Below are 72089 nucleotides of genomic sequence, written 5' to 3'. Positions count from 1 at the left end.
CTGTTTTTTAATTGCATTAAATATTCCAAATGTTTATTCACAGCTAATGAATGATTTGTTCTGATGGCACCAATCTAAACAAGCTCTTAAAGAAAGGGAAACCATATATTTTAATTCTGTTGTAAAAATTCAGAAAAAAATTATTCTTTTCAACTTTCTGTTTTTAAACTGTACCTATCCTGAGGTACCTACTTCCTTCTAGACAAAATCTCCATTGCAGTTTAATACTGCTTAGAATAATACAGACCTCAGCATTTACCAAATGAAAAAAAAAATAACTAAAAAGTAGACACATTCATGGGGGAGTTCAAATGCAAAATTAGAGGGCCACGCTACTCTATCTTCCACCTTGACTTTGACCACTTATGATAGCAGAAATGTGTATTTGCATATATGCTTGGGCCATAATTACCCATTCAGGGTTTTTCTTCTTGCTCTTTTCATTGAAACTGGTATGGATTTGGCAATAGAGGAGATGGTTGATGTTTCCAGCTGGCATTTTATTCACAGAACCACAGAATGCTTAGGGTTGTTAGTGTTCCATCATCCTCAGAGTACAGAAGTGCTTCCTGAAGTTCAGAGGGAACCTCTTGTGCTCCAGTTTATCCCAGGTGCCTCTTGTCCTGGCACTGGGTACCAGTGAAAAAGCATGGCTCTGTCTCCTCCTTCAGGAAGAAACAGAACGCCCCAATTCACTTCTCACACCTTTATCAGTGACTGTCACTGTGGCAGTTTTCCACAGCTACTTCCTGATGGCAAATGCACATCTATTTAACATTTTGTTTTGAAAAAGACGATTTCCAATAATCAATCTTTATTTACCAGCAATCTGAACTTCTTTATCAAATTCACTACAGCTTAAGTTCAACGGTTTGGATAGAAATATGGTTAAGATTTTGTTCCAAACAAAAATAGATTCCTCACATTCTAGTTTAGCACTGGTCTGACTCACTGAATGCAACTGCTTATTATTTACAGCTGGCTGACAGTTGTAATACATCTGAAGCCTTCACTATTGTACTCTACCACTGGCAGGAGGCTTTTAGCAAATATTCTGGTTGGAGCCATAGCAAATTAGTTTAGCAATTCTCAGTCAGAGTAATACTCAGAGCATTCTATCTCACATTATGGGTCTCTTAGGTCCTGTGCTGCTGGGAATTCCTTCATGTTGCTGAGGGAGAATTTTTCCTGTAGGCTACTGAATCTCCCTTTTTTCTCACTATTAAATATATGAAGGGCTTTTTCCTAGTTAAATGGCTCTTTTCCAAAAGGCCTTTTCTTTAAACTCAATAAAAATGGCTAAAGATGGAGAAAGTATATGATCAGAAATGTTTCCTAAAGACTGTTCCTGTATTAGTTTCACACCATTAGAAAAATTTGATAACTGCCATTTCATGGCTGGCTCTTCTCTTTTGACATGCTCTTTTCTGCTCTTAACAGAGGCATGTACTGTAATCTTTATATACAAATTTCAGTCACAGTTTCTCCCAAAATAAGAAAAAAAATTGGAAGTTTTGGAAAGTTTTAGCTTGTGTGCTTTTTGTTGTTGGGTTTTGTGGTGTTTTTTGTTTGTTTGTTTTTTGGGGGAAGGGGTAGTTAATTTAACTTGAAGTATAATAACTGCTCCTTAGTTTTAAGTATAAAAAATTTTTGCTGACATTTCAATTACATATTCTGCTTTGTGTCACATTTTAACACCATGAGCTTAGAGAATAGGATAATTTTATTAGATATCTGAACACAAAATGCTGTTACTAAGATATTATTTAATATTATATTATTTAATGCTTATATATATTCCTTCAAAGAAGTAACATGATAGGTATTAATCTCATGACTGCTCACAGCAATTAACTCAGCAATGAGTATAATAATTCTTACTGTATAGAAGGCAGTCTGAGGAAGAATTGTTAATGCTTTCTCAAAATTAATATGCTAAGATGTATGTAGAACTAATTGCTAAATATACCCTCTTGTCTACAGGTGCCAGGCTCATTACCCATGTGTTTCTACAAGGGCTGCTCCAAATGTAATGCCTCCTGTTTTATTATGTTGGCCCACAACATCAGAAGTGGATGTTGGTGGTCTGGCAGTAGAGGCTGAACCTTCCTGCCAAAGTCCTGTTGCATTTTTTTGCTGTACAGTAGATGGCAGCAGAGGGGAAGTCTGAAAATATGAAGTAAAGGTGTGGATATGAATTCCTCCATGTTTTTAAAAATGACACCAATTGTCACACACTGATGGTTGCTGAACATTTATGGAGACTAAACAGTGGATGTCAGTGCAGTGAGGTGGTGGGTGGTGCATTTCAGCAGTGGTGACAGTGAGAAGAGCATGGCATGCAAGCTCTTACTCACTGCTGGTAAAAAAAAAGTTAACTGTGGTGACTGTTAAAAGAGAATGTTTTGTAGCTAAGAATTTGCACTATTGGAACAAATTTCCTGTAAAAAGTCCATTTCTTGAAGTCCTTCTTGCTCCTCTCTAACTGACTTGGAGACTGCTCTGGCACTCCTCCTCCCCTAAATTAAGGACTCTATCATCCCTTTCATCAACAGAGGTAATTTTGTCAGATATCACGTCTCATACTTGACTGACCTATGATGTTCGTTCTTAATAAAGAAGTAAATATTGCCCACGTTGGGCGAATTATTTTCTTAAGAACATAATGCTGGGTGCTGCAGAGGAAGGTATGCAGGAAATTGCTAAGAGTTTAGAATCTAAAGCTATTAAAGAGATTCATGATTCAAGGAAGTGGATGAATATATTTGCTCTAATGCCATAATAGTTATACAGGAAGAAATGATAATCACTTTATTTTATCTAACTTTTGTATAATATATATGAAGACTTCTATGCAGACTCCAGAACCTACATTTCGGTATGCTATCTATGGCATATTTCATGTGTAAAGTATTGCAATGTTGATTTCAAAGCACAGCACAGTAATACACTGGTGAATATTATTCATTAAATTGATATAATCTAGTTGTATTCTATAGATTTTTTTTTTTTTGGTCCAAGTGTGAATTTTTTAAGCACTACTGAAAAATCTAGTGAGATTAAATCATTTGTTCATCATTGTCTCTCTCCTCTAACAGGTATTTGCACTGTCTATTTTGCCATCTAATCATTTTTAACTTCACTTTCTGGTGAAGTGCTTTGTTCATGTTGTGTTTCTTTGGAGCTGTTAAAAATTTCTGATGCATGTCCACTATTCTGTCTGTTGCACTCTAGTTTACACTGGTTTGATGCTGCAATAATAAATCACACTGTATTGTGGGAAAGCTGGAACAGAATACACCATCTGCTCTTCAAAATTCTTATTAATCTACAGAAAATATTTTCATGTAAATGCTGAGTCACAGTAGCAAAATGTGAGGGATGGCAAATCAGAAATCGCTCCTTCTTTGCTAACAGTGTGGGAGGGAAAAGCTGTGGCTAAGTAGTGATGTGGCTCAGACACAACCTCTGCAAGAGAGGAGGCTGGAAAAAATCCCTTATTTCCGTCCTTCTTCTGTTTCCCCGGAGGGACTAGGATTATTATTTGCACTTTCTTATTATCTTCTTCGTGTTTTCACTGTGTAACGATGTTTCATGTATATTAGATACAACTCTCTCTTTGCTTTGCGATTTCCTAAAATCAGATCAACCTGGCTCCAAGGTTACACTTTCAAACTGATGAGTCGCTGACCTTCCTTGATTTATGTTCATGCCCCTGGGGCCTGAGCTATTCTTAAATCCTCAGTCGTTATCTTGTGCTTGTGGTCTTTGCTTTGGTTCTGTGAAATCCAATAAGCTTGTGGCACAGAGTTCCAGATCTTCAAACAGGGATAGCATCTCAAAACCCAATATTAACATAACAAGCAAACCTGATCACCCACGCTCCTTCCACAATCATTGTAGAGATAAACTAATTGTTGAGAAATTCCAAGTGGGAAAATTGGAATTTCATTTTCTTCTTAACCTCTCTGAAGGACTCCTCCAACCGCGGATGCTAGAAGTAGCCCAACAAATTCAGCCTCACTCAGTTACATCAGCCCTTGAATATACTGCCCACCATCAATCATCCCCACCTATTGCCACACAGCCTTATTGAGGAAGCACAATTGTCTTGAGTGTGGGAATGTGCAGCAGAGACAGGAGACACTAAAAATAAATCCTCCCATAAATTCATTCAACAAAAGAACTGAAATAAGTTATTGAAAATAAGTAGAGGAGCAACAACATCTGCATAATACAAATGAATACCAATGAAATCAAAGGAATGGGTTTTTTTTCTTAATTTAGAAATGTTGTAGTAGCATGGTAATCTTTGTAAGTCTTCATCAAGAACTGCTAAAGGAAAGAGGATTGTCTTAACTGTTCTCACCAGTCATTTTACTCCTGCATCTGAAAAGACTTTTTGGACAGACATTCTCTTTGAGCTCTTCTTACTCTACCACTCTACCCATAGCTTACTTTCTTAAAGAGCATTTAAAGCACTGCCGTTTATTGCTATGTTTAATTAATGAGCTTGTTTCTGACTCTAGGCTTCCCTTAAAAAAATTTTTTTTAATTAACATTTTAAATCAATCTTTGGATCAGTTATTGTAGAATATGATTTGACATAATTATTTTTAATGGAGTAATTCTGTAAAAAAATATGTCAGTATTCAGATTATATAAAATGTACTAAATGGTATTTCAGCTATTTGCTGAGAATATGAACCAAATATCTGCAAGTAACTTTAATTCCTGTGTGGTGGTGTATGGGAACTGGTGAATCACAGTGTGAACCACTAATTGGTCACCTGAGGTGAGCACCAAGTCAGCCATGGGGCCACAGGTGGAGGTGATATACCTGTGTGATTGGAAGGGGTGGAGCCTGGCTCCACCTCTCCCAAACCCCATTTAAGGGTTGACCACTGCCACCAGATCTCTCACACATAGAATCCCCTGCAAGCCTTGTCATCCTGAAGGTGAGTCATTCTCTCTTTTGTATTATTTGTATACTGTCTATATAGAACTACTCAAAATATACCATCATCTATACTATTTCTTTGTGAAGTACCATCCTTGGGAGTTATTTACTCCACGGGTGGACAGCCCCAAATACATTTGGGTTTTTAACTTACAATCTTGTTACACCTATTTTTAACTTATTAGTTCTGCCTGTGTCATAACAAACCTGCTCCTCTGTAACAAATGCCTATTGCTGTCTTTGATGGTAAAGTCACCATCAATATCTTATCACCTAGTTTCATTTTACTAATTCTGATCATCAGCTCTCCACTGCTGCCATTGTTTCTTTCTGACAGAAGATTACTTGTATTATGAATCAACCTGATGTACTTAAGATGTAAGCATATCCCTGCAGCTTCTGGAGAATGAACAAATATTCTTCTAACGAAAGATTCTTCTAACAGGTGATGGGCAGTTACCAACAGCAGATGCTTAGTGAAGAGTACAAACCTATCAACCATGCAGTGACATTCTCTGAGTGATGTCCCCCAGCTTCAATGTGAATCCATGTGCACTTGTGTAAGAGACTAATATTTTATACCATTGCCTCAAAGTTTGCTGATGAACGTGTCTGAACATGTTTAAGCTAGTCCTGGGCAAGGGTTGCAAAATCCTTTGTCTAAGGGACAAGTAGATGGGCATGTGCTGGGGCAATGAAAGAGAGATAAGCTGCAGCTCAGTGGCTGCTGAACACTCTTTTGTGTGGTACTCATCTCCGTGGGGAGATAGCCATCTCAGGAGATGCTTGCCTGGCACTCTAGCATGGGATTTGCCACATAGGCAAGAGAAATGGAGGATAAAAGAGGGATTGACCACCATGAGGTTGTTGTTGTTGTTGGGTTGGTGTTCTTCCATCGGAAACCTCATGAGCTGATCCCTGCTGATGAATTCCCTTCTGGGCCTGCTGCCTGAGACATGCTGCTTTCTCCTGGACCTCGCTGCTCCTTTGAGGTGATCTACCATCTGAACCCTCACGAACTGATCACTGCTCGCTGCTTCTCTTGTGCTGACCTGGTACCTCTTCTCCAGGACAGCTGCTTGCTGCTCAGGGCTGCCCATCGCTGCTGCTGTTCTCCCCGCTTCTGCTGCCCCTGCTCTTCTGCCTCGGACCGTCGGAGCTGCTTGCAACCGGACCGCCCCAAGGATCCTGGCTGGTGACTTTCCCTGCGTTGTACAAACCCTTGCTTCTTTCCTATCTTTCCTATTGCTTGCCTTCCCTTCCCCATCACCCTTAACAGTGTCTGCCTTATCCCATCTCCCTGGTTTATAGTGGTAATAAACTGGTCAGACCAACATTTGAACCGTTGTTTCTTAATCTCACGCTGGGTATACACATAATCTAAGAACCTCGTCTCCCTCCTTTATATTGGAGCATGACAACTTGTGCTATGAACTACACTGTCATTGCGCTTGTTACAGTTTACATTCTCGTGTTACCTCCTTTTCTTTGTTCTGCATCTGCTACCTGCTTCTTTTATTTGAGAATAATATATTTGTCTCTTGGATTGTTAAAAACAATTGCTCTCTATTCTCTGTGTTGCCAATGGTTGCGGAGGTTGCTATTGTACTCCCTCCTCAGCGTTTTTTTTCTCATGCGAGCATGTTTCCCACAGAACTGGTCCAGCTTCTGATAATCCCCACTGCTCTTCTCTGAGTCTATTCTAGTGTGGCAGAAATCATAAAAGCATATATACCCAAGGTGTGGGCATGCTCCTTCTATACAGAGAAAAAATAACATTCCCTACTCTTTTGTGTTCCTTTCCTTGTCATTTCTAGCATTAAATTTTTTTTCTGACCTGACCACTTGGACCATTTCATCAAAATTTTCCTAAAATTCTCATTTGTAACATAAGTATATTTCCCTAAAAGTTAGCAGCAGTCAGACCATTATTTTATATGCAGTTGACCAGTGTGAATAATCTGATCTTTAATACTTTCCTCACACTTGCTTTTGTTCCCAATACTCCTGGCCTTTGTTACCAATAAATCAGGGATGACTTTGAAAGTCTTGTTTTGCTTCAGATAATTTTCTACTGCTGCCTGCTTTGCATGTTGGAGTTTCATATCCAATTATTTGATGTAAATCAAAGCTTCCAGGCTACTACTCAATTTCAATTCTGCTTCAAAGCCATGACTAATTTGAAGAGAGAAGGTTAATATCCCCTTTTTGTATTCAGAGATATATTTTAATTCAACATGGTTCTTATCACGCAAAACAGTAGTATGTTTTCTACCATAGATGATATGCATATATTTAAAACAAAATACTCTTGTACTTTTTCTCAAAGAAATGTACATTGGTGTTTTTTCCCTTTTAAGTTAGTCTTGATCAGATCTATGATAATTTAATTTGATGCCACATTGTGTTTTTTTCATTTCTGGGAAGTATTTCTTAATTACCGACTTTGCTTTCTGGGACATGTATTCTATGTGGAATGCACAACATATGCATTCATAGCTTTGGAAAGTCCTGAATTTCTCGATTCCTATTTTTTTACATAACTTACGTTGCCATCTGACAAATGACACTTGGTCTTGCTGCATTGTTTTTTGAGATTCAGATGTCTTACTATGAAGATGTTCTGAGTTCACTGACCTATACAACACTTCATGCTGTCATTAACTCTACTGCCATCGCCTATTTTTGGAGACCTTATTAGGAAAAAATAGTAATAACTTAATCAATGGTTGCTGAATATTGCACTATGGCTTTTGTTTCCTTTTTTTTTTTTTTGAGCAGAACTCCCAAAAACTCTCAGTAACAAGTCAAAACTACACTAGTGCCTTGATTCTAGTGGAAAACTGCTTTTTAATGTTCTATGCCTAAACTCAAGATCTTATGCAGAACTGTTCTCCTTAAGGACTTAGTGAAATACACTGATTTTAACTCACGGCCACATTATGGCAATACCAGTGCAGAATAAAAGGGAGTACAATAAAGTAACAGCATAAAAAGTGTCTCTATTCAAATGTGATTGTTGTTGGTTAACTTTATATGGAAAGTTTTCCTGGAGTGGCAGTAGAAGTCTATGTCTTTCTTAAAAACAACAACAATTTGCAGCTGCTAGGAAATGCATTCTAACTTTGGAACTCTAATTTAACTAAAGATTTCCCTGTTGCAAACCTCATTATTTTACAAATTGTTTACTGCAACTAAAAATATCACTAAGGATGCCTGTTGAGACATCAAATTGACTTCAAAAGCCATATAAGCTCATTAGGTGTATTCAAAAGACTAGCTGCATACATTATCTGTTCAAAGTCTACTAAGTGACTTTTATTAAAAAAAAATCCTTTCCACAACAGTACAAATTTTTTTTCAGTGATGATTGCAAGACTAAACATACGTAAAATGTAATCATAGTTTAGAATACCTTTATATCTAGGTCTCTTCCCATCAAAAGCTGCTCAGATTTATTTTCTTTTGGTACAACTGTTAAGGGATGGAAAAAAAAAAAGTATACTGGTCATCAAACCACAGAGGTCTCTGAGTAATATGCTGCAAGTACCATCTTCCACCCAATGTGAGCTGCTCTCTGAACTGCCCAGACTGATAGCATCAAACCAGACTTAGACAGGTGGTTTTAGAACCCAAGAGATTCCCCAGTTATTCACCTCAGCTCTCACACAGGACCTATTATGCATGACCTTTTGAGTCTGTCTATGTAATGTAGTGGGTTTAAATCTCCAAAGATTCAGGGAAAGAGTAAATGTATATGTGATGCTGAAAAGTGGTTATTCTAAAAAAACTTATTTCTTAGCCTTGTATAATGTAATTTGCTGCTCCCTACCTTTCTCTTCAAGTTGCAATTAAAATAAAATGGTCTATAATTACAGTGTGTTGGGAACAAGTGTGACAGAATTTATCAGATCTAATTTCTGATAAACACTAGAGAAGATAACCCAAATGTGTAGCATTTAGTGAGCTGCTCTTAGTGCTTAACAAATTGTTTTTCATACACGTGATTATCAACAAGTTCTTAAGGCTCTATTATGGAGTCGTTTTGGCAATGTGAAGCAATGTTTCCTCCCATTATATTTGGGACTATGTCTGAAGATCCAGGAATATGGTAATGTTTATTTTTTGACTGCATAAATCTGAAATATTATTCTTCTTCTCCTTTAATATTAGGTTGTAGAGAGTGAATGATTTCTATAAAAAGATCAGTGAAATTCTTTGCAGAAATGGTAGCTCACTACAAAGACAGTTTAATAGATACATGTGACTAATCAAAGTGGTATTTGATATACATTTACTGCTAAAGTAGCAGAAACGTTAAAAACCTCATGGGTCTTGAGTATGGAAAACTGTGATTCTGCAGCATTTTTTAAGTTTTAAGATCCTTTGCATCAAAGAACATATGTGGAATAAACTCCACAATAGTAGACTTGTTGGAAAACTGTTCTAAAAATTACACTCTCTTTCTGACTTGCATCACAGGCGTGCATCTCAGCTGTCAGATGTCTGAGAGATTTTCTAGCAATCTATAGGTTTGGGAAAATGTTAAGCCAGATGCCATATAAAATTTTAATCTTCTCAGACTGAGACAGGAAATGAAGAGATGCCTCTCAAATGTTATTTTTCGGAAGATATCCAAGACAAGGCAGTTTTGAGATTACATCTCAGGGCTGTACTGAAAGGCTTGTGTGAGATGAAGCACACTCCATACTCAGAGCTCTGACAAAGCAGCTCCAGGGGTTTAGGGTGTTGAACAAGAGGAGGAGTAGCTTGACTGAAATAAGAGCTCATTACAGAGCCCGGAAAACACCTAATAATATTTCCTTCTATTAATTCATCACCTTCAACAATTTTGGAATTAAAAGCAATAAAAACAAAAGTAAAATGGAAGTGGTATGAATGATCAATTATTCACATATGCATAAAATGACAAAAAATGACATGAATAAGGTGTGATTGTGAAGTGAGGGTATTTTTCTATGGTAAGACAGGGCTAATAAAAAACTGCTAAGGAGATGTAGTCAAATTTTTGAGTTGAATATCTGGTTGAAAATCTACGTTTGTATGGGAACTGTTGAATCTCAGCCTGAACTACTGATTGGTCACCTGAGGCAAGCACCAAGTCAGCCATGGGGGCACAGGTGAAGGTAATGTACCTGTGTGATTGGAAGGGGTGGAGCCTGGCTCCACCTCTCCCAAACCCCATTTAAGGGCTGACCACCACCAGGGAAGGATTTCTTCTCAGAGATGCCTTCTGTGTGGAGTTAACAGCAAGCTTCTATCATCATAAAGGTGAGCCACTCTCTTTTGCTAGTTACCTGTGTACCATCTATATAGTCCTACTAAAATATACCATCTTCCATACTATTTTCATTGAGTACCATTCTTGGGGGTTATTTACCCTACAACACTGTATTCAGAAATAGGTGTGCCGTATCACTTGGCAGGAAAGTGCCACCATGATGGTGCAGGGCAGGGGGTGGGCTGCAGGTTGGATGTGCCCACTCTAGGGCTTTTCTCAGCTCCGGAACAGGGAGCACAGTGCTAGATGGGGCTCTGGTTCTGCTCCAGTCTCTCTGCAGACGATAGCCACATGTTGCCCTTCGCAAAAATGCCAATGTCAACTTCAAATTAATGACTGAATGACTGCATACAACCTATTTGTTGTAAAGTTGTTGCAGAAGCTACCTCCTCCATCAGGTCAGTCCCAGGTTCTGCCCTGACTACACTTGCAGCTGACTTCTCACTTCCTTGGGTCAACTGTGGTTTGAGTTTAGTTGTTAACCTGATTTTCCAAGGGAAAAATTTTTATGTGACTTGATGGTCAGTCCTCAACCTTCAACCTTATGTTTACTGCTATAAATTTTTAATTTGATTCCCAAATTAAGCAAATTGACAAATAAGTGCAGACTAAGATAATTGTAAGATTGTAAAAACTGGTAATTTGCTGGAGGAAGGAGAACTAAATTATCCCAATTAATTAGTATCTGTTCTTGATGGGGTCGTCAAAGTGTGTTTTGCTTGGCAAGAACCAGAATGATGTGCTGTGATGTAGCTCAGCAATAAAGAGGAATTAGGCTTTGTGCAAAGTTTTGGTGTGATGAAAGAAAATGCTCTCTCAGTTTGAGATACTAGAAATGTAAAGCAAGAGAACACAAAAAAACAAGAAACTTGTATTTTTATTTTCCTAAGGATCAAAGTGTAAATTACCTTATCTGAAGGTAAATGTTCACAGAAGGGTTTATAATGCAGTTCAGTAACAAAATAAGAAGGTAATATTAATAGCATATAGGAGCAGGGTTACACGTTGACCACTAGAGTGCAACAGATAACCAGTAGTTGCACACTTAGTACAGCAAAATCCAAGCACTCTTCAGTGATGAAACAGAAATACAGATGAAGATATTAACATCATAATATAATATTACCCTCTTGCTACTTCTTAATAGTCTTAATGCCCTCCAATTGAACAAAATAGCAGGAGTGAGTACTCTGATCATCATCAGCAACCTGCACCTGAACAAATGTCTGAAAAGGTATCCTATAAAACTTACACTTTGCTTACTTACTTGAATCAGGTATCATAAATCATTGAGAACAGCTTAAGCTGGTTTCTTCTGTTTCTGAATCTATGTCTGCATAATGAGGGAGTGGGAAGCTTTCAGAACTGAAACATTTTGTTTCTATATTAAATTCTCAATTTATGATGGCACATTTCAGAAATCAAAGATCGGGTTTTTCTTTTCTAAGTGCTCTGAACTCTAGTCTATACATACTATATTATATTCTACAGTATTACTACAGAAAACATACTACAGTGTTGTATATGTTTACCCTAGAAGCCAAAATGTTCCACCATTGCAAGTGTATGAGTTCATTCTCTGTGTAAATCACATGTACAAAATATGTTCACAGAACACATACCCAAAAGAAGCATTTTCCCCTCCACTCCCAGATTCAAATAGAGTGCATCATTGCATTATCATAGCATATAGTGAAAACTTACCCTCTGACTATAGTCTTGAAGAGAGAACTGGTTATGTGAGCGTGTTGACATAGCTCAAGGAGAAATTCTGCAGGTTTCAAAAAAAAAAAGTTGTTTTCCCATCAGCTTTTGTTATCATCACTGGTTTTCTCAGGTTTTCCAGTACATTTCTTTTCTGCTTTTTGGGACTTGTGAATTCAGTAATATGCAGAGCAAAACTGTTCTAAGAAAAGCTCTTAGAGAACAAAGAGGATAAATGCCCTTTCCTCCTGGGCCTTCTTCAAGCACAGATGTTTCATAGTTTTGCAGCTGAATTGCAAAACTGTAGCTCTACAGCAGCAAACCTGTGGCACTCTGAGGCCCTCCTCAATCTACAAGTCATGATCAGCATTTTGTATTAGATAATCTTATTACTTAGTGGGAAGAAATGCAGGCTGACAGTGGGACAATCAGCAGCAGCAGAGTTATGGTGAATTCCTGGTAAGTGGGTATTGCACAGTGAATGGTATTGCAGAGGACAGAGGAGGTATGAAGAAATAATAGGTTTTGTTGTAAATGCTGGAAAGGCATCATCTCTTTGCTGCAGGAACTAAGACTCACTGAAATAAGGCACACTATTTGCTTGCCATTACTAAGAAATGCCCCTCACTTTAGAGCCCTCTGTGGTTGTCCGCCTGCTAGTGCCTGACTAACACTGATGCTACCTGAAGAGTCAGGGAATCAAAGGAGAGAAGGAATTACTGACTTCACAGGAGCAGGAATTCAGACATCTCTAAAGAAGACTGCTCAGTGGCAAAGGAAAGGGGAGAGAGAAGGTCATAAGGCAATAATTATCCTCTCTCTATTAGCCTAACTAGGTTGAGAGTTAGGGACTAAACAAGAAAGGGGAGAAAGGATTTCACATGAATCACTTCTTGAAAGACAATTTATACCTGACAGTGGAAGGAAATGAAGTAGCTGTGAATAAAAGGTTATAAAATGTAGGGAAGGGCCTGAATTTAGTGTAGCTTGGAGTCACTCAGGAAAATGAAATTTGATTCAACTTTTCTGTAACAAAGGCTTTTCTGGGTGACATTGTTTAGTCTGGCCTTGTCTAAATACTGAATGTTCTATTTGCTTTTACTACATGCAATTGCCTTTCTAACCTCCGAGAAGACTAACTACAAATATCTAAGAAAGGTGAAAGTTAATCAGTGCTGTGAATCAGACAACTGGTTCCATTTCACAGATAAGTATCACACTCAGGACTGTTAAAGATACAGCTAACTGAACTAAAAAAAACCCCACCATCTGACTAGCAACTCTTTATTTCTTATTACTTTGTGTTATACGATATCCCCTGTACTTTAGGAATGTTTCTGTTGATTCTGGTTTTAAAGAAAACTCTCTAGAAAGTGTAGCTCACGTATTTATCTTTGCTGAGCAGCTGACACAAGTTGTTAAGGGCAAATTGCCCCTCATGTCTTTCATGGCATCCAGGCAGACAATTCACAACGGTAGCTGCTTAGATCACAGTGTTAACTACTTCAATGAACAAACTTGGCCAAGTAAAGGTCAGTTCACTCTCAAAACCTATCTACAGCACAGAACATAGTGAATGTCTATGATGCAGTAAGAACATGAAATACCACTGCAGTTAGTCAGGTGCACCTAGACAATAGCAAGTCTGGGTCGAGCCCAGAAGGCACATCTTACTACACAGTAGCCATGCTAAAAGAACCAATAATAAAACAAAAACAAAAAAGAGTGCAACTGTGAAGTCATGCAGTGAAAAGCTCCGTTTTAAAGACATTGTCTGCTAAGACTCTGGATCCCTTGTTAAATATGGTTTCCTCTTTGAGTAGAGTAGTTAGATACTGTTGTGGCTTTAAAAGGACATTTAAGAGGTAACGTTCTAAAATGTTAAAGTCCTTTTTTTTTTTCCTTCCCTCCGTTCAGATAAATAGTGTTTAGTCTAATTTGATGCTTCCTGTGAAATTCAGACAACTGAAAACAGGCAATCATCACATCACGTGAAATCCCTGTGAAGCTGAAGACCATGTCCTGTATTAACAGTACACAGTGGGATCAGTGGGAACGCAGAGAAGGTGTAACCAACAGATCTTCCTTCGGTCTTCTGCGCCGTCAGAATTCTTTGCTACAAAGGAAAACGAGAGGCAGCACACTAAGGGCCATGACAGTGTGCAGGATACTTTCGCCACCCTACCGAGCCCAACACCGCACTTCCCACTCCTTTCCATACCCGCCGCGATCTCAGTCACGAGTCGCATCGTTTGGTCAATCGAGAGACACTCCTAACGTGAATCTTTTTATATCAACTTTCAGCTTAAACCCCTGAACACCTTTCAACTGCTCTCACGGCAGGAGGGGCTGCAACGACTTTAAAGCCTCCTACAACCCTCGATCTGCCCTCCCCGGAGCAGCCCGAGACCGCCCCGCAGTGCCGCGCTCTCCCCCCTGGGGTCCCCACCACGCCGGAGCGGAGCGCGCAACGCGCCTGCGCCACCGAGCGTAGAACGCCGCAGTAGAGCTCTACACGGCGCCGCCGGCGGGAACGGCAGCGCGGCGCTGACCAATGGGCGCTCGGCCGCCGCTGAGGTCAGTTCCGCCGCCTGGCGCTGTGCTCCGCCGAGGTTGCGGCAGCGGCGGGGGGCGCGGGCGCGCCCTCGCTAGGGTAAGCAGCGCGCGGCCGCCGAGCTGGGGAAGCGGGAGGAAAGCGTGCGGCTAGCAGGCAGCCAGGCCTGCGGGGTCTTCCCTGCGCCGCCGCGCAGGACGGCGCTCGTCTCGTCCTCCGAGCCAGGTAAGGCTCTCCCAGCGCTCCGCCGAACGCCGATCCGCCCGCTGCGGGAGGACCGGGGGTCCGGGCGGCGAGCGTGGGCCGCGGCGTTGCTCGGTGGCGCCCCCTGTCGGCCGGCAGCGCTCCGTAACGCGGGCGGTGGCGCCTCCCCGCCGGCGGCGGCGGCAGAGGGCGATCGTCTGCGCGGAGAGCGGAGCGTCCTCCGCCGGGCAGCGGCTCGGCGCTGCGGTTCGGAGATCCGCCCTGCGCGGAGGAGGCGGAAAATGGATTTATTCTTTTGGCGTTCGGTGGCTGCTGGTCCTGAAGAGGAGGAAGCTTTCGGGTTAGTAGACGTGTTGTCGAGCAAATAGAGCGCTCCGCGCTGCGGATGCGTCTGTTGGGAGCTTTGCAGCACGCGGGCGTGAAGGTGCTCGGAGTTACATCCCGCGTTTGGTTCCATTGCTGGAGAAGCTGCCATAAAAACGCACGGCGTTGATCTCTTAGGGCGATTTTCACGTCTAAAAATGCTAAGAATTCTTCTAAAAAATAGGTCCGTGCTATCACGGAGGTCGCCTGAGTGCCTCGATGCACGCTTTTAATGAAAAGAAGTCTTTTTCTTTTACTGAAATTGGGAAGGCTGGTGGTGCTCCAGAGAGCTTTTGCTGGCGGTCCATTCTGCATTGTTACTGCAGTGCAAAGGCTGTGGTCATGGCCCTTTTCCTTTGCAGATCCCCATGTAGGCAGACAGTTTGGTCAGGAATAAAATAAATACCCAGAGATTAATTTTGCTTTATCTTCACGAGTGCTGGGTAGGCTGGGCATAGGGGAATAATGAGCTTTCGTGGGGGCTCTCATGCCCTTCCTGTGCTGTTATCTGTGGTGCCATGTTTCCTTGCTTTGTTGCTTGCAGGCCTTAGAGCTGGGAGCGAGGCGGTGCTGAACGCTGCTCAGTCCTTGGGGTATACACAGAGGTGCTTTTAGAAAAAAAGGTGGTGAATTCTGTGAAATGGAGGAATGGGCAGTGTAAATTTATGGGTGGATGGCATATTGTGCAAGAAATTGTACAAGCATTTTCTTGGGCAGTGTCAAAAATACTACTTTTGGTACAGTGATTATACATCAGGGTGCCTTGCTTTGTTACAATAAGACCATCGAGCAATTGAATTATATGCCGGAGTCCTTTATGTGTCAGATGAAGCTAGGCCTCTGGCCCAGAGCCTCAGAAAAGCAGACCTCGGTTTCAGTAGAGTACTGCATAATGCCTTTAATATGCGCTTGCCTTCTTATGGTGCCTGCAATGTTAATTAGACAATTTTTTTGCCTGTGCATTAGGAAAAATAGTTGCTTTTAATCAACATTTTGCATGACTTTATATTGTAACTGCTAAAAATTCTGTATGTATTTTTTTTTAATGAAGAGTAAAATAACTGTATATTCTGTAATAAACATGAGCTCTGAAAACCTGGTATGTGGTCTTTGCTCTTCTCCATTCACTACACTGATGCTCCTCATTCACTTTCAAAAACTCCATGTGAATTTCAGATACAAAAAGCATTGTGTCTGTGTGTTTAGCTGTCATTTTGAAACAAAATGTATTTTTAAGAAGATTACAGATAAATATTCTTGGGTTTTCACTGTTTTTTAATACAAAATCAGTTATCTTGATTAGTGCAATATCTAATAAATGAATGAAGCGCTTTGGAGTTTTCCCAGTCATTAGGCCTAAGGCTGTGACTGATTGTGGTTCTGTGATTGGGTCAGCAGGAAAGTTAACTGCTTAACAGAGACAGCCAACCGATGTTTAATTGGCAGTATATGGCATAGTATACAGTTGTGAAATGCAGATGAGATAGGTTTACATGGAGATTTAAGATCTTCCATAGAGATTCACATTTTGCACACTGTCTAACTGATACAGTGATGCACAATGTCTTCCAGTTCCTTGTAAATATATATTTTTTAATTTTTATTATTTTTTTAATTAAAAAATACAGAAAAGACTTGCATGGGTTTTTCAGTAACCAGTCAACCTCGATTGTTGGGTGCAGGCTATGAGTTTAGTATGTGAGAAGTGTACGCTTTGCTGAAGAAAGGTCTTATTTACTTGATCACATATGGTAAAGGTATATTGCTTGTTGCATCCATTTTGTTGATAGCCTGTACTTTGAGCAATGCTTGAGTAAATAAGAAAGTTTGGTTTTTCTTTTCTGTTGTCTTTTTTTTTTTTTTAATTCCCAAAATTAGGGTCTCTGGTATTCCAAGGTATTTTCATAAACTCATTTTACAACAATGGATTCAGAGAAGACAGTGATTAGAATTGATTTTTGATGCTCCTAGCATCTTTTATTCTGTTCTTGATCTGTCTCATTCCTGCATTAGCAATTCAGAACCTTTGTGGACTTTCAAATCTTATTTCAGTGTTATCCTTGGTTTGGTCTTTTGCTCTGGATTTGACTATTAACTTGAAGAATACTGTATGTATAATTTCATTAAATCTTCTGGAGCACGTTTGTACTAATACTTCCAATTACCTCAAAAATTCTTCAGGGGTAATCCTTTACCTCTCCCCTTCAACTAATTTTGCTGATATGGAGTGAATGGATGTTGGATTGCTACACCACCTTTCTGTATGTATGTTGCTTGCCTTTTGTGCTTAATTTAGAAAAATGAAACAAATTTATTTCAGTCTAGTAAAACTGGGAAATTAATTTCAGTTAGATAAAAGACATTTTATTATGGTTTAGCCAAAACAGCAATTAAATAGAATGTTTTGCATCAAAACTTTCTTGAATACTGAATAGTTGATAAGAGAAGATAGGTGGACAAAAGCTGGGAAGACAGCAGGGGTGTCATTTCAGCAGCAGGTGGTTATTCAGTTCTTTTTCACCTTGTACTGGGTCTGATTGGGATGAAGTTAAAGTTTTTCAGAGCAGTGTATCAGATGCAGTGTTATGAAGTTGTGGCTAAAACAACGCTGATAATATGCCAGTATTTTGGCTGTTGCTGATCAGTGCTTGCATAACGTTAAGGCTTGCCCTTTTTCTCCTTGCAGCCCTCCCCCACCTCACAGTGAGTAAGTTAGAAGTGAGCGAGAGAAGGCACACTGCTGAGAAAGCTGGCTAGGATCGGTCTGAGGGGCGGTACCTACGGTACAACGTCATGCTCTGCAGTAACTACGTGAAGTAAAGGTCGGAGAAGGGGAGAGGGGGCTTGGCTTCCAAGGTGGTTGATGCTTGTAGACTGGCTGGGCATTGATCCACTACTTGTGGGAGACTGTGAGTGATTTTCTTTACATCACTGCTTTCCCTGCCCCTGGCCTCTTTCTTTTATTGAATGTCTTTGTCTTGACGGATGAGTTTTCTTTATCATCCTCCTTCCAACACAGGGAGGGGTGGGAAGTGAGCAAGCAGCTATTTGGATGCTTGGATGCTAGTTGGCTTTAACCCATCATATGTCTGAAGTAAATTTGGTGTTACACCCATTTGCTTTTGCCCCCAATTTAAAGGTATATGAGTAGGGAAGGATTAGAAAGATTACTAGCCTGTTCTTTGAATTACTTTCGTTAAATTCTTTTAGTCTCCTCTTGGGTGAAATCTGCCTGAGGTCTGCTAGATCTGACAGGTAAATGGGTGCCTTTGTCAAGTGCTTGATAGCTTCTGTTACTTTCTTGTTCTTTAAATGTAATGGATCCTTTTTTTCATGTTGTCATGTAAAGTGAAGTTTACAATGTTAAGAAAAAAACAACAAAAAAACATTTTTTTGTGATGTCTGTAGCATAAAGTGCTCAATGCTTATCTATTGGTCAGTTGATGTAGAGTGTAGTTTCAGTATGAGTAAAGAGTTGCAATACAAAAAAGCAAAGACTAATTTCATCCATCCATCCCAAATGCAATTTTAGTTACTTTTTAAAGCTAAAGAAATCATAGAAGCTTCTATGGTCTGGACACAAAACTAGAGCTTATCAAGGGCTCATATCACCTCCCTCCTGAAATAAAGCAATAGATCCTGTGAGCATAGACCTGCCATCAGTCTCTTGTGTCAGCCAGGTTCATCTCAAAACTGAGAAGTAGTATTTGCATGGAAAGAGATTAGTCCTTCCAAGATGATCAGAATTACTTGTTTTATTCTTTGTACCCTGTGTTATCCAAATTAGATTTGAAAACACAACAACAACAACAAAAAACAATGCAAAAAACCCCAAAAATGCTAAAAACAAAACCACATGCAAAAAAAGTTCAGATAGTGATCCAGTAATGTATCCTTTTCTTATTCCTGGGAAGCTGCCCTATGTACACCATGATGTTAGCTATAGGTGACTGCATTACTAGAGTACGAGGAACTTCCTGCTGATGAGTTTTACAGCTTTGCAGCCATTCATTTGCTAAAGACTGAGAAGATGATTATCTTGTCTCTAACCAGTTTTCTAACTTCGGATTGTTGTTTGAGTTCAGTATACTTGCAAAAAGCAGAGTCCCACTTCTAGGACAGTGTTTTCACAGGAGGAATTTAGGAATATTAGCAGATAGAGCACAGAGAGATGCAAGAACTTCCTCTGCCTTATCCTTATTCATTTTCAAGCACTTTTAAGATGTTCTGTAGTATAAAGTTCTTGTTCTGTTAGTATTACAGTAATAGGGTGCTACTCTGTGATCTCAGCCAAATCAAGTCTATCTGTAGATAGATGTGGAGAGGAACTAGGTTCCAGGAGCAGAAATATCCATTTTCTGTAAGATGTACTAAAATGCAGCAGATCTCTGTAGCAATATGTCTGTAGGTAAGAATGTTTAAATAAGAAAGGAACTGAGTTATTGCTGTTTGCTTTGAATTTTATCTTATGTATGTCTCAGAAATTGTACTTATTTTTATGTTTTCCAAATACCAGTGGACTTACAGTTCTGGCAAAAGCTTCTGAAGCAGAAATCTTGTTCATGTTAAATATGGAAAAAAGACAGTAAGAGTTCTCGAAGCTTTGGGGCCAAACGTGCAGCACAAGTTAATATGGTGGTTTTACACTGGTGATATTGTTCTCCCTTTGCCTTCTGTTACATTGCTTATTTTATTTGATTGACACATTTTGTAGGTTGGAGTGAATTAGTATGATTGTTGACGTATGCAGAAGTGACTGTACTGTGTTATTAACAGAAATGAAAGTAATTACTTTTTGCTGCAGCTGATTGTTCTAACTTAATTATGTTGTTGATACTTAATATTTTGAGAATATGTTAAGTAGAAATTGAATGCAATTATGTGTTAGCAAGACTGGACCTGTAACATTGCTACTGTTTTTCTTCTAAAGAATTTCTATTTGTAATTAAAGAATTTTTATGTTAACTTAAAAATACTTAATTTTAAAAACAATCTCATAGGTGTGTATTTCTGATATCCCTGTGGTCACTTTAGTCTTACCTCCTGGGATTCAGAAATAAGTAGTATATGTAAAGTTTTATAGTATCTTTTCTAAACTGGCAGTATATTTTTGGATCAGATGCTTACTCATTTTCAGGCATTGTAAAGATGTTCCGTAGTATAAAGTTCTCATTCTGGTAGTATTATAGTAACTAGATGCTTCTCTGTGATCTCAGATCTATGAGAGCTGTCTTTAAAACTGTCCTTGACTGTATATAGAACTGAAAGCAAATTCTATTACTGAGTTCTGTTATGAAGTGTACTTCTTTTAGGCTTAAATACATCTTCTTAAATGTAAAGTTCTCATGACATGGAAGAAATAGCATATGCACTGTACGTTTTGATAAACATCAGGTCATCTTGTGAATTTATAAACATTGAATATGAACAAATACTAGGGGATTATTTAACTGATTATTTTTTGCTTAGAGTTAATGATTATATGTTCACAGTAGAACCAACTTTATACTAACAGATTTGCACACTGTAATTTGGCTGCAGTTTGCTAATAGTTGACTAGTTCAATGATTAGTAAATCATAACTGACTTTCTTCTGCTTTCTATTCTTTAGTGCGTCAAGTTGATTGAATAAAATTAAGAGCATGGAATATAATATGGATGCGATTGCTTGATCATCATCTCTTCCGAAGAGCGTATTTTGCAGATTGGTGGATTGAATGAGTAATTGATAAGCTGCATACACCAGATTAGCATCAAGAAAACATTCTGTTGCTACTGTTCGCCGAAACTGATGCAGATTTGCATTTTCTGAAATGCAGTTGAAAAAAATGAGGGAAATTCTACCAAGATTGTTCCCAGGCCAAGTTAATAAAAGTAATTCCTTAACTACATCCCCAAAGCAATATTTTGAGGATAAAACAAATCCGTCCAATGGTGATGATAACCAGAACTACTGTTACCAAGGGACTGAGGCTGAGAATAATAAGCTGTCATTGATAAGCTGTATGAAATGCAGAAATATTCAGAAAATTTCAAAGCATGATTTAGAAAAGCATAAGAAACTTGAATGGACTGAAGACAAAAACCTCATCTGCAAGATGTGCAGTCACATTGCACCGCCTGCTTTCCATTTTGTTCCTGAAGGTGCCAATGCCATAGACTTCGAAAAACATGAGAAAACTTCTACAAGAAAAAAACAGAAGACATTTAAAGTGAAAAACTTTTTGCCTGGTAAATACTACTGCGATAAGTGTAGATTTTCAACAAAGGATCCTTTGCAGTATAAAAAGCATGTAAGTCAACACGAAGAAATTAAATTTATTTGTTCCTATTGTAATTATATATCCTACACCAAAGGTGAATTCCAGAGACATTTGGTGAAGCACACTGGAACTTTTCCGTATCAGTGTGAATACTGTGAATATGGTGCTGTTAGGCATGACTATATAGTGAAACATACAAGAAGAGTGCATGAAGCACCCAAAAAACGGCTGTCAAATGCTGGCATAAAACGTCAGCAAAAGAAGACATGCTTACCAAGTCAGAGCACTTTATTTGAAAAGCAGAAATATGAAGAAATTACTTTTCAGAATGATCTTTCAAATTCATCTTCAAATATCACTTGTGAGGTTCCAGATAAATTGACTAAAATAGTCTGTTCATCTCGTGATATAGAATGTAGTGTCAATGCAGCTTCAATCCAGAATAAAACAGTATTGCAGCCATCTGAAATAAGCATGTGTGAGAATCAGAGTGTGGAAGTTGAGGTTTATTCTCCAAAAATGGAGCCATTACAACCTGGAATGCCTTTGACTGTAATTGCACCATCTGAACTTGTAGTTCCTTCAAACTGTTTAGCTCAGATAGTAGAAATCAAAATAGTGAACGGAGCTCAACAACTGGTTCTTAAACTAATTCCTATGAAGGAAGCAGCTTGCAGGCCTGTGAACTGTGCTGAAGTGGGGCTTCAGAATCAAGGTACAGAGCGAACTGCAGAAGGAAAAAAACCATCTGTATCTTCCAATGAGTCACTAACCATGGAAGTGAATGTAGACAAGTCATCCAGTATTAGTAACCAGCTTAATTTGGACAGTAAGTATGACAAGAATTCTGAATGTATTTATTCATCTGATTCTCAATACTCAGAGAGCAACTCTGCATCAATACAGAAAGATGATTCATCAAAATTATGCCTTCATTTGGTGAAAGGTATTGATGTGCATTCAGGTGTTTTAGAACTTTGTTCTCAGACTTTGGTGACTAATAGTACTGAAAAAAAATGTGATCTTAAATCGCCCAAGAGGGAAATAGACAGAAAAAACAATTTACATTATGATTTGTATTGTTATGAAGAAGGTGTGGATACATCCCGTCCTAAGTATGCCGCTGTTTCTGAAGTTAAAATTTCCAAGAACAATTCAGTAAAGGCTACTCAGGTGGGCAAAAATTTCTACTCTTCCGCTGTAATTAAACAGAAAGATATGTTTCCACTAAAGAGGAATGACAAAGAATGTCGGAGTCTGATGGTCAACTCTGCAGAAACACATTCAGCTGCTAAGGGTTTTGATAGAAAACCAGTTTTATGTTCTGAAGCAGAAAAAAACATTCATGTTACTAAAACTTCATCTTGGGAGGACATGACTTTTAGCTTTAGCAAAGTGAAGAAACCAGAGACTGTAAGTCAAAAAAATAATCTTCTTCTGGAATCACTAGAACTACAGAAAATTGAGAATAAAAACAATCCTTTTGAGGGACCTGTTATTTCATCTGTATTTTCTCTTAGCTCTGGGGCTGAAAACGTTCCAGAGGGCATCAGATGGGATGATACAACTCGCAATAAGAAGTCAACAACATTGCTCTGTAGAAAAATTGCTCAGCTCATGTCTGCTGCTGAATCTAACATGAAATCTTTGCCTTTGAGATGTCAAGCTTCTAGTAAAAAGATTCATTACCCTCAGGAAAATTCATCAAGCTGTGAGAGAGAGGCTTCTGCCACTGAATTGGAACAAGCTATGTCTTTCCCTCAAGAGCATGGTGGAAATAATATAATTGGTAGTGATGAGCACAGTAATGAGCCACTGCTTACATTTGCAAGAACATCTAAAAGCAGGGTGACTAAAAATTCCAATGTTGCTTCTCCAGTGTTTATCCCCAAAGGGACTGTGCTGAGAGTGCTTAATGCTGCTGGCAGTCAAAACTCTAAAGGAACAGAAAAGATGAGCGAAGCATCAGCTCCTTCTGCATATTGCAATGAGATGCTTCTGCCTCGTCCAGTTCCTGTCAGTGTTTCTGAGAAACTTAGCAGTAATTTGCCATGTTTGCCTAATCAAAGTGATCCAAGTACTCAGTCCAGAAATATATCACTCAGGCAAAGACCAAAGCGAGAGGTGAATGCTAAAACTAATAGCAAGCAAACTTTTGTACCTTATCAGAGAAACAATGATGTAAGTAGGCAAAGCAAACCATACTCAAAAAGTCAGCAAGGATCCAAAAATAAGGTAAAACAAGCAGGTTTCAGGGAACTTCCAAAGAGGAAAACAAGAACACAGTCAGAAACCAGTTCAAGTTCTGACATGTCTTATCTGTTGACAGCAAGACGTCTTCGGCTTGTTCCTCTGAGAATGAATCAGTTGATTAAATGCCCTCGTCGTAACCAGCCAGTTGTGGTACTGAACCATCCTGATGTTGATACACCGGAGATAATTAATGTCATGAAGACTATCAACAAGTATAAAGGTCATGTCCTGAAAGTAGTTCTGTCAGAAAGGACAAGTAGTTGTCTTGGTGTCAAACGTTACCGAAGACGTCTTACTCTTCAGAATGCTGATACAGGAGGCCAAGCAAAGAAGCAGAGTATGCTAAAAATGAAACTGAAAAAGACCCATAAAAACAACTACCAGGTGGTGGAAGCTTCACCAGCTGAAACACTTCAGTGTATGTTTAAGTGCTGGTTTTGTGGAAGAGTATATGCGGACCAAGAAGAATGGATAAGTCATGGACAGAGGCACTTGATAGAGGCAACCAAGGGTTGGGATGTTCTTTCACTTCCAGTAAAAAAACAATAATTGAGATACTAGTCTTGTTTGTTTTTAATCTTAATTTTAATGGATGCCATTAATTAATGGAAAGATTAAAAAAACCACCCCTGCTTTACTTTGCAAAAAAAATCTCTTACTGTTAGCAAAGTGGAAAGGAGAGCAGTGTTATGAAATTACTGAGAAGCTTATATTGAGAACTAAGCATTACTTTGCACTGCCGTGTTTGACATTTTTTATTGGAGGTCAGCTTCATCTCTTCCATAAGACAGATTTGAAAAAAGAATTTGCTATGCAAACATTTTTCTTGTTGCCATTATATGTTCTAGGATGCTGTGCTGTACCTGGTTTGTACTAGGTCTGTACAAATAAAATCCTAGTCTGTGACATCTGTCTAACATGGTTTAATTTGTTTTTTGCAGCATAGTGTTACAGAGAGTAGGCATACATGTAGTGAACAGCACCTTCAAATCCTCTGTGGGCTGCAAGTGTGTATCACAGTTTTTAGTGGCAATTCAGGCAGAAAATAGAGAAAGTGAAACTTAAGTACTCATTTTCAGTGGAAGAAAACCACTGATTTTAGAGGAATACAAGGGTGTAAATGAGAAATCTGTGAGATCAGAGTTACTTTCACTAGATCAAATAGCACTAAAATGCTTAATTTTTTCTAGTACTTAGTTTTTACCTAGCTTGTATTGCATAGATAAAGAGAAAAAGAGCACAACTGTATCAGCCTTTTGTACTGCCTTTGCTGAGCAGGCAGGGTTGGTAGGAGAACGCATTGAACTTGGACTGAGAGGAGAGAGAAACTTTTCTGTGTGGCCTCAGACTTCAGAACTCTTAATGCTGGATGTGTGTTGTAAGTTTGAATAGGAACTACTCTTCTGAAACACTGGTAGTTCCTAGCTCTTTGTTTTTACTGTTGGTGCGTTTTTGTAAACAGTTTAACTAAGCTGGGAATATTTTTCTATATACTCTGGCGGATTATACATTGTTTTGATAAAGTATGTATGGTATCTCTATTGAAATGTAAATATTTTAAGACTTCAAAGTACAGCGAAGCTAAACAGTTAAAAGGTTGCTTTCCAGTAATTTTGCAATACTGTTAAAATTGTTCAGAGACTTGGTGCTTTAAGTGAGATCTTCTTCATCAAACATTGGAAAATTTTGTATCATTTGTATCATAGACTAACCTATTCCACAGAACAAACTTCCTTTTCTCTGTTTTGTCAGTAATACTGAAATGACAGTTCTCATTTTTGTATTCAAAACGAATTATATTTTTTTAGATGGGTACACTAGAAGGTTTTTTCACTTCATGTACTTTTATGACAAACCTAACAGTACTATTTACATTTTTTATTATGAAAATAGTTTCCATTTTAAGACTCTGGCATGTCACAGACAATAAATATGAAAGCTGTTAACATAAGAAAAGCATGGTTAAAATCCCTCCTTTGTTAAACTCTTTCAGTTCAGGTTACTGTGTGTGTTAATTTTGTTTCTGTAGAAGCTACGAAATAAATGGCTTTGAATTTGCTTCTTAAGAGTTGTTGCTGGCAAAATAAGAACATTCTTTATGAAAGCTGTACTGTGCGTGTGTGTGGAAAAAATGTTGCTGCTCAGCATTATAAACTAGGTGGTTTAAATATACTAAAAATGCGTGTCTTTAGTAAGCAAGTTTGCTGTTTTAGTAAGCATCTACAAAGCTTTGTGTGTGTCTGACATTGTCTGCTGTCTAAATTGTTAAGCTGTTTTATCGTGGGTTTAATTTAGAAAAAAATATTTTTCTTTTACTGTAAAATCCTTTCAGAAGTTAAATTGTATGGTGACTATAAAAGTCTGAAAGCAGATTATGTCATGCCTCTCTTCCTTTTTATGAGTTTTGCCAAACTCAGAAGAACTCCAATGATTAGATAATGTCACATTAAAATAATTTCCTTCAAGTTTAATAGTCTCAGTGGTTTGAGAGAGAAGGAATTACAATAGATGTTCTTTGGTGTTACGATTCAGTGTGGAGAAATGAAAAGGTTGCAAGGAAATCAACAACCAACTGCTAAAACTCTTTCAGAGCTGGTTTGTGCCATTGCACAGTACATAATCAGTTGGGTTAGAATCTCATGGTCTTGGTTTTAAGGTTTTAATTCTCCCAATTACCCAGTCAAAGTGAGAAAAGATGTTCATTGATGCTTACAAGACAATGCTAAAGCTTTCCTTTCATGTTCATAGTGGAACTTTCCAAAACTTAAATTATATGAATAAATACGTGTTTTTCTGGGAAAAAAAAATCACCTTTTCATCTGCTTAATACGTTCTGGAATGTTTTTAGTGTGAGTTTGAAACTTTTCTACTCTTTGTACTGAGGTTTTTATCTGTATACTTGGATGTGGTGAGACTCAATTCTGTCTCAAAGACAGAATCTTGGAAGGGGCTGTTTTAAAGTATGTGTTTGAACATTTGAATGTGGAATACAAGTACTTGGTGCTTAAGCTAAAAGATATGTGTTAGTTAAGCAACAGATCTTTGATCGGTAAAGGTGTCCTTGGGATCTGCTCCAATACTTATGAGCATCGACTGATACCTACTGATTTCAGTGGCTGCCAGGCAGAGAGTTTTATTATGCAGGTACACATGCACACAGAAGTAAAGTATTAAATAGTGAATACTCAAATAGTGTTTCATGTGTATTTTTAAAGAAAAGAATTTTTTTTATATACAGAATGTTTTATTAGGTTTTGCTACTGAATAAGCTTCAGTGACATTCACATAAGCAAGACTGAATTTGTTTTTTATCTTGTGTTAGGTACAATGCAAGATAAGCAAATTGCTCAACCTTTGTCAGAGTAACAGGAGTTGGTCTCTTAATGCTTTTTTGTGAGTTAGTATAATGACATATACTTTACCCATAGCCTCAAAGTTATTACATCTATTAGTTAAAAACACATGGCAAGAATTCAAAAATGCAGTAGATCTATAATCCAAATTGGAGAGAAGATTTTGGTGCAACATACATAATTCTTCCTAATATGGGGAGGTGATCACCCGAAAGTTAACTTGTCTTTTTACACATCTAAATAATTGTTCTATTTATATTTGTACATCACCAACTTTTGTTAAGGTAGGAAACATCTTTTGCGTAACTTTAGTGGGTGTGTAAGGTAGCACTGTACTCTCTGGGTTCCTGTTTTATCCTTTCCATCGATGAGCGTGATAGGAGCATATTTGTAGAAGTCAATTATATCTTCCACAGAATTAAATTTCTGAGGGAAAAAGAAAAATTGAAATTAGTGGTTGAAAATTGAAGTGATAAAATTTTTCTGTCTGTAAAATCAAAAGAATTGCAAATGACAGTGTTAGAAATAGGCAGTGATTTGAACATGATTATGCTCAGACAGTCTGTTGTGAGACAAATGCACCAGAATGTAGCCCTCATTTATCCCTTGTGTCTCTGTCACGTGCAATTAAAAAACAGCTGGCTGCTTGGAGCAAAAAGGGAGCATGTCTAACCCTGGGAATGCAGTATCGCTTGTAAAGGTCTGTACTGGCAAGTGAAGTTATGGTTTCTTGATCTTTTTACTAAGACTTTACCCTAAATTAGATTTAGTTAGTAGCATGTGAAACATTGCTAGTTTCACTGTCCTTTGATATATATTATATATAAATATATATATATAAGTACCTTTTATTTTCATGGTCAGTTTTCCAAGAAAGTCAGGGTAAAATCCCTTTAAAGCACACTTCTAGTTTTATTCACTGGTGTTGGAAAGATTGATATCCTTTAGTCCTGTTCTTAAAAGGAAGGTTTGGTTCAGGGACCCTAAACTGACTCAGACTGGAACTGAAAGCTGCCCTCACCTGTCCTATTGGTTGATTCTGCCTTTCTGATGGCTAGCAGTCCTCTAGGTTTCAGTCAGTGCTCTAGTCCATCATCCTTTGTCTTTCAGTTTAAATAGAACACCTCCGTGTGAATACATTCAAAGCTTTTGCAGGTGAAAAATTCGACTTCTAGTTTTAACTCTAGAGGTAAGTGGTTTTTTACCATCACCATTACAACAATTATCTGTGATGTATGTTTTCGTTATTAAATTGATAACAACTGTACACAGAAATGTAAGTATACCGTTACTTTAGTACTTTAAAAGAAAAGCACGGCTTGTATCATTTACTTTTTCAGTCATACTGTATACATGATGTCTCATGGAAATCACTGTCACTTCCACCTTATCCACACCCAGTTTATAATGAGGATCATGTGTGATCGTCATTTGGTGTAACTGCTTTTGTGTTATTTTATGATAAAAATGATTCTATTTCAAAGAAAATGAGCTAATTATTTTTAAGTTTTTCAGTTTTTCCTGATTCTTTACCTGTATAGTTTTATTCCACTTTGCTAAGGTGATGGGTTTTTTTTTTGTTTTTTTTTTTTTTTTGTCACGAGGAGACTTAAACATGAGTGAAGGTTTGAGTTGTTTAGCTCTGTCATGGGAACTGTGTACATGAACAGCAGTAGTGTTACAGCTATTGGATCTTCATAATAATAAAAACTGGAGTGGGGGGAGGCAAGTAAATGACGTTTGGGACAGTAATTTTGAATGTAAGTGCTTAAATTTCATTTTAAATTGTGGATCTGATCTTCACAGCTTTTTGTGATTTGATCTGGAGTGAGTTCAGTACAGTGTAGGAAGGCTGGCTAAATTGCTAGTAAACGATGCAATCAGAATTAAAATTGTTTTTGTCTTTACTTGTATTCATTTCAGCTTGATACTGGTTTATCCATAAGGAACTTCAGTAAATTGCTTCTGATCTGTTGGAATAGAATTAAAAAATTTCTGAAATAAAAAATATGATAGAGCATTATTTTCTACGTTGTAGCCTCCTTATGAAGGTCTGTAAGAGCTGAGAGGAGTAAGAGCAGCTAATGGTGCCCCCTCTGAAAGCTGAATTCAATGCACTTTTAAAAATAACAATTGTGATTTTTTTTTTCATGGTACAAAGTGTAACCTGAATGTGAAAAATCAAAAGTGAGGGAAAAATTTGTGATTATTTATATTCTATGTCTAAGAGAATACAAGCTTTCAGTGAATGGAAGTAGTCTGAATGTGCTGCAGAGTAGCAGTATGACTGAACATTCTTCACTATGGGAGTGGTGAGGCATTGGCACAGGATGCCCTGAAAAGCTGTGGATGCCCCCATCCCTGGAGGTGTTCAAGGCCATGTTGGATAGGCCCTGAGCAGCCTGATCTAGTGGTTGGCAACCCAGCCCACAGCAGCAAGTTGGAACTAGATGATCTTTTAGGTCCCTTCTAACCCAAGTCATTCTATTACTAACTATATACTTCAAATCCTTATCCTTGAATTGCAGTTTTCTAATTTTAGTTTCAGTCCAGACCCACTCTAGACTCAAGGTGCACTCTTTCTGAGCATAAGATGAAACAAACAACAGTCATTTTTTACGATGTTTCCTGAAATGTTGAGATTGTTTTCTGCTTCCTTTTAGTTCAGTAAAAATCCCTTCCCCCCCAGTTGGTTTTCATGTAATTTTCTAGTTCCTTTAACTGCCAAATCTGCTCAAAGGACAAGCAGATTGGGTTTTTATTGTTATTCTATAGCATACTATATTTCAATTTCATTCAGTTTTTTAAATCTCGTTTCTAATCTGAGCATTTTTCATCTGAGAAATTGTAGGAATACTGAACAACATAAGAATCATGTAAACCTAAAATATATCTTAATTTATAATAAAGCTTTAGAAAATTATCTGGGACTTCAATTCGTAGACTATATTATACAGAAGGCTGCACTACTGCAGTGCCACAGTAATGGTACCAGCAGAACTTTGCTCAATTTATTCTAACCCTTCTGCTTCACTGTTTATGAATGGTGAAGGTTTTGGTTTATTATTAGTTACTAAACCAATCTTCCTGAAGAGCAACTTGCTAGTTAAACACACATCTCATATACCTGAAAGTTTATGAATCTCCCATGATTTCTATGAACTCTTAAGTCTTCTACCTGTTAAATTATATTAGTTTGGGTAGGTTTTGATTTCAGATTTTTGTTAGCTTTTGACTTGTCTGGTGAGGATGGAGTTAATTTTCTTCATAGCAGGTTGTATGGTGCAGTGTTTTTAGATGGTAACACACGGATGCTTTAGCTATTGCTGATCAGTACTTGCACCGATAGTATCAAGGCTTTGTGTTTCTCACTCCACCCCGGACACAATGAATAGATTAGCGGGTGAGCAAAGACGCTGGGAGGGGACACAACTAGGCAGATGACCTGGGCTAGCTGAAGCTATTCTGTGCCATGTGATGTCATATTCAGCAATAAAAAGGGAGAGGATGGGGTTAATGAGCTGAGCCATCTTTTCCTGACTCAGCCCTGGCATTTGGTGAGTGATTGCTCTTGCATCACTTCCTTTGTGTTTTTTTTTTTTTTCCTCTTCTGCTTCTCCTTTGTTTATTAAATGACTTTTGTCTTGACCCCTGGCTTTTCCTGCTTTTACTCTTCCTTTCCTTTTCCTCCATACCACTAGGAAAAGAGTGGTGTTTCTCTGCAAGATGAGTTTTAAAAGTACTGACATCTATACAAGGGATGTAATTGAAGATTCAACTACGTGGACTTTGCCAGTTCACCTGATTTGAATATCTGCCTCTTTATAGATCTACTGACCATAGCAGTTAGTTTATAGCAGTATCTTGTTCTGCTTTTCCTGCCATGGAGCAGAATTTAATGCTCAGCTGAGTAATCTTTTATTTTTTCTTTATCACATTTTCATAAAATGACTGCTCAGTTTTTTCTTGTGTGAAAAACATGAATAATCATATAAACAAGATAAGAATTAGACTCTCGTTATGAATATAATTGAATTTAACTACATGAAAGAGCACTAACAATGTAAAGGTATTGTTAACTGAAATTTTAGCATATTTGAAAGACTGATTGGAGGGGAAAGTAACATTTTTTTATGACTTCTGAATATTCATGACTCTTTTTGTCCTGTTTCTTCATTTCTTTTAAAAATAGATTGATTGATAGTTTGTTACATGAATGACAGACGATGAAAGAATGTCTGATTATGCACTAATAACACCAGCAGGCCATGCTGTCAGATATATGGAATTGTATATCTTTTAATGTTTCTGCTCGTATTAAATATACCGAACTACAAAATAAGCTGAAATAATAAGTAGAATGATGCATACCTGGAAAGAGAAGATTTTTCCCTGTTACTTTGCAGGTGTTTCTTAAAGTAGGTAGAAAAATCAGAAGTACTTAGGAAATGTTTAGATTGATTTAAATCAGAATTAGAGCATGTTACATAAAATTAAGATTTTAGATTATTACCTTGAGGTTTCTTGAAACTGAGATCCAATTCAAATGCCAGTATTGTAAAACAAACTTTAATGAAATACAGCAGATTTGTTATGTGGGAAGTCTATAATTATCCTTTGATGTAAAGAACTTGTGTAGTGTGACACAAAAGCAATAGACTAAAACATAAGAAGGGATCTTACTTACGTCGTCTCCTCTGAGCCCTGTTCCTAGCGCGTACTGTTGACTGTCTTCCAGAAAATGTACTTTAATGTTGTATACTTTTCTTCCATAATAGACAACCAAAACATATGGTTCAGTGTTTGACTTCTTTGAACAATCTCTAACCAAGAAACTCTCATCCTGTACAACACAAATTATTGTAGCAGTTATACCAGTACATTCTGGTGAAAAGTATGACGTATGCCCATAACTAGTATTTTGAATTAAATCTTGCAGAATTAGTTAATTATAACAATTTGGTATTATGTAGTTGAAAGAAAAAACTATTTTTAAATGAAATTTGTTGGTTAAAAATGTAGCATAGTATTTTCTTTATATGTAGTAAAGCTCTGTGTTAAAATGAATAAGTTTTGTAAGTCAGATATAATTAGCCAATACTTGTACTGATAATAGTGAAGAATCATGACTTGATCAGTGCTGTTGTATTATACAATGATAAGCTGAAATCTTTATTATATACTAGTAAATGATCTTAAAATGAAAATGGGGTATTAAAAGTCAAGTCACTTAAAAGAATGGAGTTAATGAGTGACTGTAAGTAGGAAGAGAGTGAAGACATAATTCATTGGTTTTCTGTTTGCTTTCAAAAACAGCGTATGATTTTATGTGGTTAATTTTCTTTGGATAGAACAGTTGTCTATGATACAAGGATATGGTCTCTTAATGCTTGTTATGACCTTAGAGTTCTAAATTGTAGTGATTCGTACTCTGATATGATATGTATTTACACTGTTGGGGTAATCTCGAAGTGTAAACACAACTTCTACGTAATCATTACAACAATTTCAATTACAGTGAGCTTCTTTAAGGACCTGGAATAACAAAATGGTACCATGAGATGTAAGTGTGAACAGAAATAATATGAAAACATGGTTTTGAATATTTATGTGTGTGTTCAGAGTTGACATCTGTGCAGAATTAGCCAGCAGGCTGTTCATAAAGTTCAGTACGAAGGTAAGCGTTTGTGTGACTGGTTTTAGCAATTTCAGTTAGAGCACTGAAGCCTCTCGTATGCCAAAGGAACTCATGAACCTAAATGTTTTCTAGAAAGTGTTTCAAATTCTGTGATGTGTTTAACTAGGTTTGCTCTTTTATGGGAAGGCCTGACAAAAATGTTAACAGTGATGGAACAAAGACATTCCCACGTTATTTCATGCAAGTGACTCAGTATCTAATTCTGATCTATGCCAACATGATATTTCTCATTTTATGCAGTAGAAGAGCAGAGGAAGGAAAAATAAAACTGTCAGCTTTTCAAAATAACTATTTCTTGTATGGTTCCATATGGTTCCATATTGTTAATTGTATAAGTGTTGGAGAATACAGTAAAAGAAAAATCAACAAAGCTGAGAACTTCAGAGAAATCCAGGCATTACCCAAGTATTTAGACTGTATGTGAATAATAATAAATTAATGTCACTGTAGTAGGAGCTGTAGGAATTGCTGACCAGAACTGCCAACTGTACCAGCAGTCCTGAACTTAACATTTTTTAAGAATATGCAGTAAAGGAAGAAAGCAAGAGATGATATTAATCAAGGACTGCTGTTAATCTTGGTGTATCTGATTCTGTGCTTGCTGAAATCAGTAGTAAAACTCATGTTATGGGGTGTAAGTCTGGAAGCTTTTTCTTTCCTGGCCAGAATGCAGATAAAAGAAACACAGATGTGAAGGAAAAATGCATTTATGCATTTCAGTGCGACTTAAAATTTTGAAGAAAACCACTAGAATATATTTCTGCTACAATATGTTAAAATAATTCTTAAATGTATGTTTTCACAGGTAAATAAGGATAGGAGACTGGAAAATCTGTTTTACTTTTGAATTGATGAAAATCATTATGCTATTCCTGGCAGATTCTAGGAGTCCAAAAGTCCAAAAAATATCTGTTCACTGTTATTCCTCATGATGGCCCTCCTGGGTGCAAAGCACTGAGCTGTGAACCAGGATATGGTATCACAACTATTCTGGCACTTTACTGTGACCAAAGGCACACTTCTTTTGGCTTCTACTCAGTTATGCTACCTACCCTCTGTAATTGCAGAGCAGCTGTATACTTTGCTTTCCAAACTCTTTTCAGAGTGACCAGTGTGCAGTAGTGCAGTCAAACTTAGGGCTGATGGGAAGACTCACTCTGCCTGCAACTAGTTTTATTAAGGAAAAGCTTACTGAGAAACTGTCATCCATCTCCTGTTTGACATGGGTTCTGGCATTACATTTCAAATTATTATGCATAGAAATATCCTAAAAAAAAAAACACATTGTCAAACCCTCTCTGAACATATTAAGACTAGAAACCCTGTGGGAGAAGTTATATGACCACAGGAAAATTAACAATATTGGAATAACATGGTGCTATTGTTGCTTGGCCTGGCTGTCTTTAGGATTTCTCTGCAGTTGCTTCTGATGTGGGTTTGCCAGAAAACCAGGATGGGCACCAGGGTGTGTGAGACTTCCTGGTGTCCTGAGGGCTCCACCCCTTCAAAAGCCCCCACTGGCCATTAACCCATGTTGGTCCTCCTGCTCCTCATGTGAATGCATCTAGCCCAAGATTGAAGCTGAGAGGTTTAGTGCTAAAGGTGCCTTCAAGAAAAGTAGTGAGTTCATTTGTTTCTCCTAAAAATAAGGGAATAAATAAATCCAGTCATCATAGTTTGGATCACTGGAAGCTGTTGAGCTGGAATGGGTCTCCTGTGCTTCAGCCCTGTAGGTATGATTTCAATATCTGAAGTGGTTAAGAGACTGAAGAATTTTGTCTTCCATGTTACATATCTTTTTAAACTGATAAGCTCTAATGGAATTACTTCTATCACACCCAGGTTACCCTGGGTGAGGCAGTGAGAAAATCCTTCCTGTATGTCTCGAGCCTTCTACCTTGCAGGAACCTTCTGCTCACCCTGCTCCCTCCAGGCTGTGCCTTTCAAAGCTGGAGATTTAAAACGACTGTGCAACACCAAGATAGGTAGATTTTTTTTTATGACTGGTGGTTAATTAAGAAATAAAATATTGATATTTGCTCCCATCCTTAACCTTGTCACTAATGTCTGATGTGTTAATTAGCAGACTAGTTGGTGGTGTGTATATGTTGGCAATGTTTTAAATTTTGTATTGTATGTCAAAGTTAGTATGGATTAGACAGTTAATTTACAAAACAAACAAACCAAACCAAAGCTGAGCCACTGTGGTCAGTTTTAAGACGTTGTCTCTAGAAGTTGACACCATGAGTTTCAAGATAGATTGGACTTACAGTGTTCTCCTCCAGCAGCGCCGCCTCCGCTTCACGGCGGTCATATTCTCCAATGTACCAGTCATATTTGTGTAAGTCCTTAATTTTAAGACAGAATAATCAGCATATAGAAATGAACCACAGCTGGCAGAAGTCAGTAAAATCAGATTATATCTAATTTGCATTTAAAGCAAGTTTATGACAGTTTATTAAAATAACTATAATGCATCTATATCAAGAAATCAGTTTAGAAAATCTGTTTCAAAATAAACATCTAAATTGTTATCTGTAGTTTCAGGAGCTCATGCTGGTTTGTTTTCAGGGGTGTTGAAAGCCCACAGATTTTAGGCTGTTGAATTTCTTAGAGAAATGTTTTCAGCAGGCAGCATTTCTTAGATGTGTGCACGCTACAGAGCAATAATTCTGTTTTCTGAAGATCCTCTCTCTTCATTAAGTATTCTTTACCTTTTCAGTGGGTTGGGCATTATATTCCATTTCCTCTTTTACAAGTGAATATTTTGGTTTGTTTTCACATGATGTATAGCAAATGGGAGACAGCGACCTCTCGACTGACACATTCACTACATTTAACGTGGATCCTGTAAAAGCAAATTCAGAAGGAGAAGAATTGTACTGCTTTTAATTTTAGCTTAATTTTGCTGTATTAACTTCATGCAGTAGAATAGTGTTTGTGGTTTGGTAACCTTTTTTTATGATGGCTTTTAGGCCAATGTAGCAACAGTGATATCAGATTCATGCCTCAAGAAATTTAATGTATGTTTTCTGATGTATTTTAATTGATAGCAGGTGTTTCTACACATAACCATAGCAAAATAGTAAATATAAATTATTAATTAAATATTACATAAAATAATTAATGGGGAACATATATGCTCACATGTAATTCTGTTCTGCGTTTACTCCTCTGAGGATGTTCAGAGAGATGAAAAATGTTTTCCCAGAGCAGTCTGTATATTTAATACTGCCTTTTAGAAGAGCATCACCTGGGAGCTGTGCCAGCGTGCAAGGTGGGGCAGGACCATGAAGTGGTCACCTCATAAGGTGATGTGGGAAGGCTTGGATGGACTGAGGCAGGTTAGTCTGCAGAGGAAAACCTTAGAAAAGCTTCCAGGTGTTTGGTTAGGATGTATTTTGGAGATGCACAACATGGGAAAAAAATGGTTAATTACAGTGTAAAAGCCATTGTATCCTGCCATACAACAGAAGGTCTTTATGTGCAGTGCTGTTGGGAGAAATGACTTAATGCATTCTTCTCATTTACAATAGTCGATTATTGATAGCTTCCATCTTTTCCTTCTGGTTGGTGTCATAAGAGATAGTAATGCTTGCCAAAATTATTTCATTAATTTAGTTTTTATCAGTCTATTATTCTACCTATATATGTGATAGCATATTAAGGAAGTTCCAAAACATTTTTCTTACAGAAGGATAATAATTTTAATTGTTTCATATTTTCATGGTGTACATACCATGTTATGGTTTACGTGTTATTACGTTTGTTTTTAAAACTGTATACATTGTCCACTGATGTCAGTAAGAAAAGAGGAGTGTTTTGTTCATATTGATTCACATTCAATGAGCAATTGATCTGTTCAGAAATGAAATCACTGAGCTAATTGTGTAAATTGAGCCAAGCATCTACATTTTCTTTCTTTTGAGTTGATAAAGAGCTAATATGCTGCTGTTAGGTTTATTATATCTTGAAGCTGTCACTTGTATTCACATTCCATTTTTGGTAACTGTCCCCAGATACTTTATTTTTAAAAAGAGACTTCAGGGTTAGCTCTACATTTGTGACAGATGTATTCTGTAGAATTTCTTTCTGGTTTATCTTAAGCTGTGGGATGAGAAGTGGATGGCAGTGTTCGCCAAGAAGTGAAAAGAAGAATGGTTACCTTTTTGCAGGTAGTAATTTGTTTTCAGCAATAAAAAACTGAAAATATCCACGTGAGAGAAATGTATCTGATAAAAAATATAAGGTTTCTGTATATATCTAATACAGTCAATACTTTATTTATAAAATAGTTTTTTATTCCAAATGTGTACTTTAAAGGAAATCATAGGTATGTTGCTTCACAAGGGTGATATGTACAGAGGAAAAGGGAGTTGTGGCTGAGTGAAGTTGTGAGTGAGCAGAAGTTGCTAAAGCTGACCTGGTGAACTTTCACCTAGGAGAAAGATGCAGAATTAAAAACAGGGACTTCAGAGAACAGCTGAAAACAGAGGTAAAGGAAGGTTTTTAGTGGATGTACAGAGAAGGAGGACAGATGAAGTTGTGTCCTCAGTGGGAGCTGGAGCTTGTGACATGACGCTGAGGGAGGTGTGTGTCTTTGACCTGGCAATAGCTGAGGTTTAGGTGAATCCTGCTTTGAACAAATCAAATGGCCTACATGGGTGTCCCGGTTGCAGTGGAAATGCTAAAGCACAGCCTGAACCAGTGCACCTGGTCAAGAAGGGCAAACCCAGGGGAACTCAGGTGCATGCAATGTACCTGAGTGAGTGGAAGGGGTGGAACCAGGAGCTACCCTTCACAGACCTCATTTAAAGGTTGGCAGAGGACATAAGGGAGTCTTGCTGGAGATCCCTGCTTACCTTAGGTCCTCTGAAGGTAAGCAGATTCTTTCCTTTGTTTCTGTGTCTATGGCTGCTGCATTTGAGTTGATCTTCACTTACTGTAGCCTTGGGCGTTGTTACAGTTATTGCTGTGTTTTTAATTGCATTAATAGTGTTAACACTGGTGTTTGTCTGCTTACAGCATAAATTCAGGTTATGCAACACATAGGCTATCAGAAGGGCTTGAAAGTTTGTTTTTGGTAGAAAGGGCATTTGTGGAGTTGGTTGAGGAAGTGTATAAAATTACAGCAAGTGTTGACAAAGATGGCAGGAGGTTAACCCACACAGATGTCTGATCACCTCTGGAGTCCCCAAAGCCCCTGAGCCTCCCAGGGTACAAACTCTTCAAGACTGTATTTTAAAACTTGAGATACAATATGAGCTAACCTGGCTGGTGCACTTCAAATGACATTCAGCAGCAACAACAAAAAAAGCGCTCAAAGCTAAACAAAAAGATCAGGGTCATGTTATTTATATGTATTCCATCTACTGTATATATCTTTGGCAATCAGTGAATAAAGACTGATATTTCAGGCAGTTCCCTTATAGCATTTTTTCACTTTATCATGGATTTATATTAAAAAAAAATATATACGTATGTATGGATATACAAGACATAAGATTTTCTTTTGCTTAAATAATTCTTTAAGTTTGGCTAATGAAGGGTTTTTGTTTGTCAGAAGTCTGTAAGCAGATGCCATTTGTTTAAATTTTATTTATTGCCTTTCCCCCTTGGATTTACAGAAGTGCTTTTTAAAGCAGCAGAAAGTTTGTTGATGAGGAGAGATGAAACAAAGAGAAATTTGGAGCCAAAAGGGTTAAATAAAAATGAAGCCAAATTTCTTTTCTTTTTTTTTTTTTTTTCTTTTAAGAGATGAGGTAGAGAGATTGGCAAACAACAGATCTAACAAGATACAACAGCAAAAAAAGCAAACAGCTTTTAAGGGTGCTTGTGGAAGTATTGTCTTCCAGAATAAAGGGACAGAATAGTAAAACCACTCCTGGGCACGTCCGGCTCTGGGAATTGCAGGCAGCACAGGGACAATGACGGGAGTGACATTACCATGGTTACCAGACACGCCACCCCAGGGGCTGGGGCTGGGCACAGCCATCACTGCTGGCTCCAAGCCTATTCACAGAATGCTATGCAGCTCAGTGAATCATCTATTTCTAGCCATAATACTCTGGCAGAGCTGTCCCATAATGTTACCTGCAAATCCCTCCCTCTAGGACTCTGCATTAAGCCTAAAGCAGTTTTTACAAAGAGAAGATCGATGCCTTCACTTACACAAAGTCATTAAAACAATAGCAGCTGCCATATAACATCCTCAAGATCTGCAGCTTCTGTTCAGCTGACCCTGGCTCTGAGTGGGGAAGAAGCCTGTGCTGTTCAGTGCCCTTTCTTCATGTCTCTTTGCACACCCAGCTATTTGCCTTCTGCTCCAATGCTTGTAATTGTTCAGCAGATCATCCCAATCTTGCTTTTCTGAGGTCCTATTAGTTCCTACCGACTATGCCATCATTTTACTTTGTCTGCTTGCTTTATTTTTTTAACAGTCAAGCCCCTTGCACTGGCTCTGTTGGAGTGAGTAAATGCCTGGAGCATCTTTAGTATGAGGAAAGGCTGAGATGAACATCTAAAGTGTGGGAATCAAGATGATTAGGGCGGACTCTTTGGTGGCAAGCAACAATAGAACAAGAGGCAATGGGCAGAAACTGGAATGCAGGAAGTTCCATGCTAATCCAAGAAAAAACTCTGCTGACAGAGTACTGGGGCGCTGGAACAGTCTCTTAGGCTGTGGAGTCTCCTCTGGAGACTCACCTGGATGCTTTCCTGTGAGCCATGCTGTAGGGAACTGCTTTAGCAGGGGTTTGGATCTCTAAAGGTCCCATCCAGCTCCTGTGATTCTGTGACTGCGTGCATTAAAAACACCCAGTGCAGACACGTGTACCCAGAACCACAGAGCTGGTGCTTACTGTGACACCATAACTATGATGAGCATTTGTACATTCCTGGTTTAATTTTCAAAGTGATCTCTAGTTCTTACCTGAGCTGCAAATGTTTCTGGAGCTCTGCACATATTGAAAGCTAGGAGAAAGCAATGAAAGGAATGTCAGAAAAATATATCTGTTAGTGGCAATTGTTTAAGTAAGAGTAAAATCACAGAGTGATGTACAGCTGTGCTACCCTAGAATACACTTTAATCCTTCAACACAGGGAAGCTTTAGACACTCTTGGTTTCAGGTTGTAATTTTGTATTTAACGTCTTTTGACTGATTTATCTTCCATTAATTTCTCCAGACACTTCTTGAAGCCACGTACCCGTTTTCTTTATTTCCCCAAATGTCTTTGCAAGACTTTCATGTTATATCATGATATTTTGTGGCAGTGTTAATTAAAACTAGGAAGGACAGTGAGCAGATAACTTCTCAGAGCCACTAGTGCAATACCAGCGGGTCCAACGTACTGTCACATTTAGTACATTTTATATTGGAGAAGTACTTTTGTCATCAAGGATAGATGAGAAGCTCTGTTTAATTGTTCAGCTGTATTTGTATTTTTCATAGGTGCATTTTTTATGCTTCATCCTATACTTACGTATTTTACTGTGTGCTCTGGGAGAGGTGTGGTGTATTTAGACTGAATAACACATTTAGAAAAGATTTACGTAGGTTAGAAAAGTAGGAGAATTGTGGCAGATTTCAGTGGAATGCTAATTGGCCTTAAGGAGGCCAAGCATATGTTCTTCATATATAAAAATAGATTGCAGTGGAATTGCTGAGGCTGGAGATGGCAGAACAACTTCATTTAGTATGTTTAAAACACTTCCATGAAAACTTGGGCTAAAATGTAACACGGTAGTGTGCTAATAAAGATAAAAATTCAAGCATAGCTTGAAAGCGGTTCCCAAGGATGGTTACTCTTGTGCTCCAGGTCAAAACGTAATGGGTCACTCCATGGCATCAAAAAGTTATATTGTCCTGCTTTTATTATGTAGTAAAGTAAATTTCCTAAGTGCAGAAAGTATAGTACTTGAAACTTCTAGTACAATGAAATTCTTATATTCTTACCTGGCTTCAGGGAGGTGCTTTGCTTTGTACTGTTGTGCTTGTAAAATCAGTTCAAGTTTCTTCTTTGAATCTATGACAGTTAACATGAATAAGAACTTATTATTTCCTCTCGTGTAACTTTGACAGTATCTAGCTACTACCATGAAAAAGAATTGAGTTAACCAAATTCATGTACAAGGGGAAGAAGTTCAATAGAGAAATAGGTTACTATTAGTTTAGTTTAAATCAATCAACTCACTATTTCAGTGGGAAACATTACTGTAGTACTGAGTGTTACATGGTGATGCTGAACATCACAGGTTTTGCTGGTACAGTATATAATTAACATGATGGTAAAGAACAGAATACTGTACTAGAAGTGTACAGAGATTTTATAAATATCATATTTTTAATGTTCCAGTACAATTTTTTTTCCTTTGAGACCTTATGAATTTGGTTTGCCTAGAACAAATGTGTTGCTCTGCATCCCCAAACAGATGTAGCAAATGTTGAGTTAAATTTCTTTTTCTGCTTAACTCCTGTAAGTGTACAGGTCACTCTAAATCTCTCTGTTCTTAGCACATGTATTAGACATCCCTCTGGTATACTGGTTTGAATATAAAGCCAGATTGTACGATGATATATATCAGGATAAATGTCAGATTCCTTTACTGATTACCTCAGATGGGGTTTTAATTATAGAATATTTGATCTTGCAATACAAAAGAAAGTTAACAAATCAGTATTATATGATGAAATACTAACCTTTATCTCTTCCAGATGCCTATATAAAATGATAACAGAGTAAATATTTTTCTTTTGTTTGCCAACTTGAATTTACCACAACATACCCAAGTATATTTTTCAATTTAAAACATTTAATAGACATTAAATTATGAAACTTTATCAAAAATTCAGGCTAAATTCTCATCTCAGTCCATTGGCAACAATGAGAAATGAATGTTCAGGGCTATACATGAACACAGGGTTTATTGCAATGATCGCCATGTCACGATCACTATTGCGTGTTAGTTTAACTGCTGATATAGCTCTTCATTGACCTTGTATGAAATCAAGAAATTGATTTGATTGACTGGAGAAACACTATTCAAAGATTAAAATCAGTCATTTCTTTTCAGAGTCCTTAGCTGATAGTGTAATTATTTTTGTTGTCTTGGAAGGAACTTCATTCAAAATCGCTGTGTGGAGAGTCTTAATTATGGCATATTATGTTACAAAGAAATGAATGACAGATAGGTATCTAGAGACCAGAGTTTACTGAATTTTCACTATTTCTGTAGTATTTTGATTCACATGGGAATAGTAATTTACTTTGATCATTAATTTGATACAAGAATATACATATATTTGATACAAGAATATTAGAGAGAAGAATTTTTTGCTCTGTGAAAATGTTGTTTCTTTAATCTTCTCAAATACTTACTTCCCTGTTAATGTTTTTTGGATAACTTAGAAATTTACAGGGCCGTTCAGGTTGGAAAGGACCTAAGCAAGTCTATGGACAAAGCTCTTGCTTAAAGCACAGGGTGGTTGATGAGGCCAGGCTCTGAGTTTTGCCCAGCTGAGTCTTGCAGACTTCTATAGCATAATCTTCACTGCCTCTCTGGGTCACCAGTGCCCTCATAATTACCCTCTTTTTTTTTGTTTTCCTTTTTTCGAGTTTTCCTCTATCATTCACACTGGCCTGTAGTTTGGTGTCCAAAAACCTGGCAGGGGCACGTCTCATCTCCTCCTCTGGATTGTACTGAAACTATTTATATCTTAGGAGCAATATGAATGGGAGATAATCCATTCAAATCTAATTTTATTATCTTTTCCATGTTATACAATATATAGTATTTCTCCTTAAGATGCAGCCAAACCATGATCTTATTAGGAGGTGCAGTATTTGTGCAGCTGTATAGTGCCCATCCAGAAATATTAATTACAGATGTAAGATATTTATTGTTCTTGGGATTGTTTTTATATTTGGTTTCTGTAATGAATCAGTATCTGGGACATGACAAAGCTTTTGTGTTAAAATATTATCTTTCTTGGTAATATTGTTTGGCATTAAACGTGAATTACAATATTACAGTCAAAGCATGTTTTTAATAACCTTTCAAAGTGTAGGAGTTTCAGACCATGGGAGGACTGAGGTTCTGAGATGGCCCTCTGGTGAGAGCTGTGGAGAATTAAAATTCAAATAATTTTGAAGTTAAATAGCTTATAGGTTTGGGATATAGTATCTGTGTTAGGAAATGGCTGTGTTTAGCTGGTATCGAGATTCCTTTATTTTCTCTTCTCCTTTGCAGTGAGATAAAAAGAATATTATAGAAGTGTATTGTGCCTATAAGTGAGTTCATGGTGTTGCCTCTGTTTCTTCTCTCTGTCTGTAGAGACGGGCTCTATGACAGACTCCACAGAGATAGGCTGTTTAGAGGTGTGGGTGGTGAGAGTCTTCACAGCCTCTCCTGGAAACAAGAGCCCAGAGCTTCTGCATTAGCATTACTGGCCTTGGGAGCACACAAATGCCACTCTGTTCTGCACAGCTATCATAGGCATCTGCAACATTTGGCACTGATGTGATATACTTTTATTTGGCTACTTGGGAAGATTGCTTAACAGTGTCTGTGCTTTTGTTTCTATAAGGAACTTCAGGGTCTTAACTGTCATTCCCAGCAAGCAGTTTTGAGAGTACTATATACATTAAGAATAGATACATTTATGACCAAAACTAATATGGTTATTATAGTGTTTTTACCTACCAGACTAAGCTTTGACTGAAATACTGTTATATCAGAAGCTGTGCAGCCATTAAAAGCATGTGGTTTTGGTGGTAATAATATATACAAAGACGAATACTTACTTCATCCACTTCCCTAAAAGATAGATGCCTGGAAAAGGAAGAATTATATGCAAAAATTTAATTATCGTAAAATAAAAATGACTGAATACTTAAATACTTTAGTTACATGATTCCTGAAAATTAACAGCCCTTGGCATTTTATTACTGCTTTAGAGGCTGGTTATTTTTTGACATAAATTATTTGCAGGAGAAGGTTATGGACTTCCATAAAAAAACAAACAAACAGCATCCACAGGATTGATTATGGCAAATGAGAAAAGTCTCATTAAGAATTTATTCTGAGAGGAGGGGTAAAGAGATACGAAAAGTTATAAGGTTTATTCTGTACCCTTCATGTTATTCTGAAAGTATTATTACAAACTTTAAGTCAGCTAGAAGCAGAGTATTTTCAAAAATGAAACATTCACAGTGGCAGAATGGAAATTGTAGATAAAAGGAGATGCAAACTAGGAGCTCAGGATGCAAGCAAGCAGGTAAAGAGAAGTGGGGAGTGCTCCTTTTGGTCCCAGATCAAGTTTGTATTTAGGTATTTTTCTACCAACTTTCTGCTATGCATGATCAACAAGGATACCTTTCTCTCCTGAGTGGGGATCACCAGAAAACATTCTGCCCCTCAAAAGGCATGATGCATCAAATCTGACTTGTTTTATTGAATGTCCTAGATTTGATAAACATATGTAGCATGTATTTCATAACAAAAGAGATTGAGGTCTAGATTTTAGAAGCTTTTTAGGAACTTAAGGTATGGATAAGCACCTGGTAATTTTCTAAAGGCTCCAGATTCCAGATGCATGATCCATTTAGCTTACCTCTGAAAAAATTCAACAATTTACTAAATCATTCAAAGAGAATGCAAAAGGAAAAAAGTATATGAAGAAGAACCCTGGGATCTATGTTTCAAGGCTACTTCAGTGAGAAGGAGTCTCTTCCTCCTACCTGTACTGAAAACATAAGCATGGAGGGTTAAGAAAGCAAGATGTTTGGGATCTGTTGGAAGAAAGTTTCAGCAAGGGTAGGAGAAAGGAGAGGATATGTTTCAGGTTTTGATAGATGTTTTTGTGTTAATATGTTATTTGTTGGCTTGGTCTCTGAGGTCATTATATGACTAGCAGAAGACTGTACTTAGAATGCTGAGTGGCAAGTAAAGTTAAGCGATAGGAAGGTTTTCTTGCTGGGCAGGATTCCTCCATGAGGGGACGCACCACTTTTATGGCCCATCCACCCTAGAAATATGAAAGCTTCTTTCTCGCCAAACGTTCCTAATATATTTCAGCATCCTACACATGCCTGTATTTTATGAAGTTGTTTTTAAGAGTATATAAATAATGATGTGTTTAATTTTATAAGTCTTCAAATCTTGTTGGGAAATACAGCGTGCACTCCTCAATCATGCCTGCAGTTTGATAGCTTTGCTTACTGCCTGGCAGATAATGGTGCAGTGCTGCACTCCTCCATACTGCAGTCTGTACTTATGTTTTCTCCCTACTGAGCTGTGACTGGATTGGTGATGGCTGACAAATATTTTGGGTGAAATGCCTGTGTGGGAAATATGTGAAGCACCTTCCCAGATCATGGGTGGTCTTAGTCTGTGCTACTGCTCTCTTACTTCCATGATCGAAAAAATCGTTACCATGTTAGCATTAGAAAATTTTTGGTGCTTGTAACTGCAATGTGGAATCTTGTAGTTATTTTTTTCAGTCTCCTTTCACTTCTAGAATAAGAAATTACTTGTATGTGTATTAAAGAATTTGGCTTTGTAATAGGACCTTTCAAATCCAAGTGCTTTGAATACTGATGACTGCTGGCAAGCACAGCTTGTAATAGTTCTCACAGCATTCAATTTATGTGCTGCCCTATGAAGGGGAGGGATCAGCCATGGGATTTGGAACTTCTCAGCTATAGGTCAGGTCATGCATCTGAATATGAAGCTACTTCATATTAATAAAATGTCTTAACAACCAACAGCTTTAACCTAATCCATGAAAGAATTTAAGTGCCATTCAGGAAAAATAATGCGTACTTAGAGCTAGCTCCTTAAGTATATACTTGAAGTAGAATTCTTCATTGATTTGTAAACTTTTTTTCTTTCCTCTTGAGATTTGTGCTGTAGGATTTGAACTTTGGTGACCTTTGTAAAAATGTAACAAAATTCCATGTTGATGAACTGAAATTGAAGGTATTTGCAGAAGGTTGGATAGAACTGACATGGCTCAGTTGTGCCCAAACTTCTGGCTACGATAGGTTTTCACAGAAAGGCACTGTGCATTATACCTGTTTGCCCCTGGATGCATACCAGTCCTGTTCTCAGCATGCTTCCAGCACCTGTCTCGTTTACGCACATATATTTTGGTCACATGGGAGAGCACATGTATCTGGCTACATGGCAGTGAGCAGCACAGATTCATGCTTAGTATATTATATGAAAATAGCAGCCAGTCTTATAACTTGACATAAACTCTGCCATACAGCTGAACATGACAGCCTCCACCCATGCTCTCCAAATGCTGTATGAACATGTGTGCTGCATAACAGAGGAGAAGCTGGTTTCTGGTGTAAAGGATTAGTCTGATGGGCTGAAGCAAGATTTCTGGCTACAGATTTATCATCTCTTTTGCTGAATGTAACATCTTTGTTATATGGAGGTGTTTCTCTATCTCTCTGGTACTGTAAAGATATTTCCCCATACTTGACTTTCCATCACCAGCTGTGTTGAGCAAATGCAATTACTTTTACTTAGAAGTTATTGCCAAACTCAGTGAAGAAAAAGTAGGACCTTAAGCAAAGTGTTTTATGGTAGTTCCACCTACTTTTCTGCTCCTTTACCTCTTAACCATTATTTTGGCAGTTTTTTTCTTTAAAAAATGCTAAATACCACTTCTCTTGATTATTCACAGCTGTCTAAAGAATCAACAGCCTTTTTGTTAAGTATAAGCAGAAGTGTGATGGAGAAGTCTGGTGGTTTTGCCAGGGAGAGTGTTTTGGTTCTCAGGAAATCAGCATGAAGAAATGTAACAGTACCTTGTGGGCTTTGCTGATATTGAAGTATGATCCTGGCTGGGTGTTTCCCTGGTGTGGAAGACATGGCTGCTTATCTTTGGCTCTGAAGGAAGTGGCTGATACTGTTTTGGCAGTGTCTTCAGAGGCCTGAAAGAGCCAAAGGAGAATTGGAAGGACTTTTAGGGAATGAAGGAGGAGCAAAGACTGTGTTGTTAGGGCAAGCTCAAAAAGGAAAGCACTGGAATTTTCCAAGAGTGTTTCAATTTATTTGTACTGAGCTTAGCTCTGGTCCAGGATTCAATAGCAATAATAATTTTGGATAATATTCTACGTTTGCAAGATTGTGTTGTACTATGTTGCGTGACACTTAGCACTGTTTTCATGCACTTCTCCAGTATATGCGAGCTCCCAGCTCTCCAGTGCTAACATCTCCAGGTGGGTAAGGCCCAGCTGTGGAACACCCTGCAGCTCACTTAAGTAATAATAGAGAATCATAGAATGGTTTGGGTTGGAAGGGACGTTTACAATAATCTAGTTTCAATCCCCCTGTTGTTGGCAGGGATACCTCCCATTAGATCAGGTTGCTCAAAGCCCCATCCAGCCGGGCCTTTAACATGTCCAGGGTGGGAGAATCTACAACCTCTCTGGACAACCTGTTTCAGAGTCTTACTACCCTCACAGTAAAGAATTTCTTCCTGATATCTAGTTTAAACCTACCATTTCCCTTTGTCCTTTCACTACATAAACTTATAAAAAGTCCCTTCCCAGCTTTCCTGTAGCCCCCCTTCAGATACTGGAAGGCTGCTATAAGGTACCCCAGAGCCTTCTCCAGGCTGAAGAGCCACAGCTCTTGCAGCTTGTCTTCATAGGGCAGGTGCTCCAGCCCTCTGATAATCTTCTTGGCCCTCCTCTGGACCCAATCCAACAGCTTGATATCCTTCTTGTGATGGGGGCCCCAGAACTGGAATGTTCTATATTTCTGACCATATTTTAAATCTGCTTACTTCTCTTATTGCATTCAGTATAGGCCCTGAGGAATAAACTTGGCAGTTTGGTATTGCCTTTTGAAATTATGCTTTAGTTGTAGCAAATATAATTGTTTGAGAATGAAAGAAACAAAAATTTTTGTTGGCATATAATAGAAAAATGTATTCATGCATATTCTTGGAATAGAGATTTGCCCATCTACTGTGGGAATAAATGAATACAGCTGATTTATATCAATATGATTTAAATTTAAAAAAGCCATGGTGAATAGAACCAAAGGAAATTATATAAATGAAGAGCTCCCCTATCCACAGCCCCCAACACTTTGTGGCTGGATTGAACCTGATTCCAGATTTCTAGACTTCCATATTGGGAAAAGCATGGAAGCTATCTCTGAAGTGATCTTACCGTGGTGGAGGCAAAGGTTTCTAGAAAAGAAAGAAAACAAAAATATGTTTTACCAGAAGAAATATAAGTAGTTCAGATTAAGCAGGCATTTCTGTGTCAACAGGCAAAGTTTTACATACTCCACACGCATAACACAGACTTAAATATGCCTCTTTAAAATCATTGAAGAGTAAATGATGCTATTGTAAACCATGAATGCAAACTAATGAGATAATATAGGCCCGAAGGCTTCACGTCCTTTAGTTAGTGCTAGCAAAACTGGAGTGTGCTTTTTTCCAATATATTCAAGAAGGTAATAGGCTGTGCAAATGTAATTGATGACTACTTACAATGAGTTCATGCATTTTCACAGTCACTTAAGATTTTTATCAGTAACTATTAATTTGAGTACTGTCCATATAATCCACAAGTGAAGGTATAGTGTTATTCCAGTATTATTATTGGCAGCCCACCCTCACCCACCAACTCTTTGCTACCACATTTATCCTGCTAACATATCCGCATCTGCACCATTTTTCATGCTTCCCAATGGCTAGCGTGAATTTCTGTTAACCTATTTGCAGGGGCTGGAAGCTTCAGCTTTTCAGCAAGAGTCTGTTGTTTGTGGGAGTGAAGCTGAGACCACACACTGATGCCACTGGAGATGGGAATGAGTATGCGTTTTATGTTGGCCAGATTGGGTTCTAAGTGAAATGTAATGCAAGCATGGTGAGTTTTGTTCAATCTGTACTTTATTCCATCTTTTTTAAGGGTGGATTTGCAGATAGATTTAAATGCAGTTTAATATTCCTTCTAACAGTTTGTACCTCTCTCCATTTGAACACGGGACTATGTATACTTGGATAATTGTGGCAATCCTGGAAATACTGAGAATCTTCTTGTACTGCAACCAGGTGAATCTTTCTAAATCACAAACATTCATTTCATAAAGGACATAACTAGGAATTGCCTGAAGTTAAAGCAGGAAGAAACAAGTATGTTTGATTACCTCAACTTAAAATATAAAGTAGAGCAAATAAAACAATCTTCATGATTCTTGATAAAACAGCATGAAGTTTGGTTTTCTTCCTGGCTTTCAACGTGATATATTTGAAACTGCCATCTATTCAGATATTTTGCTAAGTATTGTTCTGAGGCTTTGTAAGTGTGGTTATTAAATTATTTGGTTGCTTTTTTCCCTTGCCTTTCTTGATTAAAAAAAAAAAATTCTATTGTTGTTGCTCCTTCAAGTTTACCATAATGTGAATGATTATTTAAATGCATGTGAGACATCCTACTAGTTTAAAAGAAATAAAAATGTCGATATAAGGTTTTTACTCTATTTACAGTAGAGTTTGGTTTGTCAAATATTTGCAGAAGTTGTATGTACAGACATCCTGAGTAATGTGAAAAATGCTGAAGTAGAGCCTGTATTTTCCTTCAAGTAAGACATAGCAATTTCTCTGAACTGAAATAATGGCGCCTCAAATATTCAGCAACTTGAGAAAATAGGTGTTGGAAAAAAAATAAAATCGTTATTTCTGCCATCTGGTGGCAAAGTCACGTAATAGCACTTTGCATGAGAATAAATGTTAGGATGTTTAATAACTGGTAGTTATTTTAAAAGTAATAGATTACTCCACGGACATTATTGGCTCAGAAAGTACTCAAATAAGTTCCATCCTCAGATTGCAGAGTTTAAGTTACCTGCCTGTATGGTTCTTAGTTTGTTTTCCTTGATGTCAGTACATACCTTGTGCAGACAAACACACAAAGCCTGCTACAATTCATCATAGCATTTGAGGCTTATTCAAAGCTGGCTAGCTGTCAGAGGGGCCTATGTCGTTCACTTCTGCGGATTTTGAAGCTGGCCTGCTTGATATTTCTTTTATTTCAGCTTTTGTACAAACTGTATCAGTATTTGCTCACAAGGTTGTTTTTCATTTTGTGTAATTTTTACTGTTAATTTATTCTTAGAAGCTGTAGGAATTATTTGGTTCAATACTTTTAGTTACAGTATGGAATAAAAGGAAAAAAATAATATATTGCATGGAATTCTTCACATTATTTTTCTGACTTGTCAAATGTCTGAAAATTTACAGCGAACGTGGTGTTCATATTTTCCTGGGTTGGTAATGGCATTCTTTCTGCCTGTACTTTGGATGTGGTTCAAAGTTTCAAAATAAGTGAAAAACACTAATTCCCTTCCAAGGTGAATCAAATATCTAATCCTTCAGTTGCTGACATTGTGATATATTGCTACATCTGAAGTACACAAAAAGTGTAGAAAAATGTATTAAGTGTATATTTCTAAACACTTTATTTCTGTAGAAAATTACTCGAGTTAAATTGTAAAGGATTTGATAGTTGGAGACTTCATTAAATTTAATTCTTAAGAATTAGACAACAACCTGTATGTAATTCAGCCACAAGAAACAGAAGAAACAAAAATGAAAGGTATATTTATCACTCAAGAATATAGAAATGTGAAGCAAATTTAAAGTTAATGGCAATGCAGTGGATAAGCAAATACATGAAATCTGTAGTATTAACTGGCACGTATTCTGAATAGAAGCATACTGTCAGATAGCTTTTGTAAATACGTAGGTTGCTCTGGAAGTAATTCCTCCTATTTATTTACACTGAAAGAACTTAAAACACAAAGAGCTCAACACTATTTGATAGAGCAAATTCTCAGCTACAAAATACCATTTTGCAACATTTTTACCACCATTAGCAATGCATTTTTGCCAGAAATGAACAAGAGCCTACATGCTGTACACCAGTGGAGGTGACTCACTGTTGCTGTCACCACTGCTGAAACACACCACCCACTGCCTCACTGTGCTCACTCTCATCCACTGTTTGCACTGTTTCATTCATTGGTGCTTGCTGAACAACTATGGGTGCATTTTTTTCATGTGGAGGCATTCAGTGACACACCTTTTCTTCTTCTGCACTTCCATGTCTTATGCCACTTTGTCAGACTGCTACTCTGCTGCCATCTGTCACGTGGCTAACCAAATGTATTGAAATATTGGTGGAAAGGTACAGCCCTGACTTCCACCAATATATGCCTCTGATGCCATGGACAAATATTATAAAACAGGAGGCAGTATTTTTGGAGCAGGCCTCATACATTCCTGTTGAGATAAGGAGCTCATGGATTACAATAGATCTACTTTCTAAATAATTACCATCCTATTGGGTTGTTGAAGCAGTACTCCGAAATTAGCAGCAGGATTGTTTGAGAAAATGGCTGCTGTTCTAAAAATAATGTCTTTTCTATTATCTTCAATGTCTGCTTATTTATGAAAGCTGAAAATGGAAGCACTTTTTTCTGATTGCAGAACCATATAGATTTTTTTAATTGTATTTTTAACATTGGCATGTTCCTCGCCTCTAGAGCAGATGTTTGTTTCTGTTAATAAAATCAAATAAAGGCACGATGTTAGGCATCATACTTGAAACTGTAGCTAGTGAAAAGTGCTCTTCTTGACTGAGACGCTGCGAATATGTTGTAGACCCATTCTTGATTTCAGGTATCAACAAAGGAAGGTGAACTGAGAGGACATTGTTGCATAGCAAGACAGGAACCTACATGACCTTGCAAAAATTGAACTGTGCATGGCTAAGACTTCAACTGGACTACATGTAGCTTCATGTGATATTACAGAGCAGAATAAATGCATTTGCAGACAGAGTTTAAGGTGTTTACTTACAAGCAAGTACTGAGGGGGCTGAGGTGGGTGCTGACTGCTCATGTGGGTGGTACCTGAAGGCTTCAGACAATGTTTATCTGTAAAAGGGTAAGAAAAAAGTAATCTTGAGTAATTCATTGTTTTGAAAGATTCTGTCTTTAAAGATGAAGGAATTGTAATGTTTAGGATGTGGTTTTGATGTCAGGCATTGCAGTTTTTATAGCATTTTCATTTTATCTTTCCTGAACTTCCATATTACTTTAGTAGTGGAATTGATCACATACCTCATAGCACTAAAACAAACAAAAACCCCTTCGTGAGCTGGTACACAGTTAAGGCAGATGTTTGACCTAAGTTGTGAATTGTTAAATATGCTTGTTATCTTGAATGAGTTGTTGGGGTTTAGTGAGAGATGGAGGTGTCTACTCTTCAGAGAACTTTTCATTTGTGCTTTAGCTTCTAATAAACACACTGCACTCATGGCCCTCTAAAAGTAATATATAGTGTGAACTGGTGTGTGTTCTCAAGTCATTAACTTTGTATCTCAAGGTTATTTTTATTTTTCTAGGAAAGATGGCAAAATGGGATGGTAGTATGAAATTTTGCCTTTTTAAATACTTTTCAAAACTTTTCCTCACACCTGCATCACACCATAGTTACTGGGCATAACGTGCAGGAAAAAAGCAGCATCTTGTTAAATGTGTAAATGTGGTTTTATTTTTTTCTTCAGGGCAGTCTTGCAAAAATGAAAGAAGGTACTGCCTGCAGAATGAGGGTCATTTCTACTAACCAAGATAAAAAACAGTGTAAGTTACTTTAGATTTCCAAATATAATACCCAAAAGAGTCTTTGTACATTATGTAGAATATCTGGTTGCTCAGAATGAATGTCATCAATGTCTTAGTGAGACATCAGTCTTGCTTGGCTGGCGAAACACCATGATGTGAGGCTCATCTCCTGAACCCCAGATGTGTTTACTCCTGTGATTTCCTGAAATGCAGGAAATTTGACTGCTTACTTTGTGGTAGTGAGGAACTGTGTTTCTTCTTCTTTTTTTTTTTTTTAATTTAATTTTATCAGAGATACCTCACTTCTCTCTACAAACGCCTGAAAGGAGGTTGTGACAAAGTGGGAGTTGGCCTCTTCTCCTAGGTAACAGCAATAGGATGAGAATTAATGGCCTCAAGTTGCGCCAGGGGAGATTTGGGTTGGATACTACAAAAAATTTATTTTCTGAAAGAGTGGTGAGGCACTGGCACTGGCTGTCAAGGGGAGTGATACAGTCACCGTCCCTGGAGCTGTTCAAGATATGCAGGACATGTTTAGTAGAGCACGGTGGGGATGAGTTCATAGTTGGACTAGATGATCTTAGTGGCCTTTTCAAACTATATTGATTCTGTGACTTTGTGATCAATTTCACTCCGACAAAAATCAATAGAAAATCTTAATGCCATTTGATACGAAAAGGAGAGAACATTTGTATGTATATTTTGGTCCTGTATGTTCAGATATTTTTGGCTTCAGCATTCCATTCTTCCTCATCTAGTATTTCTTTCAATTTTAAAATAATTTGAAATCTTCACAATATATGATTTCTAGACATAGATATTTGGGACGATATTTTGCTTCTGTAGACTGGATATTAATTGGTTATGTACGTTTCAGCATTAAATTTGACTTCAGATTGCTTTAGTTACCCAAAATTTGACTAATTCAATTATCTAGTAAGGTTATGAATGCCTGAGAAGTATTCAAAGTACTTTCTTATTACTGATATTACAAGTGCCAGAAAATGCCTTTGAAAAGATTGCTAACGTTTATTCATCTGCAAATTGGTTGACGCACCATCCCTAGCGCTGTTCAAGAAGTGTTTAGATGAGGTGCTAAGGGATTTGATTTAGTAGTTCAGTGGGTAGGGATGGTGATAGGAGGATGGCTGGACTTAGATGATCTTGTAGGTCCTTTCCAACCTTATGAATCTATGAATCTACATTATATTCTGGAGGAAACTTTTGTTTTGTTTCTAGTGTGTTTTCCACCTCAAAGTTTTCTGGCTTAAATAATAGTGTGCTTTCCTGTAATGGATGTGAGTTTGACCAGTCAGATTTTGAAGATTTTATGTGAAGTGAGATCATAGGATTTCTTCCATGAAGGCAGTACCATAATGAGAAAAAAACAACAATTATTAATTTAACATAATTTAATGAAAAAGAAGGTTAACTTTTGAATATAAAGTTGAAGAGAAAGCTCTTATCTTGTCCTGTCCCGTTAGTCTTCTATTTTTCAATTAAACTATATAATTAAAAAACAAACAAGCAAACAAACAAAAGCAGAAAACCTGAATGAAAATACAAAATGTGTACTATTCCTATTTATGTCTATGTTCAGCTCATTTCCAGCAGACATAAAAAGTTACCTGCATATACGGAATCTTGTTGAGGGTTGAGAGGAAGGATTCTCAAATTTTGGATAGCCTCCAGAGTGGAAGAACTTACTGTCTCATAAACATCTTCTTCTGGATCACATAGTTTGGAGACTGATTTTAAGTCATCCCGATCCCTCTTTGTGAAATTTCTGTCCTACATAAAAGAGCAAGAGATAGAAAGATAATGCAAATAAGTTTAAGATTAAATTAATATTTGGAAATAGTTGATGGCTGGAACAAGGTATATTGGTACACAATACATCTGATGGAAATTGATAGGTTAAAAATAATTGAGGAAGTGTTTTGAAAATCTAAGTTCTTGAATTTGATTAATAAAATAGCCATTTCAGAAAGGAAGTTTTGAGTCTCTCTCTGAATCTGGTCTGTTACTGCTCTTGAAAAAGCAATGAGAGTGTTTAATTTTTATGATTACTGCGCACATTCAAAATTGCACCTTTCATTATAATTGCATTCACGTGTTGCTTGTATTATATTGTTACATATGTTATGTACAAGAATATATCAACTGGCCCATCATACATTTCGTGCTTTAAAATAAAAACATGAACCGTTTCTGAGAATTCACACTAGTAAAGTAGCAATCCCAGAGACTCAAGATGTCTGTTGATGTACGTATCCTCTTCTTCCAGGTTGGCTCAAAATTTCTTTCTGAAGTCCTGCTCTGCCCTTCATGCTTACCATTTACATGCTGGGATAATGCTGCTGGTTTCTTTCCAGAGAAGTGCACAGGCAGCAAAGAGTTGAGATTACTGCTGCATCAACTCAAATGAAGGTACTCAAAGTTCAGTAAATAACACTTTACTACCAGAGACAGTATAGTGTTTCCACCCACTCTGTACTTGCAGCTTCCCTGATGTTTGTTTTAATCTGTTCTTAAATTTCCTATTAATGGGGAATCAATACCTTCCTGAGGTGTCTTCTTCCACTAGTTAACTATCATTTTAGTTATTGCTTTTTCTTGAGTGCTACAAATTATACCAATTTGTTTCACCCTCCAAGGGCACACAAGAATAATTGATTATTAACCACTTTATTTCAACTTTTATTATACTCAATGTTTATAATTATATTTTCTTTTAGTCTCCTCACTCCTAGACTAAACAAGAACAATTCCTTAAAGCCTTTCCTGAGCTCTCAGGCAACTCGAAGAAGTTTGATCCTTATATCTCCAGTATTAATTTTCTTTCAACTCTTCTGGGCTATGTGCAGCTTTATGAAAACATCAGGCAGGCATCCAAGAATATAGTGTTCTTGACAGTACATTTCAGGGTAAGGTTTGTCTTTCTATAGCTGTAGATGTTAAAAACAAAAAAAACCACTACTACACTCTGTACATACTGCCACTGGATACATGGGTTTGCAGGGTATTCTGCTGGATAATTCCTTCGAGATCAGTAGCAGACCACTGGGAACTACAGTGAGGGTGCATATTTTTTCAAACAATTGCAAATATACAATAGTGATTATGTCAGATTTCTACAGTTTCCTTGTGAGTCTGTCTTCTGGGAAATGTCAAACACCTAACAGAATTCAAGATACATCACATCTACTGCTTTCTTTTTTCCCAGAATTGTTGTATTTCTTCTAAAAATGAAATTATTTTTGTTTGATGAATCATTCTGTTTGTATGCATTAGTTTTTTTTTTTTTTGTAATAATCAGACATATTATTAAAAAAAAATGCTTTCAAACTTTGATAGCCTCTCCATATATCCAATGGACCCTCAGAAATTGAGGCTGCCTCTGTTCCTCCCTATTGCTTTAGGAACATCTCAGAATGATCCCAAAGGCAATGAATTAATGTCTCAGAAATTGCTTCAAATTCTTCCTTAGATGCTTTACAATAAGTAAATGGTCTCCTCGTAGTTCTTTCTCTGTCCTGTTCTATGCCATTTCTGCCTTCTACTTGGATTAATTCCATGTAGTATCTGCCTGTAATTAATTAACCTTTCTGTGAGACTTGAAGCAGTCAAAGTATTGGTGATATCAGACTTCTTCAGACATCCCTTATTTGTTTGGCTTGCTCTTTAAGCAACAGACCTGTGCTCTCTTTTCCTCTTTCTCTGACTTCTAAGGCATTTGCAGTCTTTTCTTATTCATCTGATATATTCATAGAATGGCCTGGGTTGAAAAGGACTTCAGAGATCATCCAGTTTCAACCCCTGCTGTGGGCAGGGTCGCCAAGCACTACAGCAGGCTGCCCAGATCCACATCCAACCTTGCCTTGAATGCCTCCAGGGATAAGACATCCACAACCTCTATGAGCAACCTGTTCTAGTGCATCACTATCCTCTGAGTGAAGAACTTTCTCCTAACATCTATCCTAAATCCTCCCCTCTTTTAGTTTAAAACCATTCCCCCTTGTCCTATTACTAACAACCCATGTAAACAGTCGTAAACCCCTCCTGTTGATACGCTCCCTTCAAATACTGGAAGGCCACAATGAGGTCTCCCTGGAACCTTCTCTTATCCAAGCTAAACAAGCCCAGTTTCTTCAACCTTTTCTCATAAAAGAGAGAGTCCATTTTTCTCATAAAAGATCAGAGGGTCCTCTGATCATTTTAGTGACCCTTCTCTGGACCTATTCCAAGAGCTCTGTGTCTTTCTGGTGCTGGGGGCCCCAGGCCTGAATGCAGTACTCCAGATGGCACCTCACCATAGTGGAGTAGAGTGGGACACTCACCTCACTCTTCCTGCTGGCCACCCCTTTTTTAATGCAGCCCAGCATACAGTTGGCCCTCTGGTCTGCAAGCACATGCTGCTGACTCATGTCCAGCTTCTTGTCCATCAGGACTCCCAGATTTTTCTCCGGAGAGCTGCTCCCCATGAGTTCTTCCCCCAGTGTGTGCAAATACTTGGGATTGCCCCAGCCCAAGTGCAGCACCTTTCACTTGGCCTTGTTGAACCTCATTAGGTTCAGACAGGCCCACTTCTCCACCCTGTCCAGGTCCCTCTGGATGGCTTCCCTTCCCTCCAATGTATTGACTACACTACTCAGCTTGGTGTCATCTGCAAACTTGCTGAAGGTGCACTCAACTCCACTGTCTATGTCATTGATGAAGATGTTGAAGAGCACTGGTCCCAAGACCGACCTCTGAGGGATACCACTCATGACATATGAAACTTAAAATCAGCTTTCATAGAGAAGTGGGAGGTCATTAATACATGTACTGTTATCTTTTTTACTTTTATTTGCATTAGCTACTTATTAAACCTTGAGATTTATGGTTTACATGATTGTTCAGCTTGACTCCTGTTAATTTTGAATGATCTTGCAATATGTATTTTAGATGCATACCCTAAACAGAGAATTAGGTCAATTCTTTATCTCCTAATAAAGTAAAAGTTGTTCTATATATTAAAAATAAATATCCCTTATTTTATATTAACGTTGAGGACTATGTTTTCTGCTACTGTTGTTGTAGCCAGAACATTCATCTAGAAGTGAAAGAAAGATATAATTTTAGGAAGAACTGTGTGGTACTTACAGAACAATATGCATTAGTGGGAATATTCCTTCTTTCATTTTCTATATGAAATGGAGAAAAAAAGTCAGCAGATGTCATTCTGTAGAAAATGGTACAATGACTAATAGCTTATATAAAGGAATAAAAATCTGTCATCAGCACAGTATTTTAAAGGCAGGTTGCTTAAACAAATGAGCTGATGCAAATCCACCCATGAGTTTGCTGACCTGTGCAATGCATGAGGAAGTAGCTCTTTGGCAATGGGGTTTAGTGTGTCTGGGGCCACCGACAGAAAACACTCAGGGGACATGCTGGAGCTCCTACCTGTCTTCTGAGTTTTGCTGCCTGGCACAGAACTGCAAGGTTTACTGCTGTTGTGCTTGGGAATCCTGGTCTGAAAATCCCTCTTCTGGATAAAAACATATTTTGTCCCCTTCGTGGTCAAAGAAAATCTTACCTCCTGCTTTCAAGACTGAAGTTGAAAAAGAGTTGTGCGGATGTTTTTGCTGTAATAGCACAGCATGTGCAACTCTTGCCAATGAGATGGGAGTCTTGGTTTCACCTTGAGAAGCTCCAAATCCACAGTTCCCAAAATCAAAAGCAACAGCTATTAGGCTGCAAACTGTTCCAACTGGTAACTGTTTGTCAATGGATGTTATTTCATGGTATCATCAAAGCGTGGTGCAGATCCAAAGGGATGATGAACAGGAGAGTGTATTCTTTTTAGAAAAGTCCTTAGTTTAGCCCTCAACCTGATTTATGCATTTAATCTGGGGACTGGTGAATGCAGAACAGCCAAGGTATGTACATAGCCAGCCCTTGTCCTGGACTGTTGAGCAAATCCTTGCACAGCCTGTCTTTAGCCTCACAGATTTTCCATCTATAGGTATGTAATAGTCTGGTTTCAAAAGCTGAGCATGAAAGTTCTATCGAGAGTAACTTACAATTACCATGTGCTCCTTTTTTAGTTCAGTCTTGAAAGCAGGATGTCAGATTATCTTGTGCTGCCCCACTAATGTCTCTTCCACCAGAGTTCTCAGAGAAGCCAGTCTTTACCAACACAGCATCTTTAAATTTGACATATTTTTTGAAGGTTTAAATAATGCATGAGCCTGTTATTGCAGAGTGTTGCATGCCCCAGCAGATGGCATTCAATGTTCATTTATGTAACACAGGTAGTGTTAATCTCTTACTCAGAAAGTCATGAGGGCAGTTATTCATGTGAAGTAGTTGTCTGATTTTCTGTTTAATTACACTGGTGTGGATCAGAAGTATGCCCAATTAAATCAGTGGCATTGAAGAAAAGAGATGGAGAGGATAATTAGTACCAACTTAACAATGAAAAGGCAGTCACTGTCTTGAAATTGTCTTTTTACTTCTGTTGATAAAAACTGATTCTGTCTTCCACAGTGAACAACAGAATTGAAAAACAGTGGTAAACATCAACACTATTAAGCCACATGTTTCATGATTTTACTCTAAAAGGAGGCAGACATGAGCCTTCAGGATGATTTACTGATATTTAACATCAATTTACAAACTGATGTCCAGGTTAGTCTATAATCTATTCTGTTACACAGCAATCACCACAGTTTGGAGGAACTGCAGCCTTCCCTCTCCTTTTCTTTTGAGAACTTGTGTTTTGCTCAGTGCCAGTAAAGGGATAAGTAGAGTTGCTGGTATTCAGTGGACATTCCTTTTATATGAGGTGAATTCCCAAATATTTGCTTTGTATTAGCTACTGAGTGCACACTAGATAGAAATTTCTCCTCCTGATATTTAAGAATGTCATTTTGGTAGTGAGGATGAATATTTCATTTTTTCACCTATGTGAGACGTATTGGACCATAGATATGCTACACATATTGCAGTGAAAAACAAGTGGTGAAACACTATCAAAGAGACTCACCACTTAAGAAAAGATGATTCCTGTTATTTACTATATATACATTCTAGTTGGATGGGGCCCTGGGCAACCTGATCTAGTACTTCATCTAGTACTTGCCAAGGGCTGGCAACCCTGCCTGTGGCAGGGGGTTGGAACTTGATGATCTGTGAGGTCCCTTCCAACCCATGCCATTCTATGATTTTGTGATTCTAGAACTTCCAATTCCCTGACTTTCTATCTGTAGGTATGAAAGAGGACAGAATCATGGAATGGTTTGTGTTTGAAGGGACCTTAAGAATCATCTAGTCTGATGCTACTTACTAGAGGCTCTTCCAAACAGAATACGTTGCCCAAAGTCCAATCCAAACTGGACTTAAACATCTCCAGGCATAGGGGATCCATAGCTTCACCAGACAGCTTGTTCCAGGACCTCACCACCCTCATCATGAAAAATTTATTCCTCATTTCCAATCTAAATCTACCCACTTTCATTTTAAATCAGCAGCAATCCCAACTCTTATAGCAGTTTTTCATCTTTTTACCAGGTAGTGTGCGATCTAGAGGATGTTCTGCCATCAGTATTTTTTCAGTGAAAGCTGACAACTTACAACTGGCAGGAGTTTCCTCAAGCTATAGAGACTGAACACCTCCTGCACAGTATTACAATTTCTTATGCTACAGCCTCTGTGAAACCAATAGATGGAGTATGACAGTTGTAACAATAGTAAGGAGTTATATTTCTATGGCATATGTGTGGGTGGGTTTCTGCCAGCTGACAAGGAATGTCTGATGCCAAGGGACAAAAGAGAAGAGACTATTTTTTAATTAATTTGCAATGGAATAGAATTGTATGTGTTTTGTGGCAACCTTACTTACATTTTGAAAGTGACCTAAAAAAGTCTGTTCAAAAGAGTGACAGGTTAACAATTTGTGCTTGAAATCCCAATGTCAGACATGCAGCCCTTATTTAAACGAGAAAGCAGAAGGTAAATCTCTTTCCATGGACTTCAGTAAGTCTATGAATGTGCTGTGGTTTTTTTCAGTAATTTTTGTGGTGTTTCAGCATGTGACAGAAAATGATAAAATGTCGTGGGCTATATTTTGAAGAACCTTATGATACTTACAGTGTGTCTTTTAACCCCTTCAGTAGAACAAATTGTAGCTTAAATTTCTGAAGGAAGAACTTGTATAAGAGCTTTCAGTGTCACTATTTTCTGATCCAAAAGTACAGTGTAAAAATGTCAGAATTTTCCTCTAGCCTCAAAAGGGGTGAGGTAACAGCAAAACCTTCCTAAATCACATAGTTTGGACCAAGGAAGACACTAGGTAGGGTTCTATTCAGAGACTATGAAAAATACATGAAAAAAAATGCTGCTTTTGTGGTAAGGCCAGTTTTCCATAGAGCATAAAGGATAGATTATACTATCTTTTATATATACTGTATCTAACATACTGCTAGATTGTTGACTTATTTTTCCAGAACTGTTCTTTTTTTTTTTTTCCCAGCCTTATATCTAAATCTTATGTTTTATATTGCAAGCATTTGTGAAACTTCACATAACACAATAAACATAGTATACTGAATAAATTTATCAAGATGGTTGTGCCCCCATTTATTTAGTTAATTTTATGTACTTTGCATTAAACATCTCTAAGCTCAGCTGAAGTTGTGAAACACAATACCTTTTTCCAACCACTTGAATAGAAGCTTAAGAGGTAAATGGGATTCAAATACATGCTTAATACTGACCATAACTGCCATGGAATGAGATTCAGAGCTCCTATATCAATATAATTGTCCCATTGCTTTGGAACAACAACAAAGCAGATTGTTTTAAGAGTGGTGCATCCTTTTAAATTCCCTCAATTGCTTTCCAGAAGTCATTAGACAATGTGAGATTTTCAGTTTCCAGCAAGAAGATGACTAATGTTCATCTTGTTTCAATGTATAACATCATGAAGCCAACATTTTTTGGAGCAGTCTGGAGATAAACATCTTTATTTCTTTGTTAGTAGGTATCCAAGAACTTAGCTTTCTTTTCCTTTTCTTGCAATGAATTTTTTGTTTGTTTGTTTATTTTTTGCTTGTTTTATGATGTTAGAATGTTTTGGCTTTTCATAATAGGAACTATTACTGAGTAATCAGTGTGTTAACAAGATACTGCTATAGTACTTCTTTTTTCAGTACTAAAAGAATTTTACCTTTTGGGTGTATTTTCAGATTCATTTCTGCAAATAAACTTGGGCAAGAGCTAAGGGCAAAAAAAAAAATCTGCTTTAATATTAGAAATCACCATTGATTTATGAAACTTTCAAACATTCTAAGCAGGACAAGTGAATGCTGCAGGTACAATAATTTAAACTTGAAAAACAATTCGTTAGACATAGAAATTCAGCATTTGTAGTAATCTCTTACAGCCTCAGATTTGGAGCAGTTATGTAGAACTCTACTGATATTGAAAATATTAATTTTAGAAATAAATATTCCAACAATCTTATTAATGCTTTTACATCTTCAGAACATAGTTTGAGGGGTGATTTTGCTTAGGGAAATAGGAACTAAATCTCTTTTAGCATGTAGCTGTGCCACTGCACATGGCTCCTCTCCTCTTCAGCCAGCTCCCATAGGTATCATGATTTCCCCCAACCCTGTCATGTTATTGTTCCAACTTGCTTTAGGGTGGAAATCTGCTAGTAGGAGTCTGTGGTACACTGATTTCAGAAGAAACACATTGACAAGTCTTGATCTATCCCTGTTGTCGACGTTGATATTTCTCTCACTATCACCCTCTTTAGCTGCTGGTCCTTAGCCCCATTTCAGCCTGATCAGCAACATAAACAGATAATTGCAGTAGCATAACTCAATATTCAGAAACAACAGCTGTTTTTTTCAATTAATATTCAGTCAGGGTTTACATTTGGACTGTATTAATACACTCTCTTATTACCTACTTTCTGAACACCCTTGGAATTACCCAAAGTTTGCGAAACAGCTGAGCTTCAAATGCCCCACTCTTCAAATTACAACATAATTTATGTTAGCAGCAGCGTTTGAACACAATGAAGCTGAGTGGTTTCCTGTTCAGTGAGCAGTCTGTAAACCACAATAGATTCATTTGACCTTTGCTGTTTGCTGCTTAGAGCATGGACACATTAATAATAAAACTTATATTGAAGAATCCTTAAACAGCAATTTACTTACCTATTTTTTGGCAAAGTTTTCTTCCTCCCATTTGAATCTTTTGGGTGCTGTATCATTGTTTTCCTGTTAATTTTGACACAATTGAACAAAACTTACTGTCCGCAGGCAGTAGTAAGTGGAAAATAAATGCAAATTTAAAATGAAAATTTCAAATCTGGGAAAAACATTTGTAAATGATTCCCATCTCTACCCAAACATGATTTTCTTTCTTGTTTACTTTGGTTTTTTACTATTTGGAAATAAATATTTTACTGCTGAGAGAATGAAAGTTTGGAAACAGAATTTCTGTATCCAGTGTTCTTGTTTCCTTACAATAGGGTAAACTCATTAACAGACAAATAGAAATTAAGATTTAGGGCACATATCCAACATCTCTAATAGTAGTAATCACCTAACAAACACCAACCAGGTAGATATCAAAATAACAGTGACCTGTTCTTTTGGCCCTCTGCTTCTGGTTGCTCTTGAGCTTAATTTAGAAACACAATTTACTCATTTAAAGTAATACTGCTCTGAAAAACAGAAGATTTCAGCTTTTACCCGTTAACTGCTGGAGACCTCAGTGTTAGCAGTAAAATATTATCTTGCCAAATAATTCATATAGATTTTAAAGATTTTCATCTTATCCTGAATACTTGGGCTTAGTCCTGCCCAAATTCATCTAAATTAATAGATTCTAAAATAGATATTGTCAAATCAAGTTTTTTTTACCCCTTATATATATGCTTAAAAATTCTTTAAAAAAAAAAGAAACAAAACAGAAGTTCTTAATATGTGAATGCATGCAATTTTTCTAATTCTCAGTGTAAATATTCTAGTGGTCACAAATGCAACGACACAAATGTTAGAGGTAGGAGAAGACATGATTTTATTTTCTATGAGAAATATTTTTGAACATTGGCTATAGTTGAAGAGAATTTTGAACTTTGTGTATTTCTTAGTTTGCCAGATGAGACCTTTAGGAGCTCTGTCCCTAGCCACGTGAAGTATAAATGGTTAGATTTTTCTGCTGAATTATCTCTCTAGAACATTAGAAGTATGATCAAGTAACTGATTTCTGTCAGCTCTCTCCTCTTTATGATTCATGTAATAATCTTTCTTTTTCCTTTAAAAGAACCATTTCATTCTTCACAAAATTATTCCCAATTTCTCTTAGTGAAAACTCTACTGCATATAAGCATTATGAATACAAATGCAATTCTTGTGTGTTTGAATTTGCAGCATTCCTCCCCAGCTCTCCTGTGTGGTGAATTTCCCATTGTGCACCCGAAAAGTGACCTGCAATTAATGCTTTGCTTACAGTGGGGAACTATTTTATTCTGCTTCATATGGCTTTGCCTGCATGTGGGATGCAGCACTGAGGCTGAATACCTCCTTTGATGGCTACATTTGTAGTCCTTCAGAACTGCAGACATGTTAAAGGTATGTTAATAGTGTAAAGTACAAGTTTTGTCAGAAACTCACTGATGGTTTAGAATGTGGGGACATTGCAATTTTTGGGCATCTTATGTTAGTAAAATCCCTACCTTGCCTAAAAAGATTTTAAAAAGTCCTCCACTGTTTATTCCTTTAAAGGGCTGCTACGCAATTTCTTGAAGTTTTTATGTCTACAATGCTTAAGCATTTTGCCTACATAGGATTTTCTTTCTTCTCTTGTCAAAACCACTGTTGACACTGTCACTGGAGTGACATTGCTCCCTCCTGCAAAAGGCAATGTAAGAAAGCTTCACCTTGTGTAATTTAATAGGTTAACTGGCTATGTTTTAGAACTGTTTCCAATTACTAAACATTTCAGACTGACCAGATGCAAAAACCTAAATTGTGTCTCTGTAACAGTGCAGTCTAGAGGCACAGAGAGAGCAGCAAAACCAATTCAGCTCAGGATTCAATTTTCATTGTATTCTTTTCATATAGGGTGAGCTTCCTGTTAAATGATGATTCACTAATATTTAATGAAAAAAAAACAACCAAACCTGTTACGAAGCATGTAACCAAATCCAGATAACATTTATATTAATGTAAATTGAATTCTTCTCAATGAATTCTGTTGCAATAAGCTATGATTAATACATGATGAATTGGATGTATAAATGTTTGTGTTTCCAAATTTCAGAATTTCCCAGAGTCATGAAATGCGTAGCTATATTATTCCATCTGGAATTTTATTTTCTTCAGAGCATTTAAGGAGATTATTACTAGAGTAAATTTTGCTTGCCAAGAGTGAAAAATGGCTCAATCAATAAATGAATGGTAAAAAGAGGAGAAAGAAAAGAGAGAGAGAGAAAAGTCCTTACCTTTATTCTCTCTTTTATTCTGTTTTAATAGTGAAATAACAACAACAAAAGTATCATATTCAGAGCTTCCACTCTGCCTGCAGTACTCTACATGAAGCAGCTCGATATTGCCTAATATTTTTTTCCATAGATTACTATGCTCTAAACACTCTGGCATACTTCTGTGTTAAATCCTTCATGAGATATTGTAAATGCTGTCATTCAACCTAAAGTATTCAGAAGCAATTCCCTATTGGTTAAACATTATTGCAGTTATCTGTTTTTGTAGTTACTTATTTTTGCAGCTATTTGCATATTTATTTATTTTGGCGGAAAAGTATGAGAGCACTTGTCATAAAATGGATTCTCATTGTGCTGGATGATTCACACTCATAAAGTCAAAGAATGCATAAAATGAGAAAAGAGGTGGATACCACCTACAGGTGAAGAGCAAAATAATCTGAAAGTGGAATAAGTTGGGCTAAAAGGAAATGAATAAAATATGGAGTAAAATTGTTCTAAATTAACGGAGAAGAGATTTAAGTTAGATGTCAGAGGAAAGTTTTTCACTGAGAGTGTGGTGAGGCACTAGCATAGGCTGCCCAGAGAAGTTGAGGGCACTCATCCCTGGACAAGTTCAAGACCAGGTTGGATGGGGCCCTGTGTAGCCTGTTCTAGCACCTGATTGAGGGGGTGGCAACCCTGCCTGCAGCAGGAGGTTGGAACTGGATGTTCTTAGAGGTCCCTTCCAACCCAAGTCATTCTATGACTATGATTCTATGATTCCATGGAGTCTGTAAGCCTGTACTGATTGCAGACATTTGAAGGGGGTCAGTTTGAAAATCTAGGTATCTACCAAACTTTGTATCATTACTGCTATATAGTCAGTATTTCATTTTATTGTCTACATAATCAAACAGAAAGTTCCAAGTATTTATCATTCTGATTATCTCAATTTATTGCTTATTTTGTTAATAAGTGTTTACCAGGGTGATAAATGAAGGATACTATCAATTCAAAAAACAGCTTGTTTTCTGGCCTGTGTCAAAATGTGCTGTGTGTGTTGCATGTGGCAGTGTGGTTAGATTTTGGGAACATTGCAGTTATGAGGTCATTCCGTTAAATATTGGATTGAAAGTGCATGGTACTGATCATTTCATTTTTTGGTAGCATCTTTCTCTACAGGGATAGTTACCTAGCAGCAGGGTTTGGGGTGGGAGGAGGCTTATACACTGTTGTTGTAGCCCTGATTAAGCAAAACTGACAGGTAGAAATAGGTAAGGTAGAAATAATGTTTAAATCTAGAAACAGAGAACATTGTCAAAACTCCCCCTCAGTGAGTGTATGGAGGAGAGTTAGTTCACTTCTGGAAGTGATACAGGCTAGTAAGAGATCGTGAGTCTGGTTTGATTGGACTAGCTGACTATTGAAGAGGGTTTTGAAGTTGCTTCAACATAGGGATTCATTGCCACCTTGGGCAACAAACACACCCTGCCTGCCCTTCTGCTACTGCTCAAGAAGGATTCCCTAAAAACATGAACCTAAATCTTCCTTTTCCTGAACCCTGTAGCTATATGCAGGAGGATAGCGGGAGAGCGTCCCTATACCATCCTTCCTAGGGGCAGCAGCAGTCATCTGGGGACTGGTGAGTAGGAAGTGCACATGGGGATTGAACATCTAGGGAGGGCTATTCAGGACTTTTAAATGTCTTACATAGATCCTCAGTACCCCAAATTTCTTCTTGTTTTAAGTTCTTTTGAAGTAGTTTGGGGCTAGCAGAGTTGCCCTTCTGTGTATTTGATCTCATTTGCAGTGCTCCATACATGCTGGGATGGAGTTAATCATCGTAGCAGACCATATGGGCTGCATTTTGAATTTGTGGCTAAAACAGTGTTGATAACACATCACTGTTTTGGCTGTTGCTGAGCAGTGATTACACGCATTAAGCCTTGATTTTATTTCCAGTCTGTTCCTCATTGAGGAGTCCAGGAGTGAGAAGGAGATTGGATGGGGTCAGCCAGGACAGCTGATCCCAACTGACCAAAGGGCTATTGCATGCCATGTAACACTGTACTCAGCAGTAAAAAATGAAGGTTGGGATTTTTTTTGGAGATGGACTCTGCTTGTAAACCAGCTAGGCATTGGTCTACTCATGGGAGGTGGTGAGTGAGAGCACTTGCATCACTTGTTTTTCAGGATGACAATTTTTAACACAGGCACATAAACATAAGCATCATCCAGGTCTGACGCAAAGGCTCAACCACTTTTCTGAAATCTTTCCCAGATAGTGTCCAGAAAAGAAACTGTTCTTTTGCTTTTAATTTGTAAAGGTCAGTTTTTATGAATCAGTAATAAGATCATTCATGAAAGCATAGTATGCAGTACTGTTACAACAGAAGAAAATGCACAAACGGATGCTGATACGATTCATGTGTTGAAGCTGCTCCAGCTCTGGCTTACAAGTGTGTCAAGTAGGAAGAGACTTTAGCTAAGGTGAATGCTAGGAGCATAATAGTAAATATTAAAGGTTATATTCTCTTAGCATAATTGTATGTCTGATCATTTGAAAAACTATTTAATTACAACTGGCATTATTCATCTGAATTATCTTCTTCAAAAAAGGTACTGTAGGTTTCCCTGAAAACCTTTAAAATGACATACATAGAAACACCCCAACATAATATCAGTTCAAATAACTGCATAGAATCACAAATAAAGTAGAAATTATTTAATTACCCAATTGGTTAAATATGGATTTAGAAGTCCTGAATAGAAACATTTCTTGGTGCCAAACTGCATTAACAGTCAGCAAAATGACAGCTCTTTGAAACTTCACTTACAAAATTTTAAAAGATATTAAAGCTGCCTTTATCAGGAAACAGATCCCTGGTGAAAGTGTCATGACTCCTACCTCTCTACTATGTGATAAGACCAGTATTCAGGGCACCAATTAAGATGCACAGAACATGCTTGTATTTGTGTTACAGATTTGCACTCATCCTGTTTGGACTTGCTGTAATGAATCTTAGCCCTGTGACTTTGCTTTGGTTAAAAGAGGTTCAAAAGAGAAAAAAAAGATAACCCATTGTGACTGAGGAAGGGGATGGCATGTCACTGAGGCAGTTTTCAAGTCAAGTGGTGGTGATCTTGCAGGGAAAAGAAAGATTATACTCAACCTATTTGCAAACAGAAGCTGCCCTTTATAGTGGTAAAGTGAAGATTTATGTTTTGCTGTTGTGTGTGATACCATGCTGTGCAGAGAAGTGCCTGGAAAAGGTTTGGTGTTTGGCACAGATTCCTCCTCAGAACTCCTCTCTCAAATCAAACAAAACATATTAAAATAGCAACAGAATGTTTTGTAACACTTAAAGCCAAATGCTGCAATTTAATATGAACCACATTGCAAAGCTTCCTGAAGGAGGCGTGGCATGGATATCTTACCCTTAAATAAAGGACTACAAACTATGAGGCTGCCTTCTCTTTGCCTTACCCTTCTGCTGTGTCTCCTTATAGTAATACAGTGCAAAAGGCAGCACCTTGTGTGTATATATATATCCATACATTGCACATGTATGTACATACATATAAATAACAATTATAAATACCAAGTAGTATAAATATACTCTATAATATATATTCTGTTTTATGTATGTATTACTTTATACTGCATTATATTACATTAATCACATAGTATCATGGTACAGTAAGTTACAGTATTAACTTGTTTAAGGATAGCAACCCATTCCATAATCTCAGTGCAAACAAATGGGATAATTATGCATTTATTTGGGTGCATCCAGCTTCAGCCCCTGTAAAGCAGGATAAGCACGCATTGTTAGGAGAGTGAGAGCCCTGGGTATCTGAAAGGTTTTCATATTTTTTGTCCAAGTAGTCAATTTTCATGTTCATATTTCTTAACTTCTCTGCAACCCCTTGGGATTTTTGACATCTAAACGGTAGAGAGTTTCCTCTGGAATGAAGAACAAACATCCAAATGGGAAACAAATGTGTTTTACTTTTTCATGAGGTTGGTTACTGACACTCTCTGAGGACTTGCTAAAATTTGAAGCATTCCCTCTGCCTGCAATGTACGTCTTTCAGAAGGTTCAGCTATAGATTTTAACCTGTTTTCACTTCTGCCTCTTATAAACAGTATATTTGCCAGATGTGTTCTGTGTAGCTATCTACAAGTATATTTTACTGGCTTTCTAAGTCCATGCATTAGGATACTCTGTTCATCTCTGCCCTTGCATCTTGCAATGATGAGTGCAAATCCCTGTTCACCTGGGGAAATCTGAGGAAAAATATTTAACTTAATTATCTCCCTAGTGCTTGGGGACTGCCTGATGTGAGAAGGGAAGCCCAAGCCTTCTAGCTTTCCACTTAAAGAACACAGAGTTATTCCATTTTGAGCAGTCAGAGGAGCTGATGGTTTATCATTTTCTTCCTCCTCCACAGATGAGCAATATCCTGGGAGCAGACAAGAAGCAGGCAGATTATATCTTATCTCAGAGCATGCAGTGTTGGCTGAGGATATGTGCCAGAATTTGGGGAGGCACTGTGCAACCCAGAGCTGCCCAGGGTGCTGTCATTATGTATACCCCTTTCTATCAGAGAGGGGAGTCTGGCAATCTTCCCATAGCTCCAGGCAAACCTGCTGCTTCTGGTGACATTTGACTGAGTTAAGTGTTGGAACGAAAACTCCCTCCTTAATGATGAAATACTGATGTCCTGTTGCTGCTCTACAACAGCAAATCATAAAATAAACTGAGCAGACTTAGTAACCAGATAGGACTAAAAGAACGTCGTATTCCTACCCTTCCATGCCCATCTGCTGTCAGGAAGGAGCTGGTAGGTAAGCAGATTTCAATTTAATTTCGCTCTGAGTCAAGGCGGAGTAATCTTCATAGGAATATAAAAATGGAAGAATAAAATTATTCCCTTTCTACTTTGAGCAGGGTATATATCTGGAGAAAAAGATTTCAGCGTACTGCTGTTGCACTGTAAACCTATACCCATGTCCTCAGTATCTGTGAACCGGAGAACATTACACTGCAGTTACAAGTTTTCTGTGAAATCCTATTTAGAGGTGGATTAAAATGACTGCTTTGTGTATTCTCACAGGAGTGGTTTCCATGGTGAATTGGACGTATGTACAGCAGACATACTTCTGTTAAAAAGAAAGCAAGAAGTAGTATACCCAGCAGGAGCAGGAAGGTGATCATCCTTCTGTACTCTGCTGTGGTGAGGCTGCATCTTGAGTACGGTGTTCACTTTTGGGCCTTTCATTATACAAGAAAGACACTGAGGCCCTGGAGTGTGTCCCAAGAAGGGCAACAAAGCTAGTGAGGGATCTGGAGCACAAGTCTTGTGAAAAGCAGCTGAGGGAACTGAGATTGTTCAGTCTGGGGAAGGCTCACGGGAGACCTTATCACTCCCTACAACTATCTGAAAGGAGGTTGTGGCAAGGTGGGCATCAATCTATTCTCCCTTGTAAACAGCAAGAAGACTAGGGAGAATGACTTCAAGTTGATTCTGAAGCTTTTCTAGATAAGTGTCTGATTCTAGCAGCTGGCAAAGATGTAAACCAGACACATTTCACAAGCTGCACAACATTCCTTTTAGAAAAGATTTCTGAAATCACCACTTTTAACTGCAGCCTAATATTTAGTCCTTATCCAGGTTCTTGTTGAAGACGGTTCAACATAAGCAGAAAGAGTCCAGGAACCACAAATAAACACACTGTTCTGTCAATAACTGCGCAATTGGATTTTCATAATGGAGCAGCACAAAGTAACTAGGTCCAGTTTTTCTGTAATACATGAAGACTTGAAGGTGATAAAATGTAGACTGCCCTTTAAAAGTTGTACATCCTTTGTCCTGTGAAGTGGCTTTTGATCCACCTTGGGCTAGTTAACTTCCAACTAAGGTCAATGATTTATTTTCATTTCTGTACTTACTTACTGCATGTAGAAACTTTAATTGACTTCAGTTGCTTCAGATATTGCTTAGAGGAGCAGAGAGAGAATCTTAGTACTTGGGGAGAGCACAACAGTTAAGCTACTTGGTAAAAATCAGTACTGCTAATTTAATGGCACAACCTAAAACACTTACTTCCCCTCTGCTACATCTGCAGTCTATGGCAGAATAATTAATATTACACTGTTTAATAACCAAGTTCATTCGTATTCTAATGAATGACCTATGGATACCAATAAGATTCATGTGTTGAAGCTGCTTCAGCTTTAGCTTTACAAGTGTGTCAAGTAGGAAGAGACTTTAGCTAAGATGAATGTTAAGAGCATAATAGTAAATATTAGAGGTTATATTCTCTTAGCATAATTGCATGTCCAATCATTTGAAAAACTATTTAATTACAACTGGCATTTTCATAGATCTAACCATATCACTGCTGTCAGTCTATATCTGGATTCTGCAGGGTTTGGAGGATCCAACTTAACTTAAATTTAACACTTCAATTTAGATCTGTGGCAGCTCTAGGCAGCTGAGGGACTCTTGCAAACTGTCATCACCTGAGTGCACTAATAGACCTTAATGGCCTTGACAAGTCTCACCTGGTGCTTCCCCACACCCCTGCTAATGAGCTAAGACCCCCAACTTCAGTTCAGCCCAGAGCTGTTAGACCATACCCATTTAATGATGCCACTGAAGTATGAGCTTCCAGCTCAGTGACGTTCGTATCTGGCTATAGACTGCTGATAGGCTGCAACCTACAGAAGGACTTCTGAGCCTGACCTTGAATCCATGTTGAAGCTGCTCAGTAATTACTAGGCTGTGTTTGATTTACTTCACCAGATAAGATTGTAACCCTGGCCAGCAAACGACTTCCTGGCTTGACCCTGGTCCTGCCTTCTTGTCAGCAACTTGCCTCACTGTCTGAACCATTGGAGCCTATATACTATTCCTGGGTATGCTTTGTTCATCTGGCTGGGATACTGGAGGAGCCCTGGACAGACCTGTTATGCTCCTCAGCTCCTGTCCCTCAGGACAGCCCTTACCACTGATCAAGTTCCTCCAGCATACTAAGTTCGGTTCCAATAACATGTATTTACTAGTAAGGACTGTGGTCCTGGCCCCACAGGTCTTGCTAGCATTCAGCAGCACGATGTCCTTTCCAGTTTTTACAATCTGAGAACGTTATACTAATAGTGCATGCCCTTCATTTAACCCCAGATGCCTTGCAGGATCCTGAAATGAGCATGCTCTTGTTCCTTTAGTCTCAAATTTCAGTACTATATCTAATTATGCTCCAAATTTAAAAAAT

The 72089-nt window shown here is 37.8% G+C and overlaps 2 protein-coding genes across 3 annotated transcripts; one reads left to right on the top strand and one right to left on the bottom strand.

The window, feature by feature from the left end:
- The first annotated feature begins 14548 nt into the window (after positions 1-14548).
- On the top strand, positions 14549-24224 carry ZNF518B (zinc finger protein 518B). 2 transcript variants are annotated; one of them, XM_065735774.1, is made up of 2 exons: positions 14549-14745; positions 20699-24224. In XM_065735774.1, the coding sequence occupies exon 2, from the start codon at positions 20901-20903 to the stop codon at positions 24150-24152; it is 3252 nt and encodes a 1083-aa protein (XP_065591846.1). In that variant the 5' UTR covers positions 14549-14745; positions 20699-20900; the 3' UTR covers positions 24153-24224. The 2 variants fall into 2 exon arrangements, with proteins under 2 accessions (XP_065591846.1, XP_065591845.1); XM_065735773.1 differs by lacking the exon at positions 14549-14745 and adding an exon at positions 14918-15064.
- A 2621-nt stretch (positions 24225-26845) lies between these two features.
- On the bottom strand, positions 26846-62587 carry CLNK (cytokine dependent hematopoietic cell linker). The gene is made up of 16 exons (XM_065736200.1): positions 62532-62587; positions 61532-61581; positions 57463-57503; positions 53946-54108; positions 51551-51627; positions 51163-51249; positions 47850-47869; positions 46476-46601; positions 43458-43485; positions 41354-41372; positions 40610-40679; positions 39586-39626; positions 35369-35502; positions 34925-35002; positions 31644-31799; positions 26846-27382 (listed from the first exon to the last, which is right to left on the bottom strand). Exons 1-16 carry the CDS (start codon positions 62585-62587, stop codon positions 27236-27238), a joined length of 1293 nt encoding a protein of 430 aa, XP_065592272.1. The 3' UTR covers positions 26846-27235.
- Positions 62588-72089: the final 9502 nt, after the last annotated feature.

The sequence above is a fragment of the Cyrtonyx montezumae genome, unplaced genomic scaffold (genome assembly GCF_038088225.1).
Source record: "Cyrtonyx montezumae isolate F1298 unplaced genomic scaffold, pur_monq_1.0 scaffold_2, whole genome shotgun sequence".
NCBI lineage: Eukaryota > Metazoa > Chordata > Aves > Galliformes > Odontophoridae > Cyrtonyx > Cyrtonyx montezumae.
Note: the sequence above shows the minus strand (reverse complement) of the source record. Positions and strands in the feature narration are given on the sequence as shown.

Bases quoted from the DNA above. Each gene is read 5' to 3' on its own strand.
- ZNF518B (XM_065735774.1), top strand. From the start codon at position 20,901: ATGCAGTTGAAAAAAATGAGGGAAATTCTACCAAGATTGTTCCCAGGC.
- CLNK (XM_065736200.1), bottom strand. From the start codon at position 62,587: ATGATACAGCACCCAAAAGATTCAAATGGGAGGAAGAAAACTTTGCCA. The intron at 46,602-47,849 runs GTAAGATCACTT...TGGCTCTTTCAG, and splicing joins AAACCTTTGCCTCCACCACG to GCCTCTGAAGACACTGCCAA. The intron at 39,627-40,609 runs GTAAGAATATAA...GCTTTCTCCTAG, and splicing joins AAGCACCTCCCTGAAGCCAG to CTTTCAATATGTGCAGAGCT.